This window comes from Thalassophryne amazonica, chromosome 8, assembly GCF_902500255.1.
Source record: "Thalassophryne amazonica chromosome 8, fThaAma1.1, whole genome shotgun sequence".
Taxonomy (NCBI): domain Eukaryota; kingdom Metazoa; phylum Chordata; class Actinopteri; order Batrachoidiformes; family Batrachoididae; genus Thalassophryne; species Thalassophryne amazonica.
The window spans coordinates 52950011-53013322 of record NC_047110.1 but is presented as its reverse complement, the minus strand read 5'-3'; the positions used below and the strand labels follow the sequence as shown (position 1 = coordinate 53013322).

General features: G+C 40.6%; 1 protein-coding gene across 1 annotated transcript; it reads left to right on the top strand.

The window, feature by feature from the left end:
- The first annotated feature begins 2854 nt into the window (after positions 1-2854).
- cd82b (CD82 molecule b) lies at positions 2855-54791 on the top strand. Its single transcript, XM_034176264.1, has 9 exons — positions 2855-2952; positions 17561-17633; positions 24754-24826; positions 31967-32091; positions 33379-33453; positions 39707-39805; positions 44121-44294; positions 47707-47790; positions 52169-54791. The coding sequence occupies exons 2-9, from the start codon at positions 17571-17573 to the stop codon at positions 52244-52246; spliced, it is 771 nt and encodes a 256-aa protein (XP_034032155.1). The 5' UTR covers positions 2855-2952; positions 17561-17570; the 3' UTR covers positions 52247-54791.
- The last annotated feature ends 8521 nt before the right edge of the window (positions 54792-63312 follow it).

Genomic DNA, 63312 nt, shown 5'->3' with positions numbered 1-63312 from the left:
CAGAATCATTCTTACCCCACAAAGTGAGATCTTGCATGGAATCCCAGACCGAGGAAGATTGACAGTCATCTTGTGTTTTTTCGACTTTCTAATAATAATCATAGCAGTTGTTGTCTTCTACCAAGCTGCTTGCTTCTTGTCCTGTAGTCCATCCCAGCCTTGTGCAGGTCTACAGTTTTGTCCCTGGTGTCCTTAGACAGCTCTTTGGTCGTAGCTATGGTGGACAGGTTGGAGTGTGATTGATTGAGTGTGTGAACAGGTGTCTTTTATACAGGTAACAAGTTCAAACAGGTGCAATTAATACAGGTAAAGAGTGCAGAATAAGAGGGCTTCTTAAAGAAAAATTAACATGTCTGTGAGAGCCAGAATTCTTGCTGGTTGGTAGGGGTCAAATACTTATTTTATGCAATAAAATGCAAATTAATTATTTAAAAATCATACAATGTAATTTTCTGGATTTTTTTTAGATTCTGTCTCTCACAGTTGAAGTGTACCCATGATAAAAATTACAGACCTCTCCATTCTTTGTAGGTGGGAAAACCTGCAAAACTGATAGGGGGTCAAATACTTATTTTCCCCACTGTATACTTGGCATAGCCTGCATGACGTCATCTGTTCGTTTTCTGTAGAGATCTAGAACAGCTGAAATGACCCCCTAGTGTGGGCATTGCCATGTTGAGAGCTTCCCCCTGCCCTTGTGCTGATTCGCGAGGAACTCATTAATACATAAAGGGGTAGAGCATGGGCAGCTCAGTGTTTGACGAAAAAAAAAAGCCTGAGTATACCCCTCTTTGACTCCAAACTGCGTACATACAAATCTATGCTCCAATCTAGCTAACAAGCTAATCAATGTTCGGGTGTTTTTTAATTAATATTTATGGCAATTGCATGGTAATTCTCCTAGCAATTTACATTGGTGTGGACAGTAAAAGTTATTGCTGACTGTTTAGTCAATAATCACGCATTATGTGGACCTACTGAAAGCTGCTAAAAGTGCTAGCACCGTTAGCATACACCATTGAAAAAGAGAGTTTCACTCAGCATGAATATTGCAACACAGACAACTTAGATTATTTGTTAGGGCGTTTCACCGCACAACAAGATGGGTCTTTGTGATAAAATATGCCAAACAGACATAGCAACAACACAACAGCGAAGACCTGAGAGGCGGAGTCACTGGAGCCAGCCGCTGTCACTCAAAGCAACCACGCCCACAATTATGCAGAATTGTATTCATTAAAATGTCTTAAACTCGGAAATTGTGAAAAAAAATTCATCACCTGTATAGCTGTCATGAATGCGTAAACTATAGAGACCGAAGCTGTTTTTTTTTTTTTTTTTTTTTTTGTACCAGGCTGTAAACATTTATTTCTGCTCTAAAGTCAGACATTTTAAAATGGGCCTCTACGGGAATGTGCTCCATTTTGCAGCCAGCCTCAAGCGGCCAGTCAAGGAACTGCACTTCAGGGTTGGGGTCAGAATAAGGTCTTCTTGCCGCTTGGTTACGACACACTTATGACTGTCACACCCAGTGGCGGTCCTAGAGTGATTTACTTCCCGAGCAAAACCCCCTGCGTGCCCCCCCCACCCCCGCGCACACTAACGTGGCCACCACCTTCGCCCCACCACCCATGAAAACACTAACTTCGTCCAGAACACCCACAATCCCACAAACTAACTCACAACAGCTATTTTCAAGAACAAATTTCTGGTTTTAATGACTACTGCAATAACAAACACAAAGATAAATAATAATTACTTCAATAAAGTTTTTGAACATAAAAAAACAAAAGACTCAGTGACTTCACATTACAACTATGTACAGTACAGGTATTTAAGAAAGCACAACTGCACTACAGCACCACCTGATGGTCAAAATATTGCACGTTATTCAGTTTTACCAACAGAGTGCACTTTGCATTATCATACCATACCATACCATTCACCATAATGAACAAGACTTAAACCTCCATTTAAGTCTTTAAGTCGCACCATATAAATAACAAAAGAAGTTAAACAATCTGTATATACAGAATACCATGAAGTGACAAAAAATGTACAATTAAACCCCCCCTATACATTAAAGTGGCAAAAATGGTAAAGCGCAATCATGTATCATAAATAAATGAACAGAGGTAAATTCTGTACCCATTACTGTACACATAGAAGAAATAACAAACACTATTGTGTATCATAAGTAAGAAGAAAGCAACAAGTGAGAAGTTAACACTCCTTTAAAGGCAAAAATGGCAAACCACAATAATTTGTCATAAATAACAAGAAGTGCAAAAGAAGGAAGAGGAAAACAGTCTATATACAAAAGTTTGTAGGAGGGCATCATAATTGTTTGCCACAGTGCTCACTATCCGTGATGTGAAAGGGGAAGAGTGGGGGCGGCCGAAACGTAACCACCAGAAACCCCCCGTCAGACACCCCCCAAACCCCGTTTTTTTTTTTTTTTTTTTTTTTGGGACGGTTTTTTTTTTGTTTTTTTTTTTTAAAACACCAGGTTGTTTTTTTTTCGCACGGTCGTTGCCACCCCCCCCCCCCCCCCCCCCCCCCCCGAGATGCCGCCCCGGGGCTGCCAGGTCGGCTCGCCTCCAGGACCGCCCCTGGTCACACATAAATATTTTAATCCTGATTCGGCTTTATTTTCTCTTAGTCTGTTTTAAATTATTTGATATAAAAAATGAATCCTCTTGACACAAATCTAATCCCATACAGTAATGCTTATTTACTGCAGACTGCAAAACCATCTTTGCTTGAACTGAATGGTGCGTGTTTTGGGCAGTGACCTCTGTCTGCCGCACGGTGGCGTGCTGAGCCATTTTCCATACAATCTGTGTGTGTGTGTGTGTGAGAGAGAGCGAGAGCCAGTCTGTCACAGAAAAACAGTCAAGGGAAACGGCGAACAAGACACAAGACAGTCATTATTCACCTTTAAAAGATAAAGTAAGTGTTCTTTATTGTTACTTTTACCTTCCCGGTAAGAATCAAAATATTACAGCGCAATATATCTGTAGTTAACGCGGAGTTGGTCGCCGTCTCCTGCCTTTTGAAAACTTCCCACCGAACCAAAAATAAAGTGTTTAATTAGAAATTTTGTGCGAGCTGAAGAAAATTATTTTCTCACGAACCTTAGTCTTTCGTTTAGTTGTCATTTTCGTGGTTTCAATTCGCCTTTTTAAAGCACGTTTTAAAGAAGTACCCTGCTGAAGTTTCACGTCTTAAAAGATAAAAATACCCACCTTTTTTCTGTCTACCCAACATTTTAATTATTCATTTTTTAATACTCGGTTTGTTGTTTAAACTAAAATAAATAAATACCCCACGACATGTTTACAGAGCCCGATGCATTTGTGTTAATTGTTAATCAATTTTTAAATTATTTTATATGTACTTTTGCGTAAAATGTCAAATTATTGAGGGGAAAAAAAACTGATCTTGATCTTACTCGTTCAGCCAGTACTTCAAAACGAGATGTATAGCAATAAAAATATGAAGATATGAGCAAATCCTGTTGACAGCTGGAACAAATTGTATAAAAGTTTTATAAAGTTTTTATATACAATAAAACCAGTCATTTTTGCCATTTGTCTTGGTGAGTTATTTTAAAAAACTGGAAATAGAGAAAATGGACTTTCATCAATGAGTCAGAAGCTTTCTTAGGATAGTTGTTAAAGGTCATCAATTTAGGAGATGTTCCTTGTGTGTTTTCATTCTGTCGATGGTGTAACAACTGAGCTCTGAGCTTTAAAGAACCTGAAAAGTACACCTTAGGTCCACTAATGGGGTTACTGTCACAGGTCTGGTGTCGCAGACCGAACTACCTTCACTGCGCTGCGTCATTTTGGAGCATCTGCAGGCAATTCACTGATTATCGCCCCGGTTCTGCTTAAAACTGCACTCCAGTCATCATTCTGTCTCAGTGACAGATATCTGAAGCTTTTGTACAAGAGTCATTTCCACTTAAATTTAACATTATTCCATAATAAAAGATGGGAGAGTGATCAGAGCACCACAGCAGAATGTCTGAGTCTGACTCCCTGAGTCTGACTCTCAACACCCAAAGCGATAAAAGGGAATAATGTGATTATTAACCATCAGATGACCAAGTAAAACTTCTTAAATCATTCTAAAGTCAAGGCCATTTTAAGCAGAAACTAGGCGATAATCGGTGAATCGCTGCTGACGCTCCGAAATGACCCATGCGCAGTGAATGCAGGGCGGACCAATTTTTAGGAGGGACCATTCGGTCGGCGACATTGACATTGGGACAAATAAGTCATTATCTTACTCAGCAGACTTTTAGTCCACTGAAAGAGTATTTCAGGTTAACTGTCCACGACTTCCAGTGTTCACATTATATGTTTAAAGTCACCTCAGAGGCTCATTTACAAAGTGTTTGTGCTATCAGCTTTGAAAAACCAACATGTTTTTCTATCATGAGGATATAAACTGAAGCTGTTGGTGAAGGAGGCACTGCCTGCTGAACACCGCTGCCTCCATTTGTTCCTGTCCGAGGCCAGTGCTTCCAGATCAGCAGGTTTGATACCGCACTCCTTCAGGTTTACTTTCAATTGGTCTTTGAAGCGTTTTTGTTGTCCTCCAACAGTTCTTTTACCCTTGGACAGTTCTCCATACAGTACCTGTTGCGGTAGACAATTGGGGAGCATACAGATGGTGTGTCCTACCCACCTGAGCTGTCTGTGTAGTAGTATGGTCTCAAGGGGCTCAATGTTGGCCCGATGAGGGACTTTGTGCCACCACTTGAGGGCCCAATATACAGTGGAGGCAACGGGTATGAAAGTGCTCCAAAGTCTGAGTGTGTCATCTGTATGGTGTCCAAGTTTCACTGGCATACAGCAAGATTGAGAGGCAAACGGCCCTATAGACAGCGACCTTGGTCTTGACAGTCAGGTTCCTATTCAGGAAGACCCTGCTTGCAAGTTTACAGAAGGAAGCAGATACTAGTCCTAGTCGCCGTTTAACCTCATCGGTTATGTCGCAGTTTGCACACAAAGTTGAGCCAAGGTAGGTGAAGGAGGGCACATTCTTCAGTGTGGTGTTCTTGGTCAGGAAATTTGTTGGGACTGATTGGAACTCACTTTGGCTCATGACTTCATTCTTCCCCGTGTTAATACTGAGCCCAGCCATGTATAGGTGTTGTCCAAAATGTTGAGGTTCCTCTGCAGTTCCTCAGCAGTGCAGGCGGCAACAGCAGGATCGTCTGCATACTGCAGTCCAAGGATAGCCTCTTGGTGGACTTTTGTTGGTGCTTTACGTCTGCACAAGTTGAAAAGGTTTCTATCAAGTCTGTAGGTTAAGGGGACACAGTCCTCTGGGTATATGTCTTTCTTTGCTGCCATCATCACTGTGGCAAGGAACAAGTTAAATATCACAGGTACGATCACGCAGCCTTGCCTGACACCAGTGCATACAGGGAATGCGTCAGACTTCCCACCTCAACCCAAGACCCTCAACATGGCTCCGTCATGCAGTGCTTTCAATATGGCTGAGAACTTGCTAGGACATCCAAAGCGCTTGAGTACCTCCCACAGAAGAGATCTGTTCACCGTATCAAAAGCCTTTGTTAGATCGACAAAGACCATGTACAGGTCTTGGTGCTGTTCTCTGCATTTTTCTTGGGCCTGTCTGGCTTCAGAGATCATGTCCATGGTGCAGCGGCTCTTTCGAAACCCACATTGGCTTTCTGGGAGTACATCCTCTGCTACATTTTGGATTAACCTGAGCAGAAGAATTCTTGTGAGGACTTTTCCGGCACTGGACAGAAGAGTGATACCTCTGCTGTTGCTGCAGTCAGCTCTGTCACCTTTCTGCTTGTTGATGCTCACAAGGTCAGAGTCCTTCCATTGTTGAGGGACACATCCAGAGTTCCAGGCAGCATTGATGAATGTGTGGAGGCAGTACACGACTGGTTCACCGCCAGCTCTCAGGACTTCCCCAGGCACTCCATCTGGTCCTGCGGCTTTGTTGTTCTTCAGAGAGTTCACTGCCGCACATGCTTCAAGTGTTGGCGGATTGTCCATCTCAGTCATGGTTGGTAGCTCTGGGATGTCCTCCAGAATGCTGTTGTCCACGTTTGTGTGTCTATTTAAAAGTTGCTTGTAGTGCTCTGCCCAGTGAGCAAGAACAGCTGTTCTGTCCGTGATGAGCGCTCCAGAAATGTACATCTACAGAAATATACCAAATCAGAGACATATTTCCGGACTGTTTAACAGCAGTTTTTAAAATTATTTTATTATAAAACCAACTGGCTCCACACCTAATAATTCATCTCTTGCTGTGCATCTTTCCCCGTCATTATAATCATCATAAAATGACAGCCAGTTTGTACTTGTTGTTGAAGCAAGTGAGAGCTGGGGAATTTTAAACTTTTGGTGTTATGTACCTTTGTGGTGCACAGATGTTGCGCTCTCAGCCAGTGGTGGCAGTTTTCCATTGTTCTGTCAATGAAAATAGTGGAGCAGCCAGTTTATGATCTTCCGCATACAGCCAACATGGGAGTGCTGTATTAATGTTGAACCCTGAAATGGCCTGGACTGCAGCCAGAGGCATTAAAGGAATTTTAAGTTTACTTTAGATGTGCTAAGCTGTTGAACATCTTAGCATACAGTGTCTAAAAAGTAAGTCCCTGCAGCTGCTCCCTTGTTTAGTCAGTTCAGTTTTTCCGATTTGGATCTGCATGTTGATTTGGCACGTGTTTTACACCGGACGCCCTTACTGACAGTGTCAATAAACTAAGAACTCTAAACCATTGGTTCCCAAATGTTTTAGGTCATGCACTCGTGTACATCCTGATTAAGTTAGCGCATTTTGCTGCCATCATCCCAAATTTGTGGAATTTCATAAAATAGGTTCAAATGCAAATGATCATTTATCCAAAATACGTTTAATTGTTTTTCTTCATTCAAACTGACGTTGTGTGTGTGTGTGTGTGTGTGTTTGTGTGTGTGTGTGTTCAGACAGAAATAAATTGACTAGCTGACGTCAGACCAATGCACATCTACAAGCTAATCGATGTCACGTTGCAGTGTGATGCCAAGCTAACCAGACCAAATGTATACGAACATGGACCTTGATCCATGCACTCCCGGGTTTACGCGCACCCCAGTTTGCAACACCTGGCTTTAAACTATGTAAATTATGAGCTACTTGAGCACCCGTTTTGTTTTCGTTGGTTTGTTGTTTTTCTGAGGCATTCAGAATAATACAGTAAATTTAAGGTATTACTTTTACCTCTGGTAATTTGTAAGGTAGACATATAAATTATAAGATAATGAAAAAGATAATCAGTGTCTGTTCAAAGACTGCTGGTTTCTCTATGGCGTTGCTGCCTCATCTCTAAGAGTTTATTGGTTCCACTGTAGGTGGAGAGTTACTAGGTATTTACTGTGACTAATATTATCTTGACGTCATAAGAGCTGCCAAGAGTTGGCAAACTGAAAATCCCCATGAAGTGTTGAGACACTTCAACTGATGAAACGTTGTGCAGCATCATTACTTTGTCATTTTCTGATATCTCATGACCTGGATAAATGAAAAACATCACAGACAAGGAAAAAAGAAAACATTACAACTAGCACCTTGTCATCATCAGTGTAAGCAGTAGTATTCATCACCAAGATAATTTTCACTGAAAACTACTGCAAGAATTCTGCGACTGGTGATGTCATTTCCTTGACAAATAAAGAACACTCTGGTGAGTCACCTGAATAGCTTTGTAAACCAAAAAAGAAATAATCCACAGATGTTTCAACAGGCTTGTTAAAGGGCCTTACTTCAACAATGCTTTCACAGATATTTAAAAGATTCATACAGCAGGTAAAATAAGTATTGAACACATCACAATTTTCCTCATTAAATCTATATTATAATAGCCAAGTGTGCTCTGTGTGTGCGTGTGTATGGCTTCAGTCATGTAGAAACCAGGGAGAGCTGACATTTGCCTTTTGGTATGCTTATGTATTTTGGGCCTATTTTATAAACACTACCCATGGATCCCCATGCAGTATATCTAGTATATCTCTAAAGGTGCTGTTGACATGAAATTTTCATCAGATGTTGTTAACAACCTCAAGTAATCTACACATGCAAAGAAATCAAAACAAATAAGCACAGAAATTAAAGTATGTGTAGTATTGGGAAATTCATTCATTCATTGATTTTCAGCCGCTTATCCAGGTCCAGGTCATGGTAGGAGCAGTTCAAGAACTGCATCCCATACTTTCCTATGCTCAGCCAAGTCCTGTACCTCTTGCCAGGGGATCCCGAGGAGTTCCCAAACCAGCTGGGAAATATAATCTCTCCAGAGTGCCCTTGGTTTTCTCCGGGGCTTCCTACCAGTTGGACATGCCTGGAAGACCTCCTTAGGGAGATGACCAGGGAGTATCCTCATCAGATGCCTGAACCACCTCATCTGGCTCCTTTTGATGTGCTGAAGTAGCTCCTCTACTCCAAATCTCTTCCAGATGGTCAAGCTTCTCACCCTGTCTAGATGTGCAGGCCCAGATGCCCAGACAGAGGAATCTCATTTCTGCCGCTTGTATCCGTGATCTTATTCTTTCAGTCATTACCCAAAGCTCATGAACATAGGTCAGGACAGGAGCATAAATTGACTTGTAAATTGAGAGCCTCGCCTTCTGGCTCAGCTCCTTCTTGACCACAACGGTCTGGTACAACGTCCATAAAATTTCAGACGCCGCCCCAATCCATGTATCATGCTTCCCTTCCAATGTGAAATTACATGGGGAAAAGTATTGAACACCTGAAGAAAGGGAGGTGCAAAAAGACATGATAGCCAAAACACCCGATCTATCACTAAATCGAAAGAAATCCTGCCCCTTGTCAGTGGAAATTAATATCACCTGGGTCAGACCCAACTGACAGCCTGTAAAAAGGTGTTACCAAGCTGTAACAAGAAACATCTCATGATGAGTAAAAGTGAGGAACTCTGTCAAGATCTTTGCAACCTTATTGTTGCAAACCACACTGATGGCATTGATTACAGAAGGAATTGTAAAGTATTTAATGTTCCAGTGAGCACTGTTGAGGCCATAATCTGAAAATGGAAAGAACATCATTTGACTATAAACCGGCCACAACCAGGTACTCCTCACAAGATTTCTGACAAAGAAGCGAAACAAATTATCAGAAGAGTTGTGCAAGAGCCAAGGACCATTTGTGGAGAAATACCTGGAATTCGCATGTTAAAAGTAAGTCCCTTCGGTTGCTCCCTTGTTTTTCACTTGGAATCGCCACAGCAGACCTGAGGTGGATCTGCATGTTGAATTGGCACCAGTTTTACACCGGATGCCCTTCCTGGCGCAAGTCCACATTACAGTGAGAAATATGGCAGGGGTGGGGTTTGAACCAGCAACCTTCTCCACTGAAACCAAGCACACTAACCAGCAGGTACAGTTGTTTAAAAAACAACAAGTAATGCACTCAAACTCCATGGCCTGTATGCACGCTCACCACACAAGACTCCACTGCTGAAGAAAAACATGGCGAAGCTTGTTTAAAGTTTACTGCGCAAAATTTAGACAAACCTGTGAAGTACTGGGACAATATAGTCTGGTCAGATGAGATCAAAATTGAACTCTTTGAATGCCGTAATACAAACCATGTTTGGAGGTCAAATGGCACTGTGCATCAGCCCAAAAACACCATACCAACAGTGATGTTTGGCGGTGAGAACATCATAGTGTGGGGCTGTTTTTCAGCAGACCACACTGGAAAACTTCATATAGTGGAAGGAAGGATGAATGGAAAAATGTACTGACATTCTTGATAAAATTCTGCTGCCATCTGCCAGGATGATGAGGGTGGAAATTTCAGTAAGACAATGATCCCAACACACAGTCAAGGAAACTCTCAGTTGGTTTCAGAGAATGAAAATAAAGTTGGTAGAATGTCCCAGCCAATCACCTGACTTGAATCCAACACAAAATCTAAGGAAAGAACTAAAGATCAGAGTTCATAAAAGCAGTTCATGAAACCTTCAAGATTTGAAGACTTTTTTTTTGTAGAAGAATGGGCCAACCTCACACCTGAGCAATGCATATAACGAGTTTCTCTATACAGGTGTCTTGAAGCTGACATTAGCAACAAAGGCTTTTGTACAAATTATTAAAAAAATTTCAGTGAGTGTGTTCAATACTTTTCCCTATTCATTTCATTACACATAACTTAATTTCTGCAATTACTTGTTTTGGGTTTTCTTTATGTATGGAGTAGACACCGGGTGAAAATTTCATGTCAGTAGCACCTTTAGAAATACTTTTAATGAGAAAAATAGTGACGTGTTCAATACTTATTTTAGCAGCTGTATATGAATCTGACAGGAGGCAGGAGTTGTAGGTTGGCATATTGGATTTGTGTCAAACAGAGCTGCAGTTGATCAATTCTGAGTCAGTTATACCTATTAACTATACTAATGTATCCCAAGCACCTCTTCAGTTCAATGCCTCTTTTTTGTCACTGTTTTGTGGTGAATACCAAAAGGTAAACCACATAGAGGGTAATTGGGTTAGGAAGGGGAGGGAATGACTGTGAGGGAGAAGAACTTAGAAAGTTCTCATTTTACTAATTTTCACTTTTGTCACTGCAAGTCATTTCTTTTCCACACACAATAATAGTTTGTGGACATTTTAGTCTGAACTTTCAGCTTTTTCTCCTGTTACAACAACAACTAGTTATTACATCATGACATTGGTCCTACTTCCATTTTCACTTTGACATAGATTTGTTATTGACATCCAGTGAGTGAAGTATAACTGGGCTAACTAGGCATGCACAAAAAGTCATGTTGATAAAACAGCTGTTGCTTTATTTACTCACTGAGCTTTCCAAGAAGTTGTAGATAAAGTTGTATTCATGAAATCATCAATCAAACCAAAACCTCTGTCTATGGTTAATTTTAATTTCAATTTCAATTTATGTTTACTTGTATGGCGCCAAATCACAACAAAGTTGCCTCAAGGCGCTTCACACAAGTAAGGTCTAACTTTACTAACCTCCAGAGCAAGCACACAGGCGACAGTGACCAAAAACTCCCTCTAATGATTTGAGGAAGAAACCTCAAGCAGACCAGACTCAAAAGTGGTGACCCTCTGCTTGGTCCATGCTACCAACACAATAGACAATAGAGGAAATTATATAGGAAATTTTGGGAGAGCAGTGCGAGTTAATAAATTAGCCTATGCTTATTCACCTATTGTTGTTTGGAAAGTATAATAAACATCACAGACAGAAGGAATTGTTTTTGGTTAAATGGGTCTCAGTCAACAAACACTGATAGTCATAACTAAGCCATTTATAATCCACACTACTGCTTACTCTCTGGCCATATATACTAGAAATCTTTTTTATGGATTATCTACTTTGCACTGCTATCTGCTGTGGGGTTTAGTCTTTGTACTGGTACAGGTTTGTAAACATTCTGTTTAGATTGTTTGTTTGCATCAAATACAATTAGTTGTCAAGAAAATGCAGTTATAGTAACTTTTAAGTATTAATTAAATTAATTCCTCTATTTGATAGTCCTATACTAAAGTGTGTTAGATACTGGTTTTGAAAAATCTCCTGCATTTGTGCTTTTTTCAGTATGTCATACATTAGCATCAAAACTGAAATATGATGGGTATATTTGTATGAATAAGTGAATTTTGCATAAGACAATAAGCATCTTAAACAGCGGTAGTTCTGAGTATTGTTCAGAAATTTTCAATAGCGATACCAGTACCAATACCTGAACTTTGAAACAGGTTCCCGAATTACACTTTTGTGATTCCAGTATTTTTTTTTAAACTCGACTGTAACAAAAGGAATATTGTATTACAGCTCAATGGCACAGTCCAAGCAGTTTCATGACATAAAACATCCTATTAAAAAACCTAAATCATCTGGTTCAGCACCTTGACATTAATTCCCGTCAACATGACAAAATGGTGAAGAAGATAAGAACGAAACCAATTTAACACCATTTGAACACCTGTTAACATTATATGAATAAATAATAATTGTTAATAATTATACATGCAGGCATCAAACCTGAGAACTGAGATATATAAACACTTTTGGTTTTGCTCCCATTTTGTATGAGATGAACTCAACTCATGAACTCACAGGTGTGCCTTAGACTGTCCACAATAAAAGGCCACTCTGAAAGGTGCAGTTTTGTTTTATTGGGGGGGATACCAGTCAGTATCTGGTGTGACCACCATTTGCCTCATGCAGTGCAACACATCTCCTTCGCATAGAGTTGATTAGGTTGTCAATTGTGGCCTGTGGAATGATGGTCCACTCCTCTTCAATGGCTGTGCGAAGTTGCTGGATATTGGCAGGAACTGGTACACACTGTCGTATACGCCGGTCCAGAGCATCCCAAACATGCTCAATGGGTGACATGTCTGGTGAGTATGCCGGCCATGCAAGAACTGGGACATTTTCAGCTTCCAAGAATTGTGTACAGATCCTTGCAACATGGGGCCGTGCATTATCCTGCTGCAACATGAGGTGATGTTCTTGGATGTATGGCACAACAATCGGCCTCAGGATCTCGTCACGGTATCTCTGTGCATTCAAAATGCCATCAATAAAATGCACCTGTGTTCTTTGTCCATAACAGACGCCTGCCCATACCATAACCCCACCGCCACCATGGGCCACTCGATCCACAACATTGACATCAGAAAACCGCTCACCCACATGACGCCACACACTGCCATCTGCCCTGGACAGTGTGAACCGGAATTCATCCGTGAAGAGAACACCTCTCCAACGTGCCAAACGCCAGCGAATGTGAGCATTTGGCCACTCAAGTCGGTTACGACGACGAACTGGAGTCAGGTCGAGACCCCGATGAGGACGACGAGCATGCAGATGAGCTTCCCTGAGACGGTTTCTGACAGTTTGTGCAGAAATTCTTTGGTTATGCAAACCGATTGTTTCAGCAGCTGTCCGAGTGGCTGGTCTCAGATGATCTTGGAGGTGAACATGCTGGATGTGGAGGTCGTGGGCTGGTGTGGTTACACGTGGTCTGCGGTTGTGAGGCTGGTTGGATGTACTGCCAAATTCTCTGAAATGCCTTTGGAGACGGCTTATGGTAGAGAAATGAACATTCAATACACAAGCAACAGCTCTGGTTGACATTCCTGCTGTCAGCATGCCAATTGCACACTCCCTCAAATCTTGCGACATCTGTGGCATTGTGCTGTGTGATAAAACTGCACCTTTCAGAGTGGCCTTTTATTGTGGACAGTCTAAGGCACACGTATGCACTAATCATGGTGTCTAATCAGCATCTTGATATGGCACACCTGTGAGGTGGGATGGATTATCTCAGCAAAGGAGAAGTGCTCACTATCACAGATTTAGACTGGTTTGTGAACAATATTTGAGGGAAATGGTGATATTGTGTATGTGGAAAAAGTTTTAGATCTTTGAGTTCATCTCATACAAAATGGGAGCAAAACCAAAAGTGTTGTGTTTATATTTTTGTTGAGTGTATGTTCCTTCAGCATCATGTTTTTCCTTCATCTATCTATGAGGGGTTTGTGTCGTCAATCGTCAGCAGTTTGCTGATCTTGGTACATACAAGCATACTTACATTGACTTACAGATGATGAGATGTATCGCTTGGGTTTCAAAATTTGGTACCAAATTACAAATAATTTTTTGTATTCTTGATGCAATCAGGACACTGTGGTTCGTGCCACAAAAGTATTAAAATTCTGTACCCAGTGCTACAGGTAAAGGTTGTTGACATTGATTACAGAAAGGGATCAAGAGCAGTACGAGTGAAGATATGTTTAACTGTGTAACACATTACTTTTAAAGTTTAGTACTTCCAAGCAAAGCAGTTGTATTCCTCTTACATTTAGTGTTTTAATCATTCCTCACAAATCAAATTTCCACACCAGATCAGTTGAGGCCCGGGTTCCAAGCGACCACCACCGATACTATGCCGGTGGAAATTGGCCTCAAACTCCCTCTCATATATGTGAGCTTCTCACCCTGTCCAAGAGTGTAAGCCCAGATACCCAAAGGAGGAACCTCCTTTCCGCCGCTTGTGTCCGTGACCTTGTTTTCTTGGTCATTAGCCAAATCTCATGATTATACAATAAATAAGGATAAGAACAGAACTGACCAATAAATCGAGAGCCTTGCCTTCTGGCTCAGCTTTTCTTCACCACGACAGTCCAGTACAGTGTCTTCAAGATGTTAGACGCAGAACACCATTGGGTACTTGTTCAGATGCATGTTTGGTAAAAAATGTTAGGTGTTTTTAAAAATAAATAAATAAATTTTAACAAACCTGATATCCAAAGCAAAAATTACTATCGCCACTATCTTTGAGTTGCTAAATAAACATGTTAATTTTACACTTCACAATGTTTTTTTTCATTGTTAAGCTTTGATAACATGGGAAATGGAATCACAAGACCATACATTCATCGTATCACATATGGATACGATGAATGTATGGTATGAATACAATTACAGTGTTTCTCACAATAATGTCAGTATAACATTTTTATAAAAGACTTAAGTGGATTACAATAATTAGTAATCCAAACCATAATAATATGTTTCCTTAATATTTTATATAAATAATACAGACTGACCTACAAATGTCAGGGAAACTGATCTGAAAGTTTCGCCGACACTCTGATTGTGGATACTGCTGACAGAATATATTATTCTATCAGATCTCACTTTCTACCGTGTGTGTGTGTGTGTGGGTGTGTATGCATATAAAACTTGGATGCATTAAAAAAACAAAGAGAACATTCAGCCATCTGCTACATGGGGAGTTGTCCACATGGGATATTTTCAGACAACTCAAATAACCACAATGGCCAATGGTTATATTTTCAGTACCTTCAGTCTCGGAAAAGTTCTGGTTGTCGTAAATATTTTCTCTGGATTTGTGGAGCAGAGGCTCACTTGTGTTGCATTTCAGAAGCTCTTCTTCGTGTATGTGGCCTGTAGGGGTCTAAATATTATCTACACAAGAATGTGAAATATATACAGGCATGAACAGGAAGTGATGCTGGCGTCACTATGCCTGAAGATAGAATCACCGGTAGCTGCAGTTCTCATGTTACTATGGGTATCTGGTTGGATTATTGTCTTGCAGCCCTGATTTATGTGGCTGAATATATATTTACAGAGGAGCCTGCTCTTTTATGTACAGACTTGTAAAGCTGCTTAAAGTTGGTTGTTAAAGGCCACATTTAACCGCAGTAGGGATGTTGCTGGAGCTGCAGGCTGGCCTGGTGAAGACAGAAGCTTGCTTTATGACATGAGCTGTCGTCTTCTCCACATTGTCATCATTACAACACTGCTCTCCTCTTTTGAGGTCATCTTCATTATAGCCTGTCTCACCAGGGTGGTTCCACTAGTTTGTCAGAAATAAAGTTGAGTGTGTCAACAAGCTTGCATTCAGTAGTTCTAAATCCTGCGTTTATGTAAAGCAAACCAATTTTGACTTTATAAATGTGGTAATTAATGCAGGTTGGGCTATTTACAATTTTCAAGATTTGACTGCAAAAACCGATATCTAAGAAAGTATAAAAAGATCATTTTTGTCTAAATAGAAAAATAATCTTGTCAAGCGTTTTTTTTTTTTTAACATAAAAAAGTCTTATTTTGGGAAAATGTATCTCAGTTTTTCTTAAGTTTTTCCAGTTAATATCAAGCTATAATTAACAAGTAACAAGAAAAGGCAATGGATTTCAAATCAAACAAAGGAACAAGATTGTTTTCCTTATTTTAACACAGAGGCTAATCTTAAAATAAGAATTTTGTCTAGTTTTAAGACACATTTTGATTATTCAGTGCCTAGACATTTTGCTAGTTTTGAGAATTCAAACCAAGTAAATTTTTCTTACCCCAATGGCAGATATTTTTGCTTAATACAATACAGTGTGGCTTGATTTTGGATTATTTATCTTTTTTTGAGAGTGACGGTTTTTGCAGTGTTGTGCCTGTTGAAGTTAAGTTCAGTCTGTGTGTTTTTTTTATTTTTTATTTTTTTGGAAAGCTGTGTATAAACCATCAATTTCAATTTACTCACGAGATGGAGGACTGGGGTGATCCACTCATTCGCTGGCTGTTGCCAGAGCACCACCATCTTGGTTAGCATTTAATAACCAGACATAAATAGAAATCTGGACATCAGTGCTTTTAAGAGAGATTTTCAGGATAAATCTGCATTTACTGTGCTTTACATTTATTCAAACTCAGGCCCACATTTGTACAGCCAATATTTGTCAAAACAAATACAGAAGAGGATCATACTATTTATATAACAGATTTGAATGCATTTGTTCGTCCCAGTCCAGATAGAAAATAATACCATCAGTTTGTCAAACACACTATGCCTGCCACGACACCAGATACTAGTCTTATCTTTAATTAATTTCATTATGAAGTTAAGTTAAAGATGGGAACTTGCATCATATTAAAGATATTAATATTAAAGACTGCTCTTAACCCACCTGCAACACCGCTTGTACAGAGCGCTTCTGCGTGAAAATATCAAATAAAAAGAAATAGACACACCAGCCAGGGTGAAAATAAGATCATTCAATCATTTCTGGACCAAGGTGAAAGAAATCTGAAAACACTACACTGTTTACACGGAGTATATCACAGATAAATTAATCTCATTCATGTATAGTCTTATATTAGTAGAATATACAATGTCAGAGTGACTGTCATGTGACCCACCAAACTGAGAGAAAAAGCGTTTCCATTCTATGAATTTGCTCTTACAGAATATCTCAGCATGGAAAACCTGATGTGAAAAAAAAACCCTAAGGCTAATTAAAAAGGGATAAATTGAGACTTATGAAAGTGAGACTTCTAATTGAATCGCTAAACGAATGGTGAGATATTTATCACAACAAAACATTCCGTCAGTTACACGACACAATGCTGGACATATGATGACGATACACGAAAGAGAGATTCAGCCAGTAAAACTGAAGTCACTACAGAATACAGCCCCACAAAAAATAAATCATTTTCTAACCTTTATTAAGCAATTTTAGTCATTTCCCCACATTACATATAATACACACTCCAAAATGTATTAATATTTATTTATTTAATCTTTATTTAACCAACTGATGCTCCTTTGTCAGCTGGGTGCTGCACCCAAATGCTGCACAAATCAGCATTTTCAGATCACTTTAACCCAAATTTAAGTTAGCAAATAATCTATTTCTATTTAATGCCTGACGACGCATTATAACGCTAAGCAAGATGGAGGCTGATGGCAACAGCTCACGGGCTGCATCCGCCATCTAGTGGATTAAATAGAAATCGATGGTTTAAACACAAGCCCAACTGTTCAGCTTTTCCTTTGTCCTTCTGTGGCTCACTCACTGTTAAAGCCAGGCCATGTTAAGGCTAGCTGTACTACTCATTGTGTTGCTTCTTATTGTGTCTGCTTTGTTTATCTCGCACCCAAATTATATTGACATGTGATGTTCAGTTTGAATAACAGATTGTATCTGTCTTCCAGAAGAGCCGCCATGGGAAAAGGATGCATCACAGTTACGAAGTACTTCCTCTTCCTCTTTAACCTCCTCTTCTTTGTAAGTAGGCACATTTCATCATAGTTGCTTTCAACTGCAGATTGGAGAACTTCCACTTTGTCAACAGTATTATTTGCCATTGAGAGATGGAAATGTTTTTTCGGCTGACTCGGTACACGCTGTCTTTCATTCAGTGCACTTATTCATACTTTGCCAAAGATTATTGAAGATGATTAGAGAAATGCCGTTGTGACTCGACCCAATGGAGAGACCTTGCAGAGTACAGCCAGTTCAAAGACAACAGATGTTTTGTGTTTTTGTCCTCTTCTCTCACACCAGCCACTACATTAGGATAAAACCCCAGGTGCCTAAAATTGGATCAACTGCGACAATGTCCAGACATTTTCAATGAGTCTGTAGTTGTAAAACTGACACAGGTCTTTTAATGTGAACACGCAACCGGTGTCTAATAGGAAGTTTGTGCGTCTGTTTGTATATGTGGACAGATTAGACTTGTGTGGAGTCTATGGGATGCCAGGAAGTGGTGGGCTAATGAATGCTGCCGGGAGCTGAATAGCCCCTCCAAATAAACAGGCTCGACCAGGGCTCTAATTACTGTTGAAAGGTTGGGGAGGATGGAGGTTTAAGGGGGAAGCTGGGGACTCAGCAGAGTCTCTCATCTATGGATTTTTCCCCGGCTACAGTGCCACACAAATTTTAAGGTCAGGTCCTCTTAATTACACAGAAGCACTGAGCTTCATAACCTCATTACAAGAGTACTAGAGGTAAAACGAGTTCTCTTCTGTGGTTTTGAGAGTCATAATGATCCCATTCAGAGTAATGATTTTTATACCTCCAGCAAAGAAAATTTGAGGGAGGGGTATATAGGAAGCACCCTGCTCATCCATCTGTCCATGAGTTGAGTCAGCACATCTTCTCCTCAACCAATTACATCACTGTGACATCAGTGACCCCACAGGGGATAAATGTTTTGAGTCTGCCTGGTGAAGCTTTTTTGTCCAGCATCTACCCAGCCTCACACCCTGTGACTATTGGGAGAAGCTCCAGCCCCCCCCCCTCCATGACCCTTAATTGGAATAAGTGGGTATAGAAAATGAATGACTGAGTGATGAAGTATGTTGGGGTGAAGAGTGAAACATCTTCATGGAACACTTAACCTACTTGGATACAAGAGCTGGATGAGTGAGAATCCACAAAATAGCCACAAAAAAATCATATGGTGAATTACAATGAAAGGTAGCACTCCATTTGAAGATGTCCATGAATTAAAATCACTCTGGTCCAACATCCTCATTGGCAGATAATTGAAATTTTGTGTTTAACTGGTGCAACACATGATAATGACCTCATAAGCACAAATTTGCCTAAACCACTTCTTGGATTTTGATGACACTTAACACTGGCTGCACACATATGAAGATAAACATGAAGGGAAATCATTCTGGTGCAGCATCATCAGTGAGAGTTGTTATATTGATACACTCATATGAGTACTGGTGTGATATTGCATACTATTGCCTACACTGCTTTATGGATTCAGTGAAATCTCACACAACGGTAGCACATCATATAAAATGTAATAAAGGAAAATCATTCCACACCAATGTCGTCAAGGTAGATCATGGACTTTTGTTGTTTGTGTCTTTTTATGCACAATGGGCCTCATGTATCAACGTTGCGTACGGCGATATTTGAGCGTATATGGGGTGTACGCCAAAACGGCTGCGCTACTTGGCATTTATCAATGTGGTCGTTGGCATACGCTGTGCTGAAATATACACCAGGTCGAGAGGTGGGGTAAATTATACACCAAAATGAACCAGTGCTGGAATCCACATAAAAATGAAGATGATCAACATGATAAACAGTGCCATTATACAATCAAATGCATATGTTACATAAATACACTTTCCTGATTATACTACATAATATCAATACAAATCCCGCCTTGCGGGATTGTTATGGAGCACGATCCGTGGCCACAGCGCTGACTGCAAAGACAGCGCTCCTTGCCTTTTTCTCCAGACTTCGAGCCTGGAGCCAGAGCAGCGCTGAGCTTAACTTCATGTGGTGTGATCGTTTTAGACTATGAAATTGATAATAACAACTGTAGTTTCCGGTCATTCCCTTAATTCGCGCCGTGCTGCAACCAGGTTTGTCGTCTCCATTCGGTTGTCACAATAAAATAAATACAGAAATACATTTAAAAAATAAAGAAATCTGACAGATTAGTCGTCTTATTAATTGAGCGAGCAATATCCCCATGTCAAGAATTATTGACATGTGAAAAGAGAATACAGTGGTCCCTCGCTATAACACCGTTCAATCTGTCGTGGCCTCGGAGTCCTCGCGGAGTATTTAGTCCAATTTTGCATGCCTTTTTTTTTTTCTTTCAGTGTTCTGTGTTCTGCGTATCTGTTTATAAGAATCTTGTTGCCCAGAGAAAAGAGCGCCAACAACTACTCTTAACTGTGTTTGTCACATGGACACAGACACCTGCTGCAGCGAGATGTGAGTGGGAAAAGGCGCAGCGCCAGGACGCAGAGGCCCGATCTGTGAAATACTGGTGAGTCACTATTAATAATTTCTTATGTGTCCGACCTCGTTCGTTGATCGTTAAAATTAATTCATTAGTTCTAAATGCCATCATAATTATTTATAGGAAACGTTCTATTTTATTTCTCAAACAATGTTTGGGCCTGAAAACAGTTTGGTATTGAACTTTGAGAGTGTTTACACATGAGAGAAAATGAGAAAATGTTCATGCCTGATTGAGAAAGTGTAATAAACTGTGTAGTGAGGGGTTTACAGCTTGAAAACGTTTATAATAATTGTAAAAAGTAACGCTGACTACGTCGCGGTTTCGCGTATTACGGGCTATTTTTTAGAACGTAACTTCCAGCGCTTAATGAGGGACCACTGTAACACTTTATTGATTAATACTACAAACAATTGATACGACCGCCGCTTTTGATGCTCTATTGGCACGCGTCGTGATTGGTGGAGTTCTTTTCATTGCCGTCTTCACGGCTTCCATGTCGTAAAATGAGGGTGTGTCTGAAGCGGAGTCATGTATCAGTGTTGCGCACATTGTGGCATAATTTACGGCGTAAACTGAAATACACCAAAGCGCCGTGACATGTATCAAGCAGTGCGCACCTGCCCATTTCTGGCGTACGCATGGCGTGATCTTGATAAATGCGGCGGGGTGGAAACGATCTTAATTATAATAACACCCCCTAAATATTCAGACTTCCGCTTCAGACACACCCTCATTTACGACATGGAAGCTGGGAAGACGGCAAAGAAAAAGAACTCCACCAATCACGACGCGTGCCAATAGAGCATCAAAAGCGACCTCGTATCAATTGTTTTGTAGTATATAATCAATAAAGTGTTACAGTGGTCCCTCATTAATCGCTGGAGTTACGTTCTAAAAAATAGCCCGAAATACCGCGAAAACCGCGACGTTAGGCAGCGTTATTTTTTACAATTATTATAGACATTTCAAAGCTGTAAAACCCCCACTACACAGTTATACACTTTCTTAATCAGGCATGAACATTTTCTCAATTTTCTCTCGTGTGTAAACACTCTCAAAGTTCAAACCTTAGTAGGAAATAATACCAAACTGTTTTCAGGCCCAAACATTTGTGTTGAGAAATAAAATAGAAAGTTTTCCTATAAATAATTATGATGGCATTTAGAACTAACGATTAATTTTAACGATCAACGAACGAGGTCGGACACATAAGAAATTATTAATAGTGACTCACCAGTATTTCACAGATTGCTCCTCTGCGTCCTGACGCTGCGGCCCTTTTTCCACTCACATCTCGCTGCAGCAGGTGTTTGTTTCCGAGTGACAAACACAGTTATGAGTAGTTGTTGGTGCTCTTTTTTCTTCGGGCGACAAGATTCTTATAAACAGATACGCAGAACACAGAACACTGTAAAAAAAAAAGGCATGCAAAATTGGACTAAATACTTCCGCGAGACTCCGAAGCCACGACAGGTGAACGGTGTTATAGCGAGGGACCACTGTATTCCTCTTTTCACATGTCAATAATTCTTGACATGTGGATATTTGCTCACTCAATTAATAGACACGCCTAATCTGTCAGATTTCTTTATTTTTAAATGTATTTCTGTATTTATTTTATTGTGACAACCGAATGGAGACGACAAAACCTGGTTGCAGCACGGGCGAATTAAGGGAATGACGAAACTACAGTTGTTATTATCAATTTCATTGTCTAAAACGATCACACCACATAAAGTTAAGCTCAGCGCTGCTCTGGCTCCAGGCTCGAAGTCTGGAGAGAAGGGCGTGCAGCGCTTTCTTTGCAGTCAGCGCTGTAGCCACGGATCGTGCTTCATAACAATCCCGCAAAAGCGGGATTTGTATTGATTATTATGTAGTATAATCAGGAAAGTGTTATTTATGTAACATATGCATTGATTTGTATAATGGCACTGTTTATCATGTTGATCATCTTCATTTTATGTGGATTCCAGCGCTGGTTCATTTTGGTGTATAATTTACGCCACCTCTCGCCTGGTGTATATTTTCAGCGCAGCGTACGCCAACGACCACATTGATAAATGCCAAGTAGCGCAGCCGTTTTGGCGTACACCCCATATACGCTCAAGTATCGCCGTACGCAACGTTGATACATGAAGCCCATTATGTGTAAATAACATGCACAGAGGTTGACCAGTTTGTTTATTCAGGTATTTCTTCACATAAACGTTTCAATCACTGATATAAATATATAATACAACCCCTGGCAATAATTATGGAATCACCGGCCTCGGAGGATGTTCATCAGTTGTTTAATTTTGTAGAAAAAAAGCAGATCACAGACATGACACAAAACTAAAGTCATTTCAAATGGCAACTTTCTGGCTTTAAGAAACACTAGAAATCAAGAAAAAAAATTGTGGCAGTCAGTAACGGTTACTTTTTTAGACCAGAGGGGAAAAATATGGAATCACTCAATTCTGAGGAAAAATTATGGAATCACCCTGTAAATTTTCATCCCCAAAACTAACACCTGCATCAAATCAGATCTGCTCGTTAGTCTGCATCTAAAAGGAGTGATCACACCTTGGAGAGCTGTTGCACCAAGTGGACTGACATGAATCATGGCTCCAACATGAGAGATGTCAATTGAAACAAAGGAGAGGATTATCAAACTCTTAAAAGAGGGTAAATCATCACGCAATGTTGCAAAAAGATGTTGGTTGTTCACAGTCAGCTGTGTCTAAACTCTGGACCAAATACAAACAACATGGGAAGGTTGTTAAAGGCAAACATATTAGTAGACCAAGGAAGACATCAAAGCGTCATGACAGAAAACGTAAAGCAATATGTCTCAAAAATTGAAAATGCACAACAAAACAAATGAGGAATGAATGGGAGGAAACTGGAGTCAACGTCTGTGACCGAACTGTAAGAAACCGCCTGAAGGAAATGGGATTTACATACAGAAAAGCTAAACGAAAGCCATCATTAAACACCTAAACAGAAAAAAAACAAGGTTACAATGGGCTAAGGAAAAGCAATCGTGGACTGTGGATGACTGATGAAAGTCATATTCAGTGATGAATCTCGAATCTGCATTGGGCAAGGTGATGATGCTGGAACTTTTGTTTGGTGCTGTTCCAATGACATTTTAAAGATGATTGCCTGAAGAGAACATGTAAATTTCCACAGTCATTGATGATATGGGGCTGCATGTCAGGTAAAGGCACTGGGAGATGGCTGTCATTACATCATCAATAAATGCACAAGTTTAAGTTAATATTTTGGACTTTTCTTATCCCATCAATTGAAAGGATGTTTTGGGGATGAAACCATTTTTCAAGATGATAATGCATCTTGCCATAGAGCAAAACTGTGAAAATATTCCTTGCAAAAGACACATAGGTCAATGTCATGGCCTGCAAATAGTCCGGATCTTAATCCAATTGAAAATTTTTGGTGGAAGTTGAAGAAAATGGTCCATGACAAGCTCCAACCTGCAAAGCTGATCTGGCAACAGCAATCAGAGAAAGTTGGAGCCGATTGATGAAGAGTACTGTTTGTCACTCATTAAGTCCATGCTTCAGAGACTGCAAGCTGTTATAAAAGCCATAGGTGGTGCAACAAAATACTAGTGATGTGTTGAGCGTTTCTTTTGTTTTTTCATGATTCCATAATTTTTTTCCTCAGAATTGAGTGATTCTATATTTTTTTTTTCCCTCTGGCTTGGTCTAAAAAAGTTACCGTACTGACTGCCACAATTTGTTTTCCTGATTTCTTAGTGTTTCTTAAAGCCAGAAAGTTGACATTTGAAATGACTTTAGTTTTGTCATGTCTGTGATCTGCTTTTTTTCTACAAAATTAAACTGAATGAACAATCCTCCGAGGCCGGTGATTCCATAATTTTTTGCCAGGGTTGTACAACTAGTATGGCAGAGTGGGGTTATCATTTTGAGCTTGCTCACAGGTCTCCATTTCTCACTGTAGATTGTCTTGTCTATTCAGTTTGTACGTCGCTCAGTCTGCAGTTCTAAATGGGGTAAGATGTTGGGCATCGCTAGAGAGCGAATGACAGTGTGTTATTTTAACACTGTTTTGTGCTGGAAACGATACCGCAGCAGAGAGACACTAACAGCAGTGCAGAAACATGCTTCCAGATGGCAGCGCGATGACCAGCAGTGGTAAAACTACTATTCAGAATAAGAGTAGTACATTTGTTCTGTCATATGTTACAAATCTGTGGATATTAGCTCAGAAATACGATGTGTGAGCGTGACCATGATTTGCAGGCACTGGTGTTAGCAATCTAGTAGCATGTGACCACTACCACGGAGCTGACAAATAAGAAAAGAAAAAATAGAGACCTATAGAAGATCCATTACATCATAACGTGCGTGGAAGATTTTTGTCACTGGTTGTGATATGTGGCCACATGGTTTTTTCTTTTTCTCTTCACACTTTGGAAAAAAGTGAGACCTGCGAGAAAGGGAAAAGTTGGGATCTGATTGAACCCAGATGTGACAGATAGCTGGGATAGTGGTGCTCTGTAAAGTTCATGTGGTGAGTGCATCTTCTCCTCTAATAATAGATATATAGCCAAACTCTTTTTTTTTTCTATTTCCTCCTCCACAGATCTTTGGAGCTTTGATCACAGGCTTTGGACTGTGGGTACTCCTTGATAATCAGAGTTTCATTGCTGTACTACGTAAGTATTGTGCGTACACACACACAGTCCAAGTGAGCAAGACATATGTGGGAACACTCATTCAACAGACATTTAGGCAGTGATACATGTTATTACGTAGGTTCTGAGTGGCCGTGGCAGTGGAATAGACCTTAAAAGAAGCACGTCGTCGCAGCTCTGTGCATCATGTCTCAATTTCATCCCCTAGGAGTGATTCCCTCCTTAACAGCAGTCAATAGTATCTGAGGGATGTTTACACCAGACCAACACTGTGACTCTGGGAATGAAACCTGAGCCAGTCAGAAACCTGCGAGGTAGACATAAACAGACACCCTGTGAGGCAGGTCTGTGTGGGATCCACAAATAACACAGCGACAGAAGGTAGCAGGTTCTCACTGGAAACAATTGTCAAGGCAATTCAACTTGTTTTACTCATGTCAAAAAAAAATAGCAGCTTTTTTTCCTCACAGTTTCCACAGAGTGGTAGTTAACTTTACCTCTTCTTTCACTTCCCCCATTGCAGAGGTTCACAGTTTCCCACCCAGACAGATGTGTTCACAGACATAATTCTCGACACTTCATAGCAAGAAAGAAAATACACCTACCGGTACAAATATCCAAGAATCCAAGTTATCAGTTTGTGTGTAATGCCAGGTTACACACTGTAAAGACACTTCTGGAAACATAATCAATTCCAGTCACAGTCTCACTTGAAAAGAACAGGGAACTCTGGATGGAAACTCTTAACTCTCATAAATCTGACTATAAATGCTTTCAGTGTATTCAGTCCAGATGGTGCATTGCCGAGAGCAGTGGTGAGCTTTTCTCCCATCATCAGTCCACAAAGAAGACTTGTTTCAGTTTATCGTATGAAAATCCGTGTGTTGGATATCAACAGCGCCGTTTTATTGGTGCTCTGTTCTTTTTTTTCTTTCAAATCATTGACTATGGGCTACCTTTATCATATAGGAGATTTGTGCCTGACATAGGTGGATTTGTTGACCCATTCTTGCCAGCTTCAATGTGCTTATAGCTGACATCACTGTGCCTGTGTGAATGTTCAAAAGGATCGAAGGTAATATGAGTAATATATGCACGCGGGTGCATATCTTTTTGTAGTGTGTGAAGGCCAACCTCTGAGGGCTGAGCGGAGCTGAAGACATCTATGTTTAGACTGGGGGTATGTGCAGCTTTTACAAATAAGATATGAAAATATAACCAGTATTGACCTTGTGTATTTGCAGCAGTCAGACTGTGTCCTGTCTGACTCTGGTTCAAATTATAGTTCAAGGGCACTACTCCTGGAAGAATCGCTCCCAAGGTCAATAATGAGAGCTGAGTTTGCATATCTCCAGTCAGGAAACCAGAACAAATGCAGTACAGTATTTTTCATCCTTGTCAGGCTCAGTCCTGTTGTTTTTGATAATCCAGCTGCTTCTACAGAGATAACAGAAATCCTGTTTCACAGATACTCAGTGGAGATTTCTGACCTCCCCTGCTCCATGTATTTTTGTCCGTGTTCCCAGGGTGGGTCATCTTCAGCTCCTCTGTGTCCCTGGAACCTCACTGAAAATGTCTTTCTACTTTGCAAAGAAAAACAAAGCCAAAGCAGCAGGCTTCATTGTTTATTGATTCTCTGTTCCACTTTGTCTGACCATAAACAGGATCTCTTTGTTTTCAGTTTCCATTTTTTTGCAGCTTTATTAATAGAGCTATTTACATGAAGTCATTATGACTTAAGCTTTGGTTTTCAGGCATTATTTTTTACACTTAAAAGAAGCATCTTCCCCTTTGTTGTGATATTATTTTCATCTTGCTGGCATACTGTATGCTTGAAGAAAGATTTAGAGCAGACGTGAGGCAAGCGAGAGGTGACCAGTTTGGATGTATACTATAGAAAAAATACTGAAACCTTCCCAACTTATGACTCGAGTACTTGGTTGGAAAATATTTCTTCAGACAACTCAAGTTTTTCAACACGTTTACATTTTCAAATCTGCACATAATGTCAAGCATCAGTTTTATTCTTCCATATTCATGCTGAACATGTGGCTGTGGTCATGTTTATGGAAGAACCTTCAGTACCAAACAGTCATTCCTGCTTCCTCAGCTTTCTTAAAGGACACCACAATTCTTGCCTCTTTAAATGGAAAGTTCCATGAAAACCACCCGAGAAGCTATTTAAGAAATTGTAGCTTAGATGGAACTATGCCTTAGTACAACAGTGAACGGCTCAGTAACCAGGTACACAGACTGTACGGTGCATCCAGAAAGTATTCGCAGTGCTTTACTTTTTCCACATTTTGTTATGTTACACCCTTATTCCAAAATGGAGTAAATTCATTTTTCTCTCAAAATTCTACTCACAACACCCCATAATGACAACATGAAAAAAGTTTTTTTTTTAAGTTTTTGCAAATGTATTAAAAATAAAAAAGTAAGAAATCATGTGCGCATAAGTATTCACACCCTTTCCTCAGTACTTTGTTGATGCACTTTTGGCAACAATTACAGCCTCAGGTCTTCTGGAATATGATGCCACAAGCTCGGTGCACCTATCTTTGGGCGGTTTTGCCCATTCCTCTTTGCAGCACCTCTCAAGCTCCATCAGGTTGGATGGGGAGCGTTGGTGCACAACCATTTTCAGATCTCTCCAGAGATGTTCAATCAGATTCAGCTCTGGGCTCTGGTTGGGCCAGTAAAGGGCATTCACAGAGTTGTCCTGAAGTCACTTCTTTGATATCTTGTCTGTGTGCTTAAGGTCATTGTCCTGCTGAAAAATGAACTGTCCCCCCAATCTGCGGTCAAGAGCACTCTGGAGCAGGTTTTCATCCAGGATCTCTCTGTACATTGCTGCATTCATCTTTCCCTCAATCCTGACTAGTCTCCCAGTTCCTGCCACTGAAAAACGTCCCCACAGCATGATGCTCCCACCACCATGCTTCACTGTAGGGACAGTGCCTTTGCCATTCTTTGGCATTCACACCAAAGAGTTCAATGTTTGTCTCATCAGACCAGAGAATTTTGTTTCTCATGGTCTGAGAGTCCTTCAGGTACCTTTGGAAAACTCCAGGTGGGCTGCCATGTGCCTTTTACTAAGGAGTGGCTTCCTTCTGGCCACTCTACAATACAGGCCTGATTGGTGGATTGCTGCAGAGATGGTTGTCCTTCTGGAAGATTCTCTGGAGCTCTGACAGAGTGAACATCAAGTTGTTGGTCACCTCCCTGACTAAGGCCCTTCTCCTCCGATCTATCAGTTTAGACGGGTGGCCAGCTCTAGGAAGAGTCCTGGTGGATCTGAACTTCTTCCATTTATGGATGATGGAGGCCATTGTGGTCATTGAGACCTTCAAAGCAGCAGAAATGTTTCTGTACCCTTCTACGGATTTGTGCCTCCAGACAATTCTGTCTCAGAGGTCTACAGTCAATTCCTTCACTTCATGCTTGGTTTGTGCTCTGAAATGCACTGTCAACTGTGGGACCTTATATGTAGACAGGTGTGAGCTTTTCCAAATCATCTCCAGTCAGCTGAATTTACACCAGGTGGACTCCGATTAAGCTGTAAAAACACGTCAAGGATGATCAGTGGAAACAGGATGCACCTGAGCATTATATATATATATATATATATATATGTGTGTGTGTGTGTGTGTGTGTGTGTGTGTGTGTGTGTATGGCACCCTGTGCAGTGAAATAGTTCTGCTCTGTTCAATGAGCAAAGTGTCAAATGTGATGACAGATCACTGTCTGGCAAAAAAAATAAGATTATTGTGTGATGTAGCCTTAATTTTGTATACTTTGGTATCACAGTCTTCATAATTCCGGCTGCCTCTGCTGTTGATAAATAACATCCACCCCCCCCCCCCCCCCCCGTAGAATAACTGATGACCTAAGGCACATCAATCCACATCCACGTGAAATATTGTTTGTGTATACTTTTTACTGTAATTGTTGCTGTTGCACCAATCACCAACAACAAAACGCAAACATTCCACAGGAACTTAGAACACCTTCTATCTTTAGGCTTTGTGGCAGGCGTTGAGTAGGCCACCACCTACTGACTTTCTCTTGCTCTACTTACCAAAGAGGGAAATCATTTCATTTTTCACTCTGTGACTCATCTTCCTCCAGCTCTCTAGTGGCCTATTGAAATAATTTATGTGAGAAGAGCGCAAGAAAGCTTTCAATCAATTCAATTCAATCAATGTTTTTATATAGCGCCAAATCACAACAAACAGTTGCCCCAAGGCGCTTCATATTGTAAGGCAAGGCCATACAATAATTATGTAAAACCCCAACAGTCAAAACGACCCCCTGTGAGCAAGCACTTGGCTACAGTGGGAAGGAAAAACTCCCTTTTAACAGGAAGAAACCTCCAGCAGAACCAGGCTCAGGGAGGGGCAGTCTTCTGCTGGGACTGGTTGGGGCTGAGGGAGAGAACCAGGAAAAAGACATGCTGTGGAGGGGAGCAGAGATCGATCACTAATGATTAAATGCAGAGTGGTGCATACAGAGCAAAAAGAGAAAGAAACAGTGCATCATGGGAACCCCCCAGCAGTCTACGTCTATAGCAGCATAACTAAGGGATGGTTCAGGGTCACCTGATCCAGCCCTAACTATAAGCTTTAGCAAAAGGAAAGTTTTAAGCCTAATCTTAAAAGTAGAGAGGGTGTCTGTCTCCCTGATCTGAATTGGGAGCTGGTTCCACAGGAGAGGAGCCTGAAAGCTGAAGGCTCTGCCTCCCATTCTACTCTTACAAACCCTAGGAACTACAAGTAAGCCTGCAGTCTGAGAGTGAAGCGCTCTATTGGGGTGATATGGTACTACGAGGTCCCTAAGATAAGATGGGACCTGATTATTCAAAACCTTATAAGTAAGAAGAAGAATTTTAAATTCTATTCTAGAATTAACAGGAAGCCAATGAAGAGAGGCCAATATGGGTGAGATATGCTCTCTCCTTCTAGTCCCCGTCAGTACTCTAGCTGCAGCATTTTGAATTAACTGAAGGCTTTTTAGGGAACTTTTAGGACAACCTGATAATAATGAATTACAATAGTCCAGCCTAGAGGAAATAAATGCATGAATTAGTTTTTCAGCATCACTCTGAGACAAGACCTTTCTGATTTTAGAGATATTGCGTAAATGCAAAAAAGCAGTCCTGCATATTTGTTTAATATGCGCTTTGAATGACATATCCTGATCAAAAATGACTCCAAGATTTCTCACAGTATTACTAGAGGTCAGGGTAATGCTATCCAGAGTAAGGATCTGGTTAGACACCATGTTTCTAAGATTTGTGGGGCCAAGTACAATAACTTCAGTTTATCTGAGTTTAAAAGCAGGAAATTAGAGGTCATCCATGTCTTTATGTCTGTAAGACAATCCTGCAGTTTAGCTAATTGGTGTGTGTCCTCTGGCTTCATGGATAGATAAAGCTGGGTAGCAATACCGTCTAATAATACTGCCTAAGGGAAGCATGTATAAAGTGAATAAAATTGGTCCTAGCACAGAACCTTGTGGAACTCCATAATTAACTTTAGTCTGTGAAGAAGATTCCCCATTTACATGAACAAATTGTAATCTATTAGACAAATATGATTCAAACCACCGCAGCGCAGTGCCTTTAATACCTATGGCATGCTCTAATCTCTGTAATAAAATTTTATGGTCAACAGTATCAAAAGCAGCACTGAGGTCTAACAGAACAAGCACAGAGATGAGTCCACTGTCCGAGGCCATAAGAAGATCATTTGTAACCTTCACTAATGCTGTTTCTGTACTATGATGAATTCTAAAACCTGACTGAAACTCTTCAAATAGACCATTCCTCTGCAGATGATCAGTTAGCTGTTTTACAACTACCCTTTCAAGAATTTTTGAGAGAAAAGGAAGGTTGGAGATTGGCCTATAATTAGCTAAGATAGCTGGGTCAAGTGATGGCTTTTTAAGTAATGGTTTAATTACTGCCACCTTAAAAGCCTGTGGTACATAGCCAACTAACAAAGATAGATTGATCATATTTAAGATCGAAGCATTAAATAATGGTAGGGGCTTCCTTGAGCAGCCTGGTAGGAATGGGGTCTAATAAACATGTTGATGGTTTGGATGAAGTAACTAATGAAAATAACTCAGACAGAACAATCGGAGAGAAAGAGTCTAACCAAATACCGGCATCACTGAAAGCAGCCAAAGATAACGATACGTCTTTGGGATGGTTATGAGTAATTTTTTCTCTAATAGTTAAAATTTTGTTAGCAAAGAAAGTCATGAAGTCATTACTAGTTAAAGTTAATGGAATACTCAGCTCAATAGAGCTCTGACTCTTTGTCAGCCTGGCTACAGTGCTGAAAAGAAACCTGGGGTTGTTCTTATTTTCTTCAATTAGTGATGAGTAGAAAGATGTCCTAGCTTTACGGAGGGCTTTTTTATAGAGCAACAGACTCTTTTTCCAGGCTAAGTGAAGATCTTCTAAATTAGTGAGACGCCATTTCCTCTCCAATTTACGGGTTATCTGCTTTAAGCTACGAGTTTGTGAGTTATACCACGGAGTCAGGCACTTCTGATTTAAAGCTCTCTTTTTTAGAGGAGCTACAGCATCCAAAGTTGTCTTCAATGAGGATGTAAAACTATTGACGAGATACTCTATCTCACTTACAGAGTTTAGGTAGCTACTCTGCACTGTGTTGGTATATGGCATTAGAGAACATAAAGAAGGAATCATATCCTTAAACCTAGTTACAGCGCTTTCTGAAAGACTTCTAGTGTAATGAATCCAACAGAGACACGTTGCTCTGTAAAGAATTTTTGGTTCAATGTAACTGGATGTGCACAAAGTGAAGTGTAGCTATGAGCATTATTTGTTTGCAGGCACACATTGTGGTTGAAATAGAAAATTGAAAGTTGAAAGCAGAGCTCGGGATAACCCTTATCAAGCATAATTATATGAGTCACTATGTTCCTGTGCCAACATGTTGAAAAGCAGTTGAGTTTTAAATGCAGAGCTGTAAAGTTGTTATCAGGTGGCTTATCACAATCCGTTGATGGTGAGTGCATAGTTGACAGCTCCCCATGTGCTTTTTATGGATCTGTGACAGTTGACCTCTTCCTGTATGTTGCAGTGTGTTTGTGTCATTTTTGTTTTTTATTTTTTTGTTTTTCCAGAGGAGTCATCAGTCACGGTGAAAGTTGCTTCCTACATTCTAATTGGTGTGGGTTCCTTCTCGATGGCCATGGGTTTCTTTGGCTGCATAGGCGCCATCTATGAAATTCGCTGTCTGTTGGGTCTGGTGAGGAAGTTTATTCAAGCTCTATTGCTGCCACTCCATAGCCTAGTTTCGCAAGTAGAAATAAAGAGCACCATCACCACATAGATACTAAAACAGGTTTATACAGGTTTTTAAAACCATAGAAGTTGCACAATGTTTGTTCTGAATCTCACACAAGAAATGTTTATATAAATGCACTTTCTTAAAGGACAGGTTCATTTTCTTACACCTTGAATTGTATGAAAATATAAATAGCAGTCAGCCCTTTGACAGTTGTGCTATATGTGCTCAACAAACTGGTTGAAAAGAAAACACATGGTATCAATTGGGCACCAGCAGTAGTGCTCTAATTTAACTGTGTTTATCCAAAGATTAAAATTGCATAGTGTAGTTTTTAACATGTTCTTGCATTTTTGGATTACTTAAAACCTATATTGCTGGTAATATTATTTAATTGCTATAGGGACCTACATCCACCAGAAACAAATTGGCCCAAGCAAAGTTCTAAGACTGCAGAGATTGCACTGTAACCAGCATATAAAAAAAAAAGAAGGCAGACCCCTGAGGTGAGCAACACCTGCTGGATATTTGAACCATGACATGAAAATTGGCTTAAGCCCCTCTCACACCGGGCCTGCGTAGAGTTACATTGTGCTGCTTAAGTTGCACGCAGGGGGAAAAAAAAAAACAAAAAACTTGCATGCAGGAGGGAGAAGCTTGGCTCCATCTGCCTGGACAGGCAGATGGATTTGATACAATGGAAAAAGTCAGAATACATTATTTCCAGGAGTTAATGGACTTTATTTAACATGCCACAAGTGTGAGACAACTTGAGGAGGTGAAAGAAAGCTGCAGCCGGCGATGGCGCGAGCGATACGTCCGTGAGTAGTAAGTGGATGTGGACATGTCCTCTCGCTGCCGATCGGTCCGTGAACAGGAGTTAATGGACTTTATTTAATGCGCCACAATCGTGAGAGAACTTAAGGAGATGAAAGAAAGCTGCAGAGCTACAGCCAGCAATGGCGCTCGTGATCCATCCATGAGGAGTGGACTCACTGAGGATGGATGGACTGACAGTGCTGTGGAAGGATATCTGAGTTAGGGTTAGGGTTAGTGTTCCTGCAGTTATCTTTAAGAACATATCCTCATTAAAATGTTAATTACAATGAAACTTAAATGTTTTACTTTATGCTAATGTGTGCTTTTGTTTTCCCTTCAGTTGTTGTTATGCCAGTATTTCTTAGGTTTAGGTGTTTATGTGATATAATAATGATGATAAATAATGGTGTGTCCCTTTTCCCTGCACAGTACTTCACCTGCCTCCTGCTCATCCTCATTGCCCAGGTCACTGCTGGAATCCTCATTTACTTCCAGAGAGATCGGGTCAGTCACAACCTCGAACACTTGATTTCTCTTCACTAAAGACAGCCACTCACTACACAGTGATGCAATATGGAAATGGTGTTGTTGCTGTTTTTTGGTTTTGCATGATCATACGAAAACACAAATCATGTTGCAAGAGTGAAATGAGACAAAAAAAGTAATTAAATAGAGCATATTCAACACTTCTGCAATGGGGCCCGTGCAATATGTTCTCTATTAGAGAGATATAGACAGGCACACAAGGGGCGGGTGCACATAGGCAGGCAACACACACACACACACACACGGTTGCACTTGGACAGACAGACACTCACCCCTCCCCCCAGTGGAGGCCAGGAGCAGGTGGAAGAAATAAAAAAAGAAAAAAAAAAGCCAGTCAATGCAACACCCAAACAACTTTCATGCAGTGTGTTATTTTCTGTCTCAGCTTGGCACAGCACAGATACATGTGTGCATGAATTCATCAAGTTTGGCAAATAATTGTATCTTTTTGCACACACAGGAGTGTTTTTTTTTTACGTCCGCCAAGGACACAATAAAATCATCTGTGTTTATTTATTTGTCTGTCTGTTAGCAGGATTACGTCAAAACTATTACACAGATTTTGATGAAATTTTCACTACAGATACATATTAGGCCATGGAAGAACCCATTAAATTTCGGAGATGATCCGGATCCAGAATATGTATCAAGTTTCACTTTATATATGATTTGAAGGATTACTGTTAGCAGCATTACGTCAAAACTACTGCACAGATTTTGATGAAATTTTCAACACAGATACGTATTAGGCCACGGAAGAATCCATTAAATTTTGAAGGTGATTTGGATACATATCCGGATCAGGTTTCACTTTATACAGGCTTTGAAGGATTACGTCCAAACTAGTTCACGGATTCTCACCAAATTTGCACCACAGATAGATATTACGGTTTGGAAGACTCCATTAAATTTTGGAGGTGGTCCGGATTCAGATTGATGGACGTCAGAAATCTCTGATTGCTCGTTATTGTTATTATTATAGCTTTCTTTCTCACAGCAGTGGTAGTGCAGTGGCCAAGTGTTTAGTGCACTTGCTTCCAAAACAGAAGGTGCCCGGTTCAAGATGTCCCATTCTTCATGTGATGTGGAATTTTGTCAGTAAGAGTATCCAGTGTAAATTGTGTGCCAAATTTAACATGCACATCCACATTACATTTGCTGTGGCAACACAGAGCAAAAAGGGAGAACTGTCTTTCTCACAACATAGCTCTGCGTCAGCCACAGATGGTAACACCTGTGCAGCACAATGTGTGTTGTACACCTCCTGTCTGTCCTTCGAAGTGCAGACAGAGGCACAGACCATACTGTGTTCTTCTCACATACTTTTCTGCATTACATAGATACAGTAGTGTGTGACATTGATGAGACACGAGTGCATCATGTCGTCGGGTCGGCGGTGGCCATTACCTGGTCTGCTGTCTTATCCTTTATTCTCAGTCCTGATTTTACTTTTTTTTTTAGACTTTTATTGTAAAACACATTGGATCTCATTTCTAAATATCTTCTTCAGCTTCATATTATCACCTCAGATTAGTTCTTACCTGTACACACATCTTCTTGAGTCATTACTGTTTTCTATTGCACTGCGCTTTCTAAATAACATCTCATTAGCATACAAAAACTCCCAAATTATCCAGTGTTAATACAAAAATCATGTGCCATGGTCAAACAATTTACCTGTGAAATCTAAAAGTTAGAATGGATGAGATGACTGCTGTTACTTGCACACTAGAGCACTGCGCTCACACACGTGCCAAAAGGCAGACAGACACACGTGCCAAAAGGCATTATGGGATATTCAAATGAGTCTCTTTCAATCACCCCCCGTCAAAATGCATAGAACACTGTCATCTACTGGATGGCACTCTGAATAGCGACCAACGTTGGTGATGAATTACACTTAAACAGAATTTTCAGTTTTGCAAATGCCTTTTATTTAACAAATGAAAAAATGACATATTTACAAATACACATTTATTTGTAAAAACCAACACACATGTTACAGTAACTTGTGTGCTGGTTTTTACAAATAAATAAACCAACCAACCAGTGAAGGAGACTGATTTTTCTCATAATGCCTTTTGGCACGTGTCTGTTGAAGCTCAAACCTTCAGATTTAACGCATTACTTGAAAAGATATGTGCGATAATTTCACTTTGTAAAAATGACAGAGTTGCCGTTGATGTCGATAAACTGTCAGGAATTAGTTGTTTATAATGAAAAACCATGAGTGAAAAGTGCTTTGCATTTCATGTCTCCTGCCCACTGTCTATATTGTAGTACGGCAGTGTTCAGAATAATAGTAGTGCTATGTGACTAAAAAGATTAATCCAGGTTTTGAGTATATTTCTTATTGTTACATGGGAAACAAGGTACCAATCCAACAAGACCAAGCATTCATGATATGCACACTCTTAAGGCTATGAAATTGGGCTATTAGTAAAAAAAAAGTAGAAAAGGGGGTGTTCACAATAATAGTAGTGTGGCATTCAGTCAGTGAGTTGTCAATTTTGTGGAACAACAGGTGTGAATCAGGTGTCCTCTATTAAGGATGAAGGCAGCACCTGTTGAACATGCTTTTCTCTTTGAAAGCCTGAGGATCCTGTAGTCACATAGCACTACTATTATTCTGAACACTACTGTATGTGGAAACTAAATTTAAACACTTTTTTTGGGGGGGGGGGGGGGGCAGCAACGGACAGTGTGCAGCAGTGGATAGTGTGCATAAAGACAGAAGTTACTAAGAAGTCTCGGCGGTGCTTAAACTCGAAACTGACTTATCAGTAGCCGACATTGTACCAGTCAGTTAGCGGTTAGCAGTTAGCTGTAATGTCCACTCAATGTTTTTGCAGTTTATCGGTATAGCATTCTAAAAGTTAATTTTTCAGTTAGCGGATTAGCGGTTACCAAAGCTAACTTTTTGGCTAGCTGTGCTCAACACTGGTCATGGCACATAACATACAAAATATCACAACTGTAATTTTATTTTTCCCCTTTACGTGACCCTACCAGTCACAAAATTTACCTCTACCTTTTTGAAAACAAGAGCATATTGATGAATACCATATTTATTTATGCTGCATGCTGAGAAACTGGTTGGGAATAATCTTTTACCCTGCCAATGACACCTGCAAAATTCATCCTAAGCAAGGCCTGAAAGTCTTTGGGCTTGGCTTTGAGGTGGACCTCATACCATTGTGTACTTTTTTGTAACTATTTGTAACTTTATAATTGTTAGATTGGCCTAAGCAGTGAATCACCCCCCTTGAGTCCCAGAGGGAGTTCTCACTATGTGCTTGTTAAATATCTAACACACACTTCCACTTGTATGTGCACCCATGGGTGTGTGTTGCCAAAAGGAGGTGCATTTAGGTGTACTGTAGGTGGAGTATGATTGTGAGGATGCAGAAAGCATTTGCGCTATAGACCAGTAACATCCTGGGCCCGTATTCACAAAGCATCCTAAGGCTAAAAGTAGCTCTTATTGATGTCATTCTAAGAACAATCTTAGAATTCCTCAAATTCTAAGACATTTCTTAGAATTTGTCCTTGGTAAGATAAAAGTTATTCACAATGCATCTTAGGCCTTAAGAGAGCTCCTAAGGTGAGAAACTGTTAAGAGGAGGGAGGACTTTTAAGAAGCCTAAAAGTGTCTTAAACAGACAAGATGGTGGAAAAACATAGGGGAAGGAGAAATAGTCTGACAGTCTGACAGTTATTCAGTAACACACATCGGCTAGCTTGATGGTGCAGGGATAATGTTTGTGGTTGACCTCATCAGAAATGAGCTTACTTTCCCAACCAGCGCAGTAAACATAATAATACCCGAGATGAAGGTCAGCACAACATTGCAATTTCCTCTTAACTCTTTTATTCTCCTCCAGGAGCTGTGCTAACAGCAGGCACTGCTCTTCTGTCCAGCTGGGCTTTCTCCAGTTCTTTTTAAAGTGATCCAGACTCACCAAACATCAGCTGACAAGGAACACATTTAATGAATGAAGAAAGGATTTGTACAGGGCAAAAACAAACATGAACGGACATCACAATTTCATATCCGTTGCTCATACGTTTCCTCACTCCATCACAGTGTGACTTAGACTCAAGCATCCCGTCACAGCTCTGAAAAGTAAACATTTTCAGAAAATCTCCAGCACCTGGTTGCTGAAGCAGATACAGAGCTCAACTACTGAAAAATGACAGGATGTGGGTTTGTGACTGAAGTGATGTTGGGTGATGATAGAACATGAGATGAGCATGTGGATTAAAGTATACTGTGAAGATGGAGGAAGTGGAGCACAGGTTCTAGTGACACATGCTTCATCATTCTCTCAGTTCCTCTGTGTGCGTGTAAGAACAAACTGTTGGTGGATGAGTTGTACCATAGTCGGTGTTATATGCTGATATACTGGAGATTACCTGACTTCTGTATTGTCATTACAGAAAGTACAAGAAATTTCATGATCAGGCCTAACGGTGCAGTAACACAACAAACAGCAGTTAAGTTGCATTGGTGGCTGTGGGGCTCGAAGCTAGGGGTAGAAATCTCTAGGCACTTCAAAATTCCATTTGATTATGAATCAGATGGCAACAGTGGATTTAGAATTGGGAATACATACACATGAAGGATCCATTAAAATGTAGACATCTGTCCCAAACAATCACTACCCATCTCTGGTAGTGTTTGTCTTTGAAATAATGGACCTAAAATGTCTATTTCCAGAGTGTGGTGAGTCTTTTATCATGTTGACTGGTCTATTGAGTCAGTGAGAGCTGAGTAAGGCCTCCACAGAGGGCAGAGATCACCTGATGATCTTCTGGATAGCATTGATGACTCCCTCTTGAAGTGCTCTCCAGTCATCTGCTGAGCAGCTGGCATACCACACAGAGATGCAATACATCAGCACGATCCTGATGGAGTAACAGTAGGAGGACACCAGCAGCTTCTTCTGTGCACATCAATTAAGAAATACAGTCACTGATTTACCTATTAACTAGTGAGAACACTGGCACCAGAGTTGTTAGTCCAGGTTAGATCCTCATCTACGATGTGCCGCTTGGGTGGGTGGGGAGATTTCCCATGGGATAAAAAAGCTTTTCAACCTACCATCCCTGGTTCTCAAGACCAGGCACCTAAGTGGCTCTAATCTACTCTTTTCTACGCTCCTATTTTACTCTTCCTTGTTAGATATTTAGATATACCTTTATATACTAGCATAGTTCCACCTTAGAATTGGAATATAATATATAAGATATACCTTACTGAATTTTCATATCCAGGAATCTGAAAACATAGTCCCTGTTGATTTTTAGTAGATCGGGGTCTTGCCGTATTCTTCCATAAAAGTTATTTTGTTGACAAGGAATTCAGCGTATTACTGTTCTCTGAACACTGTGCTGTCAGTCTTTACCCCTTGCACTGAAGTCTCTGGTGGAAACAGTGCCCCCTACAGACTGCACTGCCATCTCAACAGAGATGATTTGACATACTTGCTGATTGTTCGCTTGCTTTGGAGAGCAAACCTAAGCTATAATAATGTATAAAGCCTGTGTGTTTGCACTTTGTGAGTGAAGGGAGTGTTGTGTTTGAACACACCATGTCAGACCGGTTTCCTATTCTTATTCAGCCATTGTCCTGCAGAACATATTCTTTCTGTAATACTTATCCCTTGAAAACTTAGCACAGGTGGTGGCTGGGGTCATCCTTTCAGCATGTATGCATATGGGCACATGTGTGGTTCTGTGCACCTCTGTGAGCATGCGTAACCTCGATGCACTCCCTGTATTTAAGGTTTACCACAGGCCAGGGTGGCGCCCTTTCCCAGAACAGGGAGAGGCACACACACATCTGTTGAGTACTGAAGAAACACTGCTGCCGTCACTCTGTGGCCTTGCACAGTAAACACAGAATTGTGCTTCTGTTCAACCATATTTATCAAATTTTTCAGCCTTACATGGGTAGTCAAGATGTTGTCTGTTAAACATGAAGCAGGAACACATTCTTCCTTCTTTAATTCTTCTGTAATGACCCCACAGCAATGATTGACTTCAGTTATAGCAGTCTCCTTACTTTTTAATAGCTAACACGCCAACATAACCACACACATATTAACTGTAAACAGCCATCTACAATACCTGTACTGACTGTAAACGTGATAACATGTGACATGTGATCAACATGTGATAATTAATATCTGTGTCATGCCATTCCTAGTTGAAACACGAGATGTCCATCATCATAAAGGGGATGATTGTCAATTACACTGGGCAGAACAGCACCACAGAGCAAGCATGGGACCACATTCAGAAGACGGTGAGTTTGACATGATCAGTCAAAGATTAATGGAGCACAGCTTAAAGACGATATTAATAATAATGAGCAGGAAGTCTGAAGCTGCAGTTTATGGCCAGACGAATGCCTAGTTTCCACAGTCCATTTAAATAATATAACATAACATGTGCGATACACCATCTAGTGTGCAACACAAAGAAATGCATATCTTCAAGGAGACCACAGCACCCATGAGAGGCAAATTTTGTCTGTTTTTTCACCATCCAGTTGTGTGGAATATGCACAAGGAACACTATAGAGACAACAACAAGAGAGGACCAGTGAGTGATGGAGCTGTAAAACATAGCTCATATTAACAATGTGTTTAACAGCACTGCACAATTAATTCCATTTTCATCGTCATCACAGTATAAGGATGATGGTTGATTGAGGGAAAGATGAATGCAGCAATGTACAGGGACATCCTGGATGAAAACCTGCTCCGGAATGCTCTTGACCTCAGACTGGGGCAACGGTTCATCTTTCAGCAGGACAATGACCCTAAGCACACAGCCAAGATATCAAAGGAGTGGCTTCAGGACAACTCTGTGAATGTCCTTGAGTGGTCCAGCCAGAGCGCAGACCTGAATCTGATTGAACATCTCTGAAGAGATCTGAAAATGTCTGTGCACCAACGCTCCCCATCCAACCTGATGGAACTTGCAAGGTTGTACAAAGAGGAATGGGCAACACTGCCCTAAGATAGCTGCACCAAGCTTGTGGCATTATATATCAAGAAGACTTGAGGCTGTAATTGCTGCCCAAGCTGCATCAGCAAAGTATTGAGCAAAGGGTGTGAATACTGAGGAAGTATTTGAACACCCTGCAATTTTGCAAGTTCTCCCACTTAGAAATCATGGACGGGTCTGAAATTTTCATCTTAGCTGTGAGAGACATAATCCAAAAAAAAAACAAAGAAAAAGAAAAAAATCCAGAAATCACAATGTATGATTTTTTTAATAATGTATTTGCATGTTACTGCTGCAAATAAGTATTTCAACACCTGCCAATCAGCAAAAATTCTGGCCCTCAAAGACCTGTTAGTCTGCCTCTAAAAAGTCCACCTCCACTCCATTTATTATTCCAAATTAGAAGCACCTATTTGAGGTCATTAGCTGCATAAAGACACCGGTCCACCCCACACAATCAGTAAGAGTCCAGCTACTAACATGGCTAAGCCCAAAGAGCTGTCCAAAGACACCGGAGACAAAATTGTAGACCTCCACAAGGCTGGAAAGGGCTACGGGGCAATTGCCAAGCAGCTTGGTGAAAAAAGATCAACTGTTGGAGCAATTATTAGAAAATGGAAGAAGCTAAACATGACTGTCAATCTCCCTCGGACTGTGGCTCCATGCAAGATCCCACCTCGTGGCATATCAGTGATACTAAGAAAGGTGAGGAATCAGCCCAGAACTGCACGGGAGGAGCTGGTCAATGACCTGAAGAGAGCTGGCACCACTGTTTCCAAGGTTACTGTGGGTAATACACTAAGACGTCATGGGTTAAAATCATGCATGGCACGGAAGGTTCCCCTGCTTAAATCAGCACACGTCCAGGCCCGTCTTAAGTTTGCCCATGACCATTTGGATTATCCAGAGGAGTCATGGGAGAAAGTTATGTGGTCAGATGAGACCAAACCAGAACTTTTTGGTCTTAATTCCACTCGCCGTGTTTGGAGGAAGAAGAATGCTGAGTACCATCCCAAAAACACCGTCCGTACTGTGAAGCATGGGGGGTGGAAGCATCATGCTTTGGGGGTGTTTTTCTGCACATGGGACAGGACGACTGCACTGTATTAAGGAGAGGATGACCAGGGCCATGTATCACGAGATTTTGGGGAACAACGTCCTTCCCTCAGTTAGAGCATTGAAGATGGGTCATGGATGGGTCTTCCAACATGACAGTGACCCGAAGCACACAGCCAGGGTAACCAAGGAGTGGCTCCGTAAGAAGCATATCAAGGTTCTGGAGTGGCCTTGCCAGTCTCCAGACCTAAACCCAATAGAAAATCTTTGGAGGGAGCTCAAACTCCGTGTTTCTCAGCGACAGCCCAGTAACCTGGTTGATCTAGAGAAGATCTGTGTGGAGGAATGGGCCAAAATCCCTGCTGCAGTGTGTGCAAACCTGGTGAAAAACTACAGGAAATGTTTGACCTCTGTAATTACAAACAAAGGCTACTGTACCAAATATTAACATTGATTTTCACAAGTGTTCAAATACTTATTTGCAGCAGTAACATACAAATAAATTATAAAAAAAATCATACATTGTGATTTCCGGATTTTTTTTTTTTAGATTATGTCTCTGACAGTGGACATGCAACTAAGATGAAAATTTCAGACCCCTCCATGATTTCTAAGTGGGAGAACTTGCAAAATCGCAGGGTATTCAAATACTTATTTTTCTCACTGTACACGTGAATTCTTAGTTTTTTTATGTTTAATAAATTTGCAGAAATTTAAAAACAAAAAAACTTTTTTTTCATTTTGTCATTATGGGGTGTTGTGAGTAGAAATTTGAGAAGGAAAAATGCATTTACTCCATTTTGGAATAAGCCTGTAACATAAAATGTGGGAAAAGTGAAGCACTGTGAATACTTTCTGGATGCACTGTACTTGAGGTAATTTCCTGACCAAAAACAAATAAAATAAACCACCTCACTTAAAATCAGTCAACACAGAGGCCTAAATAGGAATGAATGAGCAAATGGTTGTCAAGGATAAGTACACAGAGGTACGTGGCACACAAGCACCTGAAATACAAAGTGTGCGCTGTGCGAACCCATCGCGCCCTCTCGCCGCAGGTGATGGCCAAATTCCAGGTGACACACACGAACATCTAACACCGTGGCCAGTCGCACGCTTGGTACGATAACAAACTGCAGACAATCACTTTCGTACTTGCAGAGAAATTTGTCTAAGTCCTACACGAGTGTGGCTTTGGTGTGTGTGCTGAGATGACAGGAGCTGTGTCCTCCCACTGAAGCAGCTGTGGAAATTTGTCATTCTGGATATCCCTGCTGGATAGTACTGTGCTTGGACGGACATGTACAAACAACTTACTACTGTGACATGCGCATGTCTGTTTGCTGTCATCAAGTGGACATAAACAAAAACATATATCACTGTGGCGACGGGCTGCAACAAGTGAGCGCGCGCATGCACGGCGTGCACATGGACAGGCTGCTCCCAGGTTGAAACGGACCGTCAGATCAGAACACGCAGCAGGTGATCTCACTGTCACGTCACCCACGTTTGCTCTGTTCCATATGGTGATGGTGCAGTGTCCTGCGGCACATCATCCACAAGACACGCATGTGCAGCCGGTTGGAGACACGCCAGCAGATGTGGACATGAATGAGACGAATGAACTGCTTCTCATTCGTGTCATTTCATGACTGGATGTCTGTGATCATGGGTCATTTACAGAGGAACAGAAGGGATCATATTTGTATTGCTTGCTTGATAAATGCAGTGTTTTTATATGGTGTGTGATTTAATTTTTTTTGTTGTAATACTTCCATGTCCTTCCTGATATGAGGCAGCTTCCCGCAGCTTTCAAAGAACAGCTCCGTAGCTCAATGGTAAAGTCGCTGACTGAGAATCAGAGCTTTTGAAAGGTGTGAGTTTGCATCCCGGGTGGTGTGGGTTTTTTTTCTTTTCTTTTTTTTTTTATTATTCCACATAAGCCGTGCGATGTGGTCCCACAGGTCCCGGCTGGTTTTTATTTTTGTATTTATTCCACATAAGCGGCACGATGTGGTTCCACACGTCCCAGGTGGTTTTTATTTCTTCCAAATAAGCGGCACCATGTGCTTCCTGCTCGAAAGACACCGGCGCATGCATGAACTCTCGCACTCTCACAAGTTTCGTGCACGATGTTTCGTATTTCAGAATTTCGAACTATTTTGCGCTGTTTCACTGTTTTTGTCCAAACGCTGTCCAAATTTCGCACTATGTGTGAAGGGGCCATTAAGGTGTACCTTAAGATGTGCCTTGTTGCAATTTATTTCACAGAACATAACAATGGTTCATGTACAGATGCAGTTTTTGCTTTATATCTTTACTTTCTCCACCCTCTCCTTCTGCTGCCAAACCACTTTGCAGAGATAGTCCTATAAACAGAAGTCAAGAAGGGATTGGTCCTAATCAAAATCATTGAAATGTTCCTTGTATTTGCATTTTTCATATTTAGTGCACCTATGATTTTATGATTTAATGTTCTTATTTTAACCTTTCTGCACTGTTTTCCCTCTTTATATATATTTGTACTCATTCTGCTACCCTGTCCCATTCAGATGAAGTGCTGTGGATGGACTGGTCCCAGTAACTGGACTGAGAACTCTTTGATCAAGAACAGCTCCCAGAACCTCTACCCGTGCTCCTGTCGCAATGACTCCCTGCCTGGAACTGAAATCAAGGACACGGGTCTGTGCGAGCACCTGTCCACAGACCTCCCCGTCTATGAAACGGTATACAAATTCATTTTTTGAACATTACATCATTCAGTTGAATGAATGAATCATCGATAATCAGGGTTGGGAGGGTTACTTTAAAAATGTATTCCGATACAGTTACTAGTTACCTGTTGAAAAATGTAATCACTAACGTAATCCAAGTACCATAATATTAAACTAATGTAATTTGATTACTTTCAATTACTTCTGGATTACTCCAATATCAAATATGCTACTACAGACAAAAGAAACTAAATTTAAATAGTCTTGACTACATAGTACAGTTTATTAAGCAAAAATAAAACTTTCTTTTACAAGGCATGCTGTGTTTTACTTCACATTATGAATTAAGAGCACCACAATATTGTTTTAAACACACCCAGTGTTCACCTGCTAAATTTTCAACAAAAAATGCCAAACAAATGAAGGATAATGAAAACTCAGGCGTGTGCGGATGAATTTGTAACTAAAAGTGGCTTACAGAACAATATACGAAAAAAAAAAAAAGTCGACTACTTGTTCAGTAAATTCGCACCATGTTTAACATATCAGTCCACTTATTGAACTTCCAAAATAAGAACAACAGCATAATGAAAACCATTAAGTAAATACTGTCAGTAAGGAGGCGTGGTCGCCATTTTAATTCCTGGCATGTTAGTGATTTGCGTGCATAGAAGTTCAAGAAACAGGTGGAATATGCCGGAAAGCTGCGCATGTTGGCAAAGCCACAAACAGAGGAACAAGGGAGACAATATTTCCTTCCATAAGTAAGTGGTTTTGGTTAGTCTTGTCACTTTGTCCGTGATATTTGGATGATAAACATGTATGTTTCCTGCCGTACCTGTGTCGCCCGATGACACGGACCATTAACGCTTCACTTATGTCTAGTTGATATTTTCCACTGCTAGACCAGTGTCTAGTTAAAATACTTGTCGTTAGTGATTAAAATTGTTCGACAAGACTGGGGATTTTTTTTTAATTTGCACCTTAAAATAATGAGATTATAATGACCCGCACTGTGCCGCTCACAGTCACACCCACACATAGAGACGTGTACCCACACCACTGACTTCATGAATGAAACTCAGTCAATAAAGGATAATTGTGTAAAAATATAATATGTATATAAATGTATTGTAATAGTTTAAGGAGCTGTGCTGCGTTGAACAGCTGCTGCAGCAGGACGCCTCAGCTCAGCAGCTTGAAAAGCGTAGATCCGTGTCACTTTCAACACTAATATTTGGCAATGTGTGTGTGTGTGTGTGTGTCCGAGTAAGTTTAATACTTTCCTGACATAATTTAATGTAATTTAATTTTACTGGCTCAATATCCAGGTCAAAATGTAATTTTTAACACGTATTTTGCAAGCATTTTTCTGAGTGTGTTCAGTCGCGAATCTCCGTTGAAAATGCATTAACATCCGGGTACTTCATCAATATTTTGCTCGGTTAGGAGGCGTCATGTCGCTGTCCATGAAGGGACGTTTTCGTTTCAAAGAAAAAATTATTATATACAGATAATATCATAAAATGCATTAAAATTGTAATCCTGCAAAGTAATCCCTATTTTTACTAAATATACTATAATCTGAATACGTCTTTTTTTCTGTAACTGTAGCGGAATACAGTTACCTTTTTTTGTATCCTAATTACGTAACGCCATTACATGTATTCCGTTACTCCCCAAGCCTGTTGATAATCATGTGGTTTACTAAGATTCAAAATAAAACTGTATTATTGGAACAATACCTTGAAAAACCATGACATGGCCACAGAGAGAAAAAAAATATTTGTTTTACATTAAAGGAGATGGTTGACATTTTTCAACATGGGCTCTTCTTTCAGACGTTTTGGGGTTCATCTTTTCACTCATGGCAAAAATTGATTTAAGTGGTGCTGTATTCATTTAGAACGCAAACATCAATACAGGCTAACTGCCTAGTTATTGTAATGGCTCAGGGCAAGTTAAAAACACTCAGTAAATCACTTCTTTCCATTGAACATGTAAAACTGTTGTTACAAGAGTTTGTTAGCAAGGACAGAATCCTTATAGCTCTAAACACATGCATGTTTATTTCACTAAATTGATACTTCATATTTGGTGGGTATTTGCCGTGGAGGAGTGCTTCGCATGGGTTTGAAGGCCGGGGACCTTGACTTACTTTTCAAGGTCACCAATGGTCACAACTGTCAAATCCTTCGCCACAACATTGCTCGGCACTCATTGCTCGCAGAAACTTCATATTTGGTGGCTACATGCTTTGCAGGAGTACTTCGCATGAGTTTGAAGGCCGGTGACCTTGACCTACTTTCCAAGATCAGCAATGGTCACAACTGCCAAATCCTTTGCCGCAAATTTGTTCGCCGCAATGTACCTTGGCACCTATTGCTTGCAAAAACTTCACATTTGGTGCGTACATGCCTTGGAGGAGTACTTTGCATGGGTTCGAAGGCCGGTGACCTTGACCGACTTTTAAAAAATTAACAATAGTTGCATTTGTTTGAAAGCTATCGACTTTTTATGGTCACTGTTGGCCACATCCTCTAAATAAATATAATGTCAACCTCCAATTTTTCCACTGTGTATCCCAGTTTGCATCAAACACATGAGGGTTCAACCAAGTACCTACCCCACACATGTACATATTACTGCACTTTACATGGAAAATAGTACTGCGCGCGGGGCATTTCATGACGTCTCTAGTTAATTAATGTAGTAAATGACAAACACAAGTGACTGCTGCTGGGTTTGACTGCAGCGCATTTACTAAAGAGATGAGGAGCTCTGTTCAGACTGGTTTGAGCAAAATTGTGTTTAATAATGACGGTGAGCTCTTCTTCATCTGGTCTACACTCCCACTGTTAAAATAAAGAAATCACCGCCACCCAGCCCCAGTAAGGTGAGACTGCAGCAGCAGGCTTTTATGTGCACATGCTGGCAGGCCTGACGACAGAACACAGTGTGACTGAGTTGTGTTTCTTCAGCTGGCTGAATGTCGGCGCCTGTATTGTTCTGACAGATATCACACTTGACAATTACATAAGTAAGTTTGACTGGGTTGTGTAAGTCCCGCTGCTCACTCAGTGTGGTCACACTTCATCAGGACAGTAAACACTGACAGGAGGAGGCATGCTGTGCGATTAGTTCAAACACCAGGAAAGTTCTGCTGCGTTGCTGTTTGGTCTGTGTGTTTCCACCTCTCTCTCTCTCTCTCTCTCTCTCTCTCTCTCTCTCTCTCTCTCTCTCTCTCTCTCTCTCTCTCTCTTTCTCGCCTCTCGCTCTGTTATTCTGACCCTCAGTGACTGTCCGAAACCATTAGTTATGTTTTAAAAAAGCTCTGCTTGCGTCTGGCTGAGATCACAGAGACATTTGTCCATTCTCTGCCTGTAACCCCCCTCTTTCGCTCTTTCTTCCTTTCTCTTTTCAGGGCTGTATAGTCAGTGTGGAGAAATGGTTCCTTGACAACTGTGGCGTTATTCTTGGAATCTGTCTCGGTGTGGCAGTCGTGGAGGTATCTGTCATCCCCAATCTTTGGCCCTTCTGTTTAAATAATGGTTGTTGTTTTTCTTGATACGACCAGTCATTAAGAACCTGTTGTCTAACTGTGTGACTGCCTTTTAGTGCTGACATAAGTTATGGGCTGTAATTGAGTCTTGAAAATGAAATCAAATTATGTAGGAACAATTTTCAGAATTGATTGATCATTTATCAAGCAAAAAAGAAAAACGTTCTCCAGTGTACTTCTGAAATATGGTGGCTTTCTGTATTTTTCTGTTTTATATTATTTTACACTGAATCTCTTTTTCTTTTGGAATGTTTGGGTTTTTTGATACCTCCTTCAATCCTGGGCAAGTTTTCGAACTATCAGTTTTGTAATCAAGAATTTTACTGTTTTTATAAAAAATTAACCACACTAGCAAGGATAAGTCTGTGCTTTACTGACCAAGTGATCTGCTTTCATATATTTATCTCAAATGGTGAATCTATAGCATTTTCCATCTCTAGCAGATGCTGTGGACTGGGAATTGAACTGAGGAGCATATGTTCACAAACCCACCACTTTAACTCTAGATATGATGGGGGTTTCCTCAAAATTCTTTACACAATACCCCATAATGACAAAGTGGAAAAAAAGATTTTTAGTTCATTTTTTTTTTATTTAGATTTTTGCAAATTTATTAATTACACTAAGAAGTCACGTGTACATAAGTATTCACACCCTTTGCCATGAAGAGCAAAATTGAGCTCAGGTGCATCCTGAGATGTTTCTACAGCTGAATTGGAGTCCACCTGGGGTAAATTCAGTTGATTGGACATTGGCAAGACACACACACACACACACACACACACAAACAAGGTCCCACAGTTGACAGTGCATGTCAGATCACAAACCAAAGCACCAAGTCAAAGGAATTGTCTGTAGACCTCCGAGACAGGATTGTCTCGAGGCACAAATGTGCATCTAAACAGACAGTAGGAACTAAGATGTAAGATTTTAGGGTTTACAAATGTTTTTGACTGTTAAGCTTTACTCACTATGCCAGCAAAAACAAAATTTAGCGGAAGCTAATTCATTTGCTGATGGTTTTCCAAGTTAGCTGAAAAGCTAATCTGCTAACAAAAAGTTAGCTTTGCTAATTAGCAGTTAGCAGATGAGTGGAACTGTGCCCACCACTGGTTGTGACTATGTCAAGAAGTTCTCATGTCATGGGCTGCATTCAAACTTGTTTGTCGTCTGCACTGTCATACTGTATAAATAATATGATACACAACTTCAGACTGCTGTAATAAATCAGGCCCAATTTCCTCATTGCAGTGGGCGGTCGCCCTTTGATGTACACCTATGGTTATTTTGAAACATATTTGATAGTCATGTATCACCTTTCTATTTGAAATGTCAAACTCAAGATCAATCAATCAATCAATCAATTTTATTTATATAGTAAATGGACTGCATTTATATAGCGCTCCATCTGCATCAGACGCTCAAAGCGCTTTACAATTATGCCTCACATTCACCCCGATGCATACAAGACGCTCACTACACACCGGGAGCAATAGGGGATTAAAGGCCTTGCCCAAGGGCCCTTAGTAATTTTCCAGTCAGGCGGGGATTTGAACCCATCATCTTCTGGACTCAAGCCCAACACCTTAACCACTAGACCATCACCTCCCCTAATATAGTGCCAAATCACAACAAACAGTTGCCCCAAGGCGCTTTATATTGTAAGGCAAGGCCATACAATAATTACGTAAAAACCCCAACGGTCAAAACGACCCCCTGTGAGCAAGCACTTGGCGACAGTGGGAAGGAAAAACTCCCTTTTAACAGGAAGAAACCTCCAGCAGAACCAGGCTCAGGGAGGGGCAGTCTTCTGCTGGGACTGGTTGGGGCTGAGGGAGAGAACCAGGAAAAAGACATGCTGTGGAGGGGAGCAGAGATCAATCACTATGATTAAATGCAGAGTGGTGCATACAGAGCAAAAGGAGAAAGAAACACTCAGTGCATCATGGGAACCCCCCAGCAGTCTAAGTCTATAGCAGCATAACTAAGGGATGGTTCAGGGTCACCAGATCCAGCCCTAACTATAAGCTTTAGCAAAAAGGAAAGTTTTAAGCCTAATCTTAAAAGTAGAGAGGGTGTCTGTCTCCCTGATCTGAATTGGGAGCTGGTTCCACAGGAGAGGACCCTGAAGCTGAAGGCTCTGCCTCCCATTCTACTCTTACAAACCCTAGGGACTACAAGTAAGCCTGCAGTCTGAGAGCGAAGCGCTCTATTGGGGTGATATGGTACTATGAGGTCCCTAAGATAAGATGGGACGTGATTATTCGAAACCTTATAAGAAGAAGAATTTTAAATTCTATTCTAGAATTAACAGGAAGCCAATGAAGAGAGGCCAATATGGGTGAGATATGCTCTCTCCTTCTAGTCCCCGTTAGTACTCTAGCTGCAGCATTTTGAATTAACTGAAGGCTTTTCAGGGAACTTTTAGGACAACCTGATAATAATGAATTACAATAGTCCAGCCTAGAGGAAATAAATGCATGAATTAGTTTTTCAGCATCACTCTGAGACAAGACCTTTCTAATTTTAGAGATATTGCGTAAATGCAAAAAAGCAGTCCTACATATTTGTTTAATATGCGCATTGAATGACATATCCTGATCAAAAATGACTCCAAGATTTCTCACAGTATTACTAGAGGTCAGGGTAATGCCATCCAGAGGCTCTGGTTAGACACCATGTTTCTAAGATTTGTGGGGCCAAGTACAATAACTTCAGTTTTATCTGAGTTTAAAAGCAGGAAATTAGAGGTCATTCATGTCTTTATGTCTGTAAGACAATCCTGCAGTTTAGCTAATTGGTGTGTGTCCTCTGGCTTCATGGATAGATAAAGCTGGGTATCATCTGCGTAACAATGAAAATTTAAGCAATGCCGTCTAATAATACTGCCTAAGGGAAGCATGTATAAAGTGAATAAAATTGGTCCTAGCACAGAACCTTGTGGAACTCCATAATTAACCCTAGTCTGTGAAGAAGATTCCCCATTTACATGAACAAAATGTAATCTATTAGATAAATATGAATCAAACCACCGCAGCGCAGTGCCTTTAATACCTATGGCATGCTCTAATCTCTGTAATAAAATTTTATGGTCAACAGTATCAAAAGCAGCACTGAGGTCTAACAGAACAAGCACAGAGATGAGTCCACTGTCTGAGGCCACAAGAAGATCATTTGTAACCTTCACTAATGCTGTTTCTGTACTATGATGAATTCTAAAACCTGACTGAAACTCTTCAAATAGACCATTCCTCTGCAGATGATCAGTTAGCTGTTTTACAACTACCCTTTCAAGAATTTTTGAGAGAAAAGGAAGGTTGGAGATTGGCCTATAATTAGCTAAGATAGCTGGGTCAAGTGATGGCTTTTTAAGTAATGGTTTAATTACTGCCACCTTAAAAGCCTGTGGTACATAGCCAACTAATAAAGATAGATTGATCATATTTAAGATCGAAGCATTAAATAATGGTAGGGCTTCCTTGAGCAGCCTGGTAGGAATGGGGTCTAATAGACATGTTGATGGTTTGGATGAAGTAACTAATGATCATGTTATGAAGATCATGTTTGGAGCCAATATGGATTGATAGAAACTTTGCCTGTTAATCAAGGAAAAAATTAATCAAATTTGGAGAAAAACTGATGATATATCAAGACCACACAGAACTGTACCTTATAGCATCACTAAATCACAAAGAATTAATTTGGCTCTGTATCACACATGTAAGGTGTAGGTTTGGCACCTTCTGAGTGTCCATTGTTGTTTTCTTTTTCATTCTTTTATTACAGAAAGAAGCATTAAATAATCCATAAATCTTCTCATGTCAAACATCCAGCATTAGCCACATCTCCACATTCCACTTACAAGTCAAGTTTGTTCCAAAATGTACATTTCAGCTAAAACATGCAGTGCAAACCTGAGGATTACGCTGCATAAGCAAGTTTCAACTCTCTTGTTACTTCCATCTTCCAGCAATGCTTAAAACACGCAGACGACGCCCACATACTGGATATTGTCTACTGCAGTGCGAATGCAGTAGGGTCCAAGAAATAATTGTTTGCATGCACAGAATTTACCCTCAAGGAATAATTTCAGCACTGTAGTGACCGTGTCTCATGATTTATTTGATATGTTATTCAAAAAAAAAAAAAAATGGTGTGGGTGGCGGGAGTGCAGTATGTGTTGCACCAGCAAATACATGATTGTTTTGTATTTACAAGTATAGAGAGAACGGTGCATCAGTCACTTTTTAGCTCTGGTAATTAAGCTGATAACATTATATTTTTTCTGTAATAGCTCATAAAAACAAAATATTATCTTTTCCAGCTCCTTGGAATGATCCTGTCCATGTGTCTGTGCAAGAACATCGTCCAGGAGGATTACACCAAAGTACCAAAGTACTGATGTCACACCAGAGCCAGCTTCACAACACACAGATGGATGGACTCTCTCACTCTCTTTCCCTCTCTCTTTCTCTCTCTCTCTCTCTCTCTCCCTCACACACACATTCTTATGTGTACACACATACACACACACACAGCACCAGCTGTCTTCAGCGTTTAGGTTTCTGTCTTGACAGCTGTGCAGTTTTCTCACTCCCCAAATGTTTCTCACACACGCGCGCGCACCTCAGTCAAGCTTAACACACCTTTTGAACTTGCATTCATAAGTTAGCATTTTTGTTCCATCATATTTTTTAAGGAGATATTGTCACAAATTTAGTCTGAAGTGAGAGAATTCTTCATGTTGATACTATGCAAACGTGTGAATGTGTATTTGTGCGATGTATCATTTTCTTGGCTGACATCTATGCAGCACAACATAGAAGTAGAGAGCACTTTAGTCATATATGGTGATGTGAGAGCAGGGTTGTCAGATAGGTGTGGGACAGGGAGACGACAGGGTGCTGGGAGGGGGAGGACGGGGTGCTGGGGGGGGGGAGAGGTCAGGGTGATGGGTGGATGTGCAGCCGGTGCTTTTGAGGGTGCAGTTGGTATTTTTGGTACGTGGGGGGGATGAGCAGTTTTGTGGTGGTGGTGGTTTTGGCTTCTGTCATCACTAGCCCTGATATTAACCTCCGTTTCTGTCCTCCACCTCCTTCTGTTCTCCGTCAGTCTATAAATCAGCTCCCTGTGCTCAGCTCAGGTGTGTCTGACCAGTAAGCAGTAGTTCCTGTAAAGATGAGTTCTGCATGACGTGAGTGATGTCTTGATTATTTATTTCATTTTGTTTCGTTTTTTATAGTCTTATGTCATCTGTTTCTTTTTATATACACAACTGTATATATGGTTTCTGGTAAGGGATTATTGCACGTCTGAGCATGGTCAGAGTTTGTTTTCTTTTTGTTCTTCATTTCTTCTCTGTTGTTTCTTCTCTATTTGGTCTGAAATTAGCAACCACAGCACAAATCAAGTTTGTGAGAAAGTGCATGTTAGGTCATCTTCAAGCTACAGTACAATTGTGTTTTTGTATTGTTTTTTACCATGTATTCCATGTGAGTTTTTGTTGTTGTTGTTGTTGTTGTTTTGAGAAGTAATTTTGCCTTTTTAAAGTTACCAGTAATCTTGATCATTTTAAATTTGTACTGATTACATAATTCTGTGGTCACCAAAACTAGTGAGTGACATTTCAACAACTCATATTATATGGCACCTAAATAGATCCATGTCATTTGATTGGTAGATTGCGTGTGTCACATGACATTATTTGTCCCTGTGTATAGAGCAGGGATGGCCAAGTTCAGTCCTCGAGAGCCACATTCCTGACACTCTTAGTTGTCTCCCTGCTCCAACACACCTGAATCCAATGAAAGACCCGTTAGCAGACTTTTAATGAGCCTTTCATTGGATTCAGGTGTGTTGGAGCAGGGAGACAACTAAGAGTGTCAGGAATGTGGCTCTTGAGGACCAAACTTGGCCACTCCTGGTATAGAGAAATAGCCCACTTTATGACTGATGTTTACTGTGCATTTTAGTCTAAAACATTTTGCAGTATTGAATGACTCCAATACCTTTTCATAAAAATTAGTATGAGGAAGCTAGTACACCATAAGCCAGTTAGAAGCTAACTCAGTGTTTGCTGGGACATCTGTAGCAGCTGTTAAATCACTGTCAGGTGACGAATTGGGCAAGTTCCTATCATATTTTTTCACTGGACTGAAAAAAGTAGACGCGTGCTCCACACACTCCACTCTCACTTTGCTCAGCGGTGTGTCAGCGGCTCACCTGCCACGTGGAGTCAACTGCTTTCAACTCCGTGTCTGCCCCACTGCTGTTGGCTTTGTGTTTTGAGAAAAAATACAACTATCTAATTTAGTAAAATAATCAGATAACATGGATCTATTTAGGTGTCATATAAAACAAACAATGAATATTTATGAGTGCAATGGTAAGAATATTTTCATGAGTTGAAAAAACATGGACTGTTCCATTCAACAAGGCGCAGCAGAGTTCAATGGAACGTGTTCCATCTTCATTCAACACATGACAGTATTCTTACCACTGTACTCAAACATTCATTATTTGTTTAATATTATTAGTTTGTGGTTACTGTTGGTTGCCAGCTTTTACACAAGTATTTCATAATTGTCTAAACATTTCTTTGTGCTGATCTTTGGTTAATTTAATGGACATGTTGCACTTTTACGTGGTACATGGGTTAGTTCATAATATGTCTCAAATTAATCATTTCATATTGTGTTAGTCACACATGCAGGGCACAACGGAGAAGAAAGTGGCCATTTGATGCCATTTGTCACATTTAAACAACTTCTGTTCTTTTGAAACAATAATTTAACTTAATTATAAATACTTTTGTTTTTTATACTTTTGCAAAAAATAATGGTTTTTGTCAAGTAAGAGAAGCTATTCCTGAACCTGTAAGTCATGTTGAAAACCAAATATGGATTTGTCTTCTAAGAATTATAAATAAACCAAAGTGTACAATAATCCATTTAATACTTGTTTTGTTTTACATTATTATCAAAGACTTGCTTTAAATGCTGTGTGCGTGCGCACACACAGCATTGTGTGTGTGTGTGTGTGTGTGTGTGTGTGTGTGTGTGTGTGTGTGTGTGTGTGTGTGTGTGTGTGTGTGTGTGTGTGTGTGTGTGTAAATACAGAGAGAGAAAAATATATCTATTTTCATAATTGATTAATTCTCAATTAATGATTGATTGTTAGGTCCATAAAATGTCAGAATGTTGAAAAGTGTTAATTTATTCCAAAGCCCCAGATTCATTCATTCATTCATTTTCTGCCCCTTATTTGGGTCCAGGTCACGGTGGCAACAGACCAAGCAGCCACCACCCACACTTCCCTAACCTCTGCCAAGTCCTCTAACTCTTCCAGGGGGATCCCAAGGCATTCCCAAGCCAAATGGGAAATATAATCTCTTCGTGGCCTGGGTCTTCCCAGGCAGAAACTTGGAGGCAGATGAAACTATGGTGTCATTTGATGTGACTTCGTTGTTCACCTACATCTCCACCGCTGAGGCCATCTCAGCTGTGAGGCAGAGAATGCCGGAAGATGTGTCTCTACCTGAAAGGACCAAACTCACACCAGACCACATCTGCCAACTCTTGGAGATCTGTCTTAACACCACGTATTTCCTGTTTAGGGGGAATTACTACAGGCAGATCCATGGTTGTGCAATGGGGTCTCCGGTATCCCCCATTGTGGCCAATCTGTACATGGAGCGAGTGGAGACGACAGCCTTGACGTCGTTCACGGGCATCTCTCCCAGTCACTGGTTCAGATATATCGATGACACATGGGTTAAAATCAAGCAACAGGAGGTCGAGGACTTTACAGAACACATCAATTCGGTGGACTCCAATATCAAGTTCACACGTGAGGATGCCAGAAACAACCATTTAGCCTTCTTGGACTGTGATGTTACGATTGGAGAGAACAGGCAGCTCCAGACAGAGGTTTACAGAAAACCAACTCACACTGACCAATATCTGCTCTTTGGCTCAAACCACCCCCTTGAACACAAGCTCGGGGTGATCAGGACTCTTCAACACAGAGCCCTACAGGTGCCCACAACTGCAGAGGGAAGGGCTAAAGAGCAACAACTTGTACGGAAAGCCCTCACAGTATGTGGGTACCCACGATGGTCCCTGGACAAAGTGCAGAAGTCCCAGAAAACAAAGAGACCAGATAGACAGGAGACGGAGACAAGAAGAAGAGGAGTGTCTCTCCCTTATTTAGCAGGAGTAGGGGAAAAACTACAGAGGATCTTCAGACAGCACAAAATCCCAGTTTACTTTAAACCAGTCAACACCTTGAGACAGAAATTAGTTCACCCTAAGGACAGGATCCCTAGTTACAAATAGAGCAATGTAGTGTATCATATCAGATGTCAGGAAAACTGTAATGAACACTACATAGGTGAGACGAGCAACTTTTACACAAGAAGCTATACCAGCGCCGCAGAGAGGGCGCCAGTGGACCTCAGTCTGCAGTTCATCTCCACCTGAAAGACACTAACCACACGTTTGAGGACAAGGAAGTTAAAATCTTAGCCAGAGAGAAGAAATGGTTTGAGAGAGGTGTCAAGGAAGCATTCTTTGTAAAACAGTTGAAACCCAGCCTTAACCGCTTTGTCCCCTGTTTACAATGGGTACTCAGATCAAAGCAGTTTCAGTCTTTTGTTCATGGTAATGAGTCATTCACGTCATCAGGAGAGAGTCGTCAAGGGAGCCATCAGGGGAGGCTTCCGTCCTGTCATTAGGAGAGTTCTAACTAGCGCACAATAGGTGCTAATTAGAGCTATTGTTTAGTCACTAGCCTATAGCAGTCAGTCTCTCGGTAGGTGGGGTCTGGTTAGGTTAAAAAACTCCAGCTTTTGTTGGCTTCTGGTTTATTCTTCTCTACAAGAGTCAAGACAGAAGTCAGACTACCAGAGCAAGAATTTTAGCTGAGGAAGCTTCTGTGATTTGAAGCGAAACGTCCTCACGTCAAGCAACCCAGTCCAGTCGAAGATTCAAGCTTCTCTACTATGGAAACCACCTGGACAACTGAGAGCCTACACAGAAATACTGTAATCAAAATAGTTGTCTATAATTTAAATGTAAGTAATTAATAATTTTACACGCAAACACACATGCACGTGCCATTTCAGTTGTTTGGTTATGTGCTGAAAGGTAGCCACTAGATGGCAGTATATGCTTAAATGTCACTGGCTCAGTGAGAACCAAATTGGCAAAAGATGAGCATGAAATGAGAATTTTATGTCAACTGTGAAATAAAATATCCATTATCAATTAATTAAAACCTAATTATTATTAGTGACACATTTAATTATGGTTGCTTTGTTCTGATTCTTAAAACACTGCCCAGTTCTGTGCTTCTTGTTTCATCTTTGCTAATTTAATCTGCATTTTTCTGTTCATTTATTCTGTTTTCATTTATTCATGTCATTAATTCATTAGTTCGAATCAAGTCCAGGCACCTTGACCGCTGCTTTGAAGCAAAACAACAGAATGACAGCATGACCTCTAATCTACTGTTAAGATAGTAAGCCTCAGTGTAAAGTGCACAGTTCTGTCAGCAGAGCCTTTCATGCACTTTTGCAGCTCTAAATCTTAAGTGCATCTGGCAGCAAACCTCAATGTTTTCACTTAAAACATGTATTTTACTTTAAAACAGAACCGTAGTACAGATGGTGCGAAAATGCATCTTTGCATCACTGAGGAAAATACTGTTATGTAAAGAATTAGGGATGTGCATGGTGTGCAATGATATGGATTGCACAATAACGTCAACACTGAGAGCCCCTTTCTGGCTAGAAATATTTTTAATTGACACCAAATTGAATACCGTTGACAAAATAAATAAAAAATAACGCCAAATATATATTAATTTGGAAATAAATAATCATTTTGGTGCAGCTACAGCTCAGATGGACACAGCATTCATGAGGAAGGGGCGCTGTTTTTTCTTCCTGTCCTGCTGAGTTCCACACGTGAGTCAGAACACTAGTTAAAAAACTTTTCTTGTAGACGTAACTGGCTTTAAAATTAGTTCCACATAATGACACAGGTTAACAGTCATGTAAAGGTTAAACTGTGATTCTGTTGTGTGAACCAGTGGATCTTTGCACTGCAGGCTCGTTTAAGGATTAACAGCTGTTAATTAAACACAACCATGGATTTGTACACGTAAAACTAAAAATCTTTCAAGGTTTTCATCCAGATTTTAACTTTGAAGAAGCAGACTTGAAAATTAAACTAGTCCAGGTTAAACTTTTGCTCAAATAAGATTATTATTAAAGGGGGTCATATAGTGAAAAATCAGTAATACCTTGATGTAATACCATCACCATCAAAAAAGTGAAAATTACTGTGATACTGATTTTGTGTTATAATCGCCATTTCTGCTAGGGATGGGTATTGATAAGATTTTATTGATATTGATGCCATTATCGATTCCGCTTATCAATCCGATTCCTTATCGATTCCCTTATCAATACCTCCTGTGAATCTTTTGTGGACTGAAAGTGGAATTTACAGGTTTTCTATGTCAACAACATTTCATTGAGTCTTAAAGTAAATAAATATGAAATTTGTCACTGGATCCTTGATCTCTGGACAGAAATAGAAATAAACAAAATCTGTAGTTTTTCTCAAAAGCATTTCCTTTCAGACATTAACACAAATGTAACTCCACACCTCTGAGCTGAACTCAGCTGGCTGTGCTGCAAATCAGCATCAATGTCATTCATAAAGAGCAGAAGACGTCTCATTTTGAGAGGAAAAAAATGTTTTTGTCTGTTGTAGTTTGTTGTCTGTATTACAACATTTGGAAAGAGGTGTCATTTGATTTAAAACGGTGATTCGCTTTGAATTTATTAATTCCGACCAGACTCTAACTTGACTCGGCAGAGAGCAGTGCAGCATTTGGAGCTGTGCGAATGGAACAGAAGACGCTTCTCGTTACTTGCTTGCAACAAGACCAGAGTCTCAGTTAGTGACTTTAATCCACACAAAAGTGACTCACAATTGAAATCTTTAAATGGCTTTGAGAGGGGTTAAGAAGCGGACTTGCCACTTCTGAAGCAAAGCAGAGAACAAATGAAGCAGTGGGTCGGAGCACTTCTTCACTGCTTCAAGCTTCAAGAACAGCCGCTGCAGAAGCGACTGATTACAGAACCACTGCAGGGTCTGCAATCAATGTAAAGAAATGATCATTTCCCCAATAAAACACCCTCAAAAACAACAGCCACTCTGAAGGACCGATAAGGGAATCGTTAAGCAAAAAGGCTATTGATGTTGGTGGATCGAATCATTTCTTAACTATTCTCGAAAAGAACCGGTTCTCGATACCCAAGCCTAATTTCTACCAAGGACAGATGTCAACTGCTGTTTCATCTGATCACATCTGCAAAGGCCAAACCACAAGGAAGGAAGGTTTACATTGTGTGTTGCTTACAGTCATTGTCAGTAGGTCCTACTTCAGCGATAATAAAAGGATCAATAATAAAGATGTCAAGTCCATGTGTTCCATAAGTATTTGAGTGATTTAAAACCGTACACTTCTCTGAGAGGCTCTTAAGAATGTGATCATTCCTCAGTCGTGACCTTCATTAATGCGCCTCATTTATGCATTTCACACAACTGCTGCATTCATCTCACATAATGAGCTGTGGGTTTTACCCAGGATGCCGCTGGATGATAGAGCGCTCTCTGAGGTGGTCCACTTTCCCATTCTGCTCTTCCTCTCAGCATCCTGTTCACACTGTGGTGACCACAAGCCCCCCTCAGTGGACTCTGTTTCCAGTTTCCACCTGCTGACTGACCCGGCTGCCTGGACCCTTCCCACTCCGGAACTTTAAAACTGCTCAGACTCACTGGCCTTCCTGTTTTAAACCTCAATAAAGAAGAAATTTCCAACCTCTTTGGCCTTTGACCCTAAAACCAACGCAACGTGTGAGCCATTATCACCCGTGCCTTTGTTTGTTTTACGATCAGCTCAAAAAGGGTTTCCCCGTTTTGTTTGATTATTTCTAAGAGGCTGTATGAGGTGATGTCACCCAGTGAGAAAGTAAAAAGTCAGCAGCTTTCAGTTAAATATGATTTAGGTTTCAGGGCTGACAATTATGTCTGTGTGAGGTGTGGTCGGGCACAGTGTTACAATAATGAGGCAGCAGAACGTGATTTCACCACAAACCACCAAAATCCTTCTCTAAGGTTAAACCTAAAGTTTTTCTGCTATTTATATGATGTGATATTCAGATATGTCTTATACATGTGCACAAAGTGTATAAACTGTTTGGTCACACAGCATGCACAAAGAACCCCCCATTAAATTTAAAGTGAATTTAACATTTAACATTAAAAACAAAGAGAACAATACAAAACTTATAATAAATAAAACTGATTTGCACCGTATTTTTGCCCTGGTTTTCTTATTCTACTGGGATTGTAGGCAGGGAGCACAAAGACAGCTGGTCCTGTGATCAGGCAGCCTGATGCAAGAATGACACAAGTCCAACCCATTCTCATACCAAGTTCACAATGGCGTCACAAAAACTGCTTTAACCTATTAGTTTGTGATACTGTCATGAAATTGTAATACATTTCGTGATGGTATCACAAAATTTGGGATTATGGATAGGGCTAGGTTTAGGGTTTAAAAATAGTGATCTAAACTTGACCGTGTCACAAAAATGTGACACATTTTGTGACTGTATTATGAAATAAACGAGAGACTGGGTTGCACAAATCACAATCCAAAGACAGAAAGATTAATTCCAAAGTATCAGGATTTGGGAATACGAGGTATGTCAATAAAGTATAGGTCCTTTTTTTTTTCTTCAAAAACTATATGGATTTCATTCATATGTTTTTACGTCAGACATGCTTGAACCCTCGTGCGCATGCGTGAGTTTTTCCACGCCTGTCGGTGACGTCATTCGCCTGTGAGCACTCCTTGTGGGAGGAGTCGTCCAGCCCCTCGTCGGAATTCCTTTGTCTGAGAAGTTGCTGAGAGACTGGCGCTTTGTTTGATCAAAATTTTTTCTAAACCTGTGAGACACATCGAAGTGGACACGGTTCGAAAAATTAAGCTGGTTTTTGGTGAAAATTTTAACGGCTGATGAGAGATTTTGAGGTGATACTGTCGCTTTAAGGACTTCCCACGGTGCGAGACGTCACGCAGCGCTCTCAGGCGCCGTCGTCAGCCTGTTTCAAGCTGAAAACCTCCACATTTCAGGCTCTATTGATCCAGGACGTCGTGAGAGAACAGAGAAGTTTCAGAAGAAGTCGGTTTCAGCATTTTATCCGGATATTCCACTGTTAAAGGAGATTTTTTTAATGAAAGACGTGCGGGCGGATTGCAGCGTCGGCTCGGAGCCGCTGCGACGCTCCGCCACAGGAAAAACACCTCCGTTGGAAGCCTTAAGGACAAGTTGGAACATGCCCAGCTGTTAAACAATTTCTCATATACTCACTCCACTGAAAGCCATCAAAAGCCGCCTGGATTTTACAAATGGTTATCAACACGGAGGTGTTTTTCCTGTGCCGCCGCACCGCGCCGGCTGCGTCCCGACGCGCGGACCCGTCCACACGTCTTTCATTAAAAAAATCTCCTTTAACAGTGGAATATCCGGATAAAATGCTGAAACCGACTTCTTCTGAAACTTCTCTGTTCTCTCACGATGTCCTGGTTCAATAGAGCCTGAAATGTGGAGGTCTTCAGCTTGAAACAGGCTGACGTCTCGCTCCGTGGGAAGTCCTTAAAGCGACAGTATCACCTCAAAATCTCTCATCAGCCGTTAAAATTTTCACCGAAAACCAGCTTAATTTTTCGAACTGTGTCCACTTCGATGTGTCTCACAGGTTTAGAAAAAATTTTGATCAAACAAAGCACCAGTCTCTCAGCAACTTCTCAGACAAAGGAATTCCGATGAGGGGCTGGACGACTCCTCCCACAAGGAGTGCTCACAGGCAACCGACAGGCGTGGAAAAACTCACGCATGCGCACGAGGGTTCAAGCATGTCTGACGTAAAAACATATGAATGAAATCCATATAGTTTTTGAAAAAAATAAAAAGGACCTATACTTTATTGACAGCCCTCGTAGAAAGTATACCCGTGCTAACCTGAGCGCACTGAGCTACATGGGTGGACCTGAGGTGGTTGGGAGTTCACTGAACTCCAGAAAAAAAAACAAAAAACTACTTTTTCTGACTTTTACAGAGTGTTGTGCCACTCAGATAGCAAAGTTACAGTTTTCTATCCCCACTTATACAGCTTATGATGAAGTGAAAGACCTGAAAGTTTAGCTACAACTTACCAGAAGGCACACCTGAAATGCAAGCCGAGATTTGATGTTTGCAATTGTGCACGATGTCTCCAGTCACAGCCACAGACGCTTATAACTATAATTTGCATTGGGCAGCACGGTGTCTTAGTGGTTAGCACTATTGCCTCACAGCAAGAAGGTTCATGGGTTTGATTCCCACCTGTGGCCTTTCTGTGTGGACTTCGCATGTTCTCCGTGTTTGCGTGGGTTTCCTCCGGGTGCTCCAGTTTCCTCCCACATTTAAAAGACATGCAGCTTAGGTGAATTGGAAACTTACATAAATGCCCAGGTCTCCCTTGCAAAAGAGATCTCGAGCTCAATGGGACTAACCTGGTTAAATAAAAGTAAAATTAAATTAAACTTCTGGGTTCTCTTGGTGGCTTTCCTCACTCTTCTCCTTCTTGCACAGTCACTCAGTTTTTGAGAACTGTCTTCTTCACAGATTTACCATAGAGTGCCATACTGTTTATATTTCTTCATAACTGATACAAATAAAGTCCAAGACATATTCAGTGACTTGGAAATGTTCATTATCCATCCCCTGACTGATAAAACTGATTATTTATTTGAGTATTTGAAACAAATTAAAACGTGTGAAATGCCAAGTGTTCCAATTATTCTGCCATACTGCTTATATTTATTCATAACTGATATAAATAAAGTCCAAGACATATTCAGTGACTTGGAAATGTTCATTATACATCCCCTGACTGTTAAAACAAACTGATAGACTTTTTTGTTTTTGCGCAAATATTTGCTTATTTTGAAATGGATGTCTGCAACACATTGCAAAAAAGCTGGGATAGGGGCAACAAAAGGCTGGGAAAGTTGATGAATGCTCAAAGAACACCTGTTTGGAACATTCCACAGGTGAACAGATTAATTGGAAACAGGTGAGTGTCATGATTGAGTATAAAAGAGCATCCCCAAAAGGCTCAGCCATTCACAAGCAAAGATGGGGCGAGGATCACCACTTTGTGAACAACTGCGTGAAAAAATAGTCCAACAGTTTAAGAACAATGTTTCACAACGTTCAACTGCAAGGAATTTAGAGATTCCATCATCTACAGTCCATAATATAATCAGAAAATTCAGTAAATCTTGAGATCTTTCAAGTAAGCAGCAAGGCTGAAAACCAACATTCAATGCCTGTGACCTTCA

Bases quoted from the DNA above. Each gene is read 5' to 3' on its own strand.
- cd82b (XM_034176264.1), top strand. From the start codon at position 17,571: ATGGGAAAAGGATGCATCACAGTTACGAAGTACTTCCTCTTCCTCTTT. The intron at 24,827-31,966 runs GTAAGTATTGTG...TTGTTTTTCCAG, and splicing joins GAGTTTCATTGCTGTACTAC to AGGAGTCATCAGTCACGGTG. The intron at 32,092-33,378 runs GTGAGGAAGTTT...TTCCCTGCACAG, and splicing joins TTCGCTGTCTGTTGGGTCTG to TACTTCACCTGCCTCCTGCT.